The sequence below is a fragment of the Sciurus vulgaris genome (genome assembly GCF_902686455.1).
Source record: "Sciurus vulgaris genome assembly, chromosome: 4".
NCBI lineage: Eukaryota > Metazoa > Chordata > Mammalia > Rodentia > Sciuridae > Sciurus > Sciurus vulgaris.
The window spans coordinates 99,174,962-99,247,050 of NC_136464.1; the positions used below are offsets into that span (position 1 = coordinate 99,174,962).

Below are 72,089 nucleotides of genomic sequence, written 5' to 3' on the forward strand. Positions count from 1 at the left end.
AGTTTTAAAATAAAGTGTAAAAATGTGTGGACAGAAGAAAAATTTGGGCAGCCTGCTGATTATTTTTACTTTATACCAAGATTCCTTATTAAGCATTGCTATGGGTCAGGCACTAGAAAAAGTGTTTAAGTTCATTCTCATTTATTCCTGGAAACTTTGTTTTTCAGATAAGAAAAGTCACCTATAAAGTCAAAGAGATGAAATACTTTCCTAAATCCCATAGAAGAAGAGGAGAGTTGTAGAATTCAGCCCCTCATCTGTGATCCAAGAATCCCTGCCCTTGACTATGGGTGGAATGGTCTACCACACAGGATTATTAGGATCCACAGGGACAGGATGCCTTTGAATGAGAGGACCATGCTTAAGTAGTATTCACACCTACATGTGCAACCAGCACCGTCACCACAGTTTTAGGTCATTTTTGGTTTCTTTATCCGTCCTTCATGCTGCATTGTACTATCTTTGGTTCCCTTGCAGCAGCTTGGCGTGTGTGGGAGGTTCAGGGTTCATTTCCTCTCTGCATGTGCATACAACACCTTCCTTCACTGCACAGTGTCTACCCGCAAACCAACCCCAGGCAGACCCTTCTTCCTCCCCTCTTGCCATCTTCTTCAGTTTTGTTTTTGGACTGGGAATTGAACCCAGGGGTGCTTAACAACTGAGACACGTCCCCAGACCTTATTTTTTTTTAAGGGTCTCTCAAAATTACTTAAGGCCTCACTAAGTTGCTGGGGCTGGCCTCAAACTTGTGATTTGCCTGCCTCAGCCTGCTGAGTTGCTGGGATTATAGGCCTGTACCACCATGTCTAGCTACCATCTTCTCCTTGGTACATCTACACCTCTTACTTCCATAGATAAAGGCTGTGTCACTACATCTCTTCTCACTCTGGTCTGTCTCATTCAGGTGTGATACGGTATTTGGACATCAATCCTGAGCAATGTCACTGAGCCATGCCACTCTGACCAGGTCCACTGAGGATTTACTTTTTAACATTCCCCTCTACAAGACGGAGTCTGCCTTTCCCAAACTCTCCATCACAACAGGTTTTTGCATTTCTTGTTTGAACTATGGGATATACTACCAATTTTTGTTTGGTAGGGCTGAGTTTTTGAGAACCTTCAAATCAGTCTTTTGGTCACTCTGTGTCTCTGGAAATCAGCCTACACATAGTGAAAACAATGGAAGTGGGAACTGCATTTCAGTGATCAAGATGGGAAATCAGACACATTCCAGGTATTGCCCACAGCGTCCTCAAAACAAAGATACAGCTACAGGAATGTTTATAATTTATTCAGAAAAGCTTTCCCAGGTACCATGAACTCCTACCTTGCTAAAGGAAATAGACCTCTTACTCATAAGACCCATAAAGCCCAGTAGTACCATGGATGAAGGGGGACTTCAAGGGTCAGAGAGAAGATGAAATTTTTAATAATATTTCTTCAGATTAACACACTGTAATACTTAGTGATGCTAGAAGAACCCTTGGAAGTATCCAGATTTCAAGTTGGGGACATCCTGCAAAACCATAGAAGAGTCATAGCAGCAATTTCTTAAGCTTCTACAGAAAAAGGCTCCTTGTCCTAAGAAAATAAAACCTATTATTTTGAAAACTCAGGAAGTCTATCAACAAAAACAGTTAACCAACTTTAGAACTAGAGATTTAAATTTACCCACTTTTTATTATTTATTTTAGGAAATGCTTATTTCAGTTACAAATCTGGGGAAAGACATGGTTATGGCATAAAAATCAAGTTTTAAGTATTAGTAAGAGTTTTGTAAATATAGGAGCTAAGTTAATATTTACACAACAAATGTCTTCAAATATAGTACTTTCTAAAAAACAGTTCACTGCTTTTAGTGACATTTAAATCTCTAACTGGCCATGAAAAGCCTTATTATGACAGTCGATAATATAAAGGGGGAAAATGCTTTAGACTTTAGAAATCATAGAGTGAAGAGACCCAACATAATGCAGATTTAAGAAGAGAAATGAATTCCCTTTTTTCTTTTGCAATGCTATTGTTGGAATGCAGGGCCTCACACATGCTAGGCAAGTGCTTTACTACTGAGCTACATCCCTAGCCTCCATTCCCTGACTCTGAATGTACATTATATTTAAAGGATATTTATAATATCCTGAACTCATGGTAGGAATCTGTTGATCTTTATAAAAAGATAGTTACTGTTTTAAATCATGCAACACTCACTACAAGTATTTATTTTGGTGGAGATTCATGTATTAATGTTAAAAATATCAGAATAAAAAGTTCAAAATAAATTAAAAAAGAGCTAATTCAGTAATACTAAAAGTTTAAAGTATTAGTAATCATCATCAGCCCAAACTGAAAAAAGACCTAAACCCCATTATTATTATTATCATCATTATTATCAACATCACTACTGGGGATGGACCCAGGGCCTCACACATGGTAGGCAAATGCGCCACCACTGAACTATACCCCGGCCCATAGGTTTCTTAATAAAGAGATGTTCAAATTATATTGGTAGTTCTTATTCTAGGTGTTCTTATATAAGAATCCTATGATTTATTTACTTATCCAGTAAATACAGGGTAAATCAGAAACATGCTGGCTTAGCTGGGCATGTCAGCATACTCTAGTCCCAGCAACTCCAGAGTCTGAGGCAGAAGAAATTCAAGGCCAGCTCTGGGCAACTTAGTGAGATCCTGTTTCAAAATGAAAAACAAAAAGGGTTGGGGATATAGCTCAGGGATTATAGTACTTCTGATTTTAGTTCCCCACACTGCAAACATATAAAAATAAAAATAATAAAGAAATATGCTAGCTTGGTCTTTTCCCCCTTTAGAAACTTCAAGCATTTTTTTTTGAGGAAAAATCCACCAAGAACACTCAGTAAGATAAAGCTTAGGAGAAAGTGAGTAATCATAGGAAATCTTTCAAAATTAAAAAAAAAATGGTTTTGAGTCCTTTGACTAGTGAGGTTTAACATTTTATAACCACCATAGGTTGTGCTTAAGGTCAACTGATGACTGTGCTTCTAAAAACAGGGAGGTAAGGAGAGACTGTGTTGTACACTGCAGATTAAAAATCATTTGTATGTAAACATGATAGGTATAGCATCTGAATTTTAAAATAAGTTTAGAAATTTAAGCTTTTCTATTAAATAAAAAAAAAATTAGTGTCAGTGAAATTTCCAAACAAGTAAAAAATATCCAGAATCTTGCCCATAGGGAGAGGTAATTTCTATTTTTATTGCATATTTCAATGCTTAAAATGATTGGTTAAATAGAGATCAATTCCACACTGCCAGGAGTCACTAGGATCATGGATACACTATCCTCAAATAAGAATACAATATAAGACACACTGTCATTTCTTTACAGGAATTAAAATTAGTACACTAACTTGAAAAACTATCATAGGCAATGTTCTACAAAATTCCACTTCTTTACAAATTAGTGTTTTTTAAGTAGGTGAATCTAATTTTACATTCCTACCTATGAACTAATGGGCCAACTAGACTATGGTCAATTAAATAATACTAGCATTTGCATGAACATATTGCAAATAGAATTCAGCTTCAAAATGTAAAAACACAGTTTGAGTTCTCACTGTCATGTCCAATCCCACCCAAAATCAAACTGTGGATAAATAAGATGCTTATTATTAAGATTTTTATGGTAGAATTAAGGAAGCATTTACATCTACCCTGAGTCATACCTATGGTCTCTGATGACTGTGATTGCATTTTTTTTTTGGTGGTGGGGGGCGGTGCTGGGGATCAAATCCAGGGTCTTGTTCAAGCATTCAATCACTGAATTACATCCCCAGCTGTGTTACTGCATTTTCTAAAAGGAACAAAGTTTATCAGAATGTTTTCACATTAGGATTTTCTCACAGCCCCTCACTCAGGACAGCTAAGTCCTGTTGTCCTAAAGCTAAAGCATCCACTGCAATGTGATGAGTTAGAACTTATGCATCTAGAATGGCCCTAGATATGCACCAGGATAGGAAAATTGAGAAGGATCATTCAAATAATTTTCCAAAAGTCTTAATTCTGCTTTCAGTATATATGGAAAGCTAGCATTTTCCAAGTCTGGGCAATTGTCCAGGGCATCCTAGGGCAAGCAGAACACACTAATGAACCGTGTTTGATTCATATGCAAAATGAGTAGCACACATGAATCAGATCATTGAAAAAATCACACTCTTTTCAGCAGATTGTTAGTGGATCACCCTTTATGATATAAAACATAAAGTATGTTGTAGAGTGTGGCCTCACATGAATCACCAGGAAATTGGTTTATAAAAAGAAATGAATGAAATGGGAAAATATATGATCTTTTGCTGAATAAGGGGCTGAAGATACTTGCTAACAATACTCAGTGGAAGTTGGAAGTGAAAAGTGTGAGTGGAGACAGGCTCAAATTACCATTGCTCATCAGTTTATAAACACATCGTGACCAATACTCTATAGCAGTGTGTGCCATACAAAAATGCTGCCATCTTCCAGCTGGGCCCACATACATAAATAGCTTCCCTGGTAGGACAGCTCTCATGTGGGTGAGAAATAAGATGTACACCCCACAATCACCACACGCTTTTACACAGGCAGTAAAACCCAGACACTTTTATTTAAACTTTAGAAAGCAAACAGGCTACCCACAAAGAATGGTTAGGAAACTCGAAGAGTTTTATTTTGAACTGTTTTCTTAAAAAAAAAAAAAAAAAAAAAAGTGTAGATCATTGATTCATCTGCATAGATATTTTTCCTGGCAACAGTAGTTAACTTTTAACTTCCCATTCAAAAACTTCACAACTTCAAGTATTTGAAATGCACTTAAATTCCCCCCAATTTTATTTTATACATTACATTCTCTTTATGATTAACTGACTCATGATATTGAAGAATTTCTTTTATAAAGGAAGTTTGAAAATCTTTACTAGTATGTATTAGGACAAATTATCATTCTCTGTGTCAGCACCCATTTTAACAATACTATTTTTCCTAAAAGATAGAAAGTGGGGGGAAAGTAGGCATACCTGTACCATTCAGAGCAAAGCACAAAATATCACTTAAAAAATAAATACCTAAGACATTTTTGCCACACTTCCATGTCCATTTCCTCAGCTGTTGAAAAGTGCTTTCAAGTGGTGCTGTGACTCCACCTGCCTTCTACCCGCAACCTCTGTGGCTCTGTCTCACTGAATCTGACTCTGGAGGGTAACTGCTCTTTGTCACTTGTCATGAAGCTTGTAGTTTGATATCCTGGGCTTCACATCCAATTTCAGAAACTCAAATGACACTATATAGACTCACTCTAAATCTTTTTTTAGTGCAGTTTGGCAAATATCCCAAATGAAATTCAACTCTAGGTTAAAAGTACCAAGCAGAGATAGAGCTAAGTGCGTCTGTGACTTGTTGGGCTGCCCAGAGGCTCTGGAGAGGTTAGGAATAGAAAACCTAATTGTCCCTAGCTGAAGGGCTGCAGACACCTGTTGCTTTGTCACAACAGAACAGTTACCCACAGAGACAGCAAGAATCCAGAAGCCCAACAGCAATCAGGCTGCTGGGCTGCTGTGAATATCTTTAAAGGCCAACAGCTGCCCTCAGATTTGTCCCACCTCACAAACTCAGAAACATTGGAATCATCTCCACTATAACTCAGTGTTAAGAACAGCAAGCATTAAACACGAAAACCTGATTGATTCTGCTCCATGTCACCCTCCTGGGACTCCAGCGTGCTCTCAATTTCAGGCTCTTTCTACCTGCTGATTTGAATTTTGGCTTTGGTTTTGGTTTCTAGAAAAAAAGTATTATAAAGTTGTCTGGAGAGACCACTGCTAGATGGCCAAGTCACCTGGTCTGGCCCGCCCACTGCTTGCCTTGCTGGACCTTCCCGGGTCTATGAGGAGCAAGGGAGGCTCATGCATCTCTGCTGTGGTGGTCAAGGCCTGCTCCTCTTCTTCGGGTGTCACAGCCAAGGCACTCTCTTCCAAGCTGCTACCGCTCCGGTCCTCCAGCAGCTGGGGCGCGGTGCCTCCCTGCCCAGCCTCCGGTGGAAGCCGTTGGCTGTTGCTGCCTGCGGGGCTTGGGGCTGCAGGGCTGGATGCTGCCGAGGAGACTTTCCGCGCTGGAGTTTGATGCTCAGCCGCTTGGTTGGCCCAGTTCTGCTCTGTCATCAGCAGGTGTTGGTTATTGTAGAGCTTGGCAGGGTGGCCCTTCCCTTGTGACTCATTCAGCGCTACCATTTTGAAGTCTGCTGCTGGTGGAGGGGCTCCGGGGTACCCTGCTTCGCTTGCCTGTCCCAGGGGAGAAGCATAATGTGTGTAGAAAGGTGGGAATCCAATAGTGACTGTGGGTGGGCGGGAAGTGAGTGGCAATGGGTCTGCGGCCACCAGTCTGGATTCGGATGTGTCTGGGCCGAAATGGTCAGTCACTCCTTGTTTGAACTTTTTCCAGCCCAAGTGGTAAATCTCCAGCATGTTGAGCACGAGAGAGGCACAAGCCACTGCCAGCATGAAGATGATGAAGATGGTCTTCTCGGTGGGCCTGGAGATGAAGCAATCCACCGTGTTGGGGCAGGGCCACCGGTCACACTGGTACAGAGGCTGCAGCTGGAAGCCGTACAGAAAGTACTGCCCAGCGATGAAGCCCACCTCAAAGAGCGTCTTAAAGATGATGTTGAAGACGTAGGTCCGCAGCAGTGCCCCAGCGATGCGCACCTTGCCTCGGTCATCTCGCACGGTAGTCTTGTCCTGAGGACCAGCCCCTTCTAGAGGCTCCTGGCCCCGCCCTTGGTGCGGGTTGTCTCTCAGCAGCTCCTCCTCCCTCTCTTTCTTCTTCTCTTCCATGCGCACAATGTGCAGCACGTGGCCCAGGTAGATGAGGGTGGGCGTGGACACGAAGATAATCTGCAGCACCCAGAAGCGGATGTGCGAGATGGGGAAGGCCCTGTCGTAGCAAACGTTCTCGCAGCCTGGCTGCTGGGTGTTGCAGGTGAAGTCTGACTGCTCATCACCCCACACATCCTCTGCTGCGGCTCCCAACACCAGGATTCTGAAGATGAACAGCACCGTCAGCCAAACCTTGCCAATGACTGTGGAGTGCTCCTGTGCGTTCTCTAGTAGTCGCCCCAGAAAGCTCCAGTCACCCATTGCTTCAGATTTCTAACCTGTAAGGGAACATTGCGCATTAATACGCAGGTTAGAGTAGTTAAGCTGCAGAGGTCAATGACCCTAGGGGCAGTCATGATGAAAACTAGAATTGAGTTTTATCAGCTGTACTCCCACTTCCAAATGTGGGCAGTGCTGGGGAACTCTCCAAGGGGTGTATGTACACATGTGCATAGTCAGCTCTTCACATCCTTAGGTTCAACCTACTTCAGATGAAAAAATAATGGTGGGGGCGGGGGAGGATTGCATCTGTCCTGAACATGTACAAACTTCTAGTGATTCTTTTTGTTTGTTTGGTACAAGGAATTGAACCCAGGGGCGCTTAACTGCGGAGCCACATCCCCAGCCCTTTTAAATATTTTAACTAGAGGCAAGGTCTTGCTGAATCGCTTAGGGCCTCTCCAAATTCCTGAGACTGTCTTTGAACTGGCAAGCCTCCTGCCTCAGCCTCATAGCTGCTGGGATTATAGGCATGTGCCACTGCACCCCGGCTTAGTCATTATTTCTTAATACAATATAACAACCATTTCCACAGTATTTAAACCATATCAGGCATTATAAGTCTTCTAGAGATGGTTTAAAGTATATAGAATGGTATGTGTAGACTCTATGCAAATACTAAGCCATTTTATATAAGGGACATGACCATCTGTGAGGTCCCCTCCAGGGGTCCTGGAGTCAATGAATACCGAAGTACTGGATGTATCTCCCCATTAACATGTGCAACAGGATTGAATAAATATCTACAGCATTGAGCAGTAGTTACATGAAGTAACTGCGGGCATAAATGAAATACCACATGTTCCACCCTTCATTTCATGGAGAGGAAAGGAGAGCTAGAGAGACATATGACTCACCTGACCTCTAACTCCCCACATCTTTCTCCACAGGAGCATGGTGTCCCCACAGGAACTCTGGGACTCTACCTGCAGCTCAGACCAACTCCAAATCTTCACCTTGGTGTGAATTAGAGTAAAATTCCCCCAAATTGTTGTAATTCCCACATCACCTTCATAACTTTTGCCATATTAATCTACTACCTCTCCTATGATTTCTTTTCTTCATAGCAACTTTTTTATGCTTAAATTTAGCTTAAATAGGAAACTCTACATCACTTTTGTGAAAGTAGGTACTAATACCATAAATGGATGGTAGAGTTTGATGACAATCGTTTGCTCTAACCCCACCAACAAAACAAAACAACAACAACAAAAAACCCAACCAGCCAAACAAACAAATCCCCTGAGTATAAGCTCTTTCTTTGTTTAAACAAGGAAGGTTAGAAGTATCAAAGATGTGTTAAAGATACAGAGGTGTCCTTCTAGTATCCACAGGGGATTGGTTCCAGGAATCCTGAGGATACCAAAATCTGTGGATGCTCAAGTTTTGTATATAAAATGGCACAGTATTTGAACTGAACCTGCACACATTCTCCTGTATACTTTAAAACGTCCCTAGACACATAATACCTAATATGGTGTAAATGCTATGTAAATAGTCATTATACTGTGTTGTTTAGGGAGTAATGAGAAGAAAAAAAGTCTGTACATGTTCAGAATAGACAAAATTTTCCCCCTGAATACCTCTGATTTTTGACTGGTTGAGTCTGCAGATGTGAAGTGCTAACTGTACTATAATCAAACAGACCTTCTCCAAGACCACTGTTAGGATGAAAACAGAGTTGTTAAGGGATTTTCTCATCATATGATTCCATATCAATTAATATACCACCTAAAATCACCTCTCAAGTGCAATCTTTGTGTTCCCCACAGAAACCCAAATTGGACACTTGGGCAAAGATGAATGGGGTGATGGATGCAGGTAGAGAGTGGCTGGGGGCCAGGGGATATGCCAGGGGCTAACTGGTCATAATAATCCTTCCAGGACCAGGGCTGCAGTCCTGCAGCAGGAAGTCACTCAATAGCACTAGTAGGTGCCCAGTATGTCCCCAGTGCTGTGCTGGATGCTGGGGAAACACATCCAAATGCAGTCCAGGTGCTAGAGTGGAGCCAAAGTAAATGGAGAGAGGCTTCCATGCCTTGGTCTTCTGGGTTGGAGAGCCAAGGATGCTGGGCAGGGCTCATAGGTATGAGTATACCTGAGGAAAAGAGAGCTGCAGGCTCACCCCAGGCCTCCTCAGCAATTTAAGTATGTGTCTCTGGGCAGGAGCTGCCTCTCTCTGAACCTGTGGAAAATGGGTAATAGTGATGGAGGGAAGTAAGAAATGGACCCTCTTTGAGAAGGTAGCAGCACTCTTCAGACACAGGGCATAGAGATTAGGTGCCCCCATGTCACTGCTGCTCAAATAGGCTGGGCACGGGACTAGAACTAAAGAACAGCTTCAGTGTTCTCAAAGCCACTCTTGGCAGTAAGGAAAGCCATCTCTGCTGTATGAGTATGACTAGGTTGCTAATGGGACCACAGGAAAACTCTTCTCATTTTAAATTTTAAAATGTTTAAAATATTATTTTTTATGATTAGGTTTGAAGGCAAATAAAACTTTACTTGCTAGAAATCTAAAGAAACAGATGAATAGCTGTCTTCGAATACACTTTCAATGCTGCTTATTTAGTCAAGATATTCAGAGAAATCTTACTCTTCATGCATCCTACAGTCTCCTTGTCCCATAATGTGACTGTCATAACTGGCATCTTCTTCTTGAGACAGGGTCTCATTACATTTCCCAAGCTGACCCAAACTCCTAGGCTCAAATGATCCACCCAGCTCAGCCTGAGTAGCTGGTACTACAGGTGTATACTATCACATCCATAATAGATAATCATTGCAAGTAATTTTACCTAGTTTGGGTCAATGGAAAAGGAAATGACTTAAAAATGCAGAAGAGGAAGCTGACAATGACACAGACTTCTCTAACCATAAAAGATGCTTTAGACATGAACCTTAATGTCAAACCAGGCCTCATAATCACTTAATGATATCGGGATTTTTCTTTGTGTATTTGAGTAAGTGATATCCACATGGGGTAATTTTAGTTAACAGTAAGTTGCCTCTGCCAAAAACATTACTACACAAGTCTGCTGATGTTTGACTTTCTACTACGAGAGTTTGACTCTAGTTAAAAATGTAAATACTCTGGGATAAGTCTCAGTTTGATCCTAATAAGTGGGTTTGGGACTATAAGGTGGGTAGATGGCACTGGATCAAGAATGTGCTTATTAATGTATATGTGGTCCTAGAAGTTAATATATGACTAATTTGAGAAAAATTCATATATTGTGTAAATTCTACTCAATTAGTGACTACCATTTTGCACATTCTTAGAAGGTAAAATGTTTTACTTCTGAAAATTATTGTACAGGAAATAGCCCACTCTTTCCCATGAGGTATGTCAGGGAACCATTCTAGGTTACCTTCTGCTTCTCCTCCAAGTTACAATTCTAAGTCTTAATCAGCCCTCACAGGCATCCCTAGAAGGACAGGCACTCAGCTCCCTGCAGATTATCATGAAGGCTCCTTGCTAGGGTTTTCATGTGATATGAGTGTCCCCCAAAAGTTCATGTGTTGGAGACTTGGTCCCCAGTATGGTGCTACTGGAAGGTCATGGATCTTTGAAAGGGTGAAGCCTAGTGGGAAGTCCTATGAAGGAGGATTGTGGGGCTCTGGTCTTCTCTCTTGGACTTCCTGTTTGGCCATATAAGATCCTCCCTTCACACAGATGTTTTATCTGGTGAAAGATATCACCAGAATGGAGCCAATGCCAGTGACAGGCTCCAAACAGTGAGCTAAATGAGCTACTTCGTAAGTAGCCTGTGTCAGATCCTTCAATATGGAGACAAAAAGCTCACCAAGAAGCCCCTAATGGTATCTTCGCCTTTAGCCCTCTCCTCCCTGCAGTCTTTTAACACATAGCCCAAAGGATAACTGTCAAGTATCCAACCAACACCACAAAGGACAAAACCATGGTAGCATGCAAGACCCATCAGGACTGGAAACAGCCCCAGACACACCAAACTCCAGCAGTCTCTGAAATACCACTGTTATGGCTTCTGCATATGGTGTTTTTGTAGCCTGAAATCCTTCCCCATCCAGAGCTCAGCCTGCTGAACTGTCCTTACCTCGTACTTCCCTTAAGGGTGGCCGACACAGGCCTACATTGCTGCCCTGGGCACTCTCTTCTGATCATGCTCTCCTCTGTTTCAGGAAGTTCCCTCCATTTCCTACCTACCCCTGCTTAGCCTAAGCATCATAGGTGTCCTCTCTCCTTGCTGTCCAAGGACAGCACAATTGCTGTTCTCCAAAGACCACTTGACTGCTATAGGCTCTGTTCTGAGGGTAGGCCTTGGTCCTGAGGGTAGATCTGGCTTGTGCACCCTTCCCTCCTGATGTCTGCAGGCAGAACTGGAAAATGTGCATTTCTGGAGGTGTGTGAGGAGAAGCCAGTGTGGGTATCTAATGTGTCCAGCCACCCTCTCGGATGAACAATCGTTTTGCACTGTTTGCCACAGTGTCACCTGTCTGTTGATGTGCTCAACCCAGGAGCTAGTGGGCTCCCCAACAGCATTGGTGGCACACAGGAAGGAAGGAGACTTTTCTGATTGTCACAGACTGAACAGAGCTGCTGGCATTTCCCTGTGGAGTCAGGGAAGCAAAATATTCCACAATGTTCAGAGTGACCTCAGCAAGGAACTATCTCACCTCAAAGGCTCATTGTGTGTACCTGTTAAGGAACACAGGGCCACAAACAACTACTTATTTCATTGGTCAAACAGAAGAGGACGGGGAAGCTGCCTACAGTGTCTTATTATCCATCTATGCTGGCTTCACTCTTTCCAGGTCCTTTAGGCCCAAGTACTCAGAACGCTTAAATATATGCCACTGGAATTGCATTGTGACCTCCAGGTGTAGCCTTTAAGAATGATGCTATCTGGGTGCTCTGCCTGTGTTTTGGCAGTGGTCACAGCTCATTAAATGTTAGAGATGGACAATTAAGAGAATGTCTTAAATGGGAGCATCCAGTGGTATCACACTTTGTATGGTAGTATACAGTGTAAGATCTTTCTGGAAAAAGAATTTAATAACAAGTATGAGATATGTAAAAGCAATAATACCTTTGACCTTGAATTCTACTTCTAGGGCCTGATACTGTGGCAATAACCAGATATTTATAAAAATTTTTGTACATGGTATCTTGTAATGTTATTTACCAGAAGGAAGATAAGAACACAGAAATGTCCTCTAAAAGGTGAGTCAAATAAGTCACTGTGGCTGGCTGTGACTGACCCCCCTGGTTGACCGACACAGCTCCTATTTATCTTTTCTGCCTCTAATGTGACGAGGAAGGGAAGTTCTTGCTCTCTCGTCCTCCCTTCTGGCTAGAGGTGACTATGAAATGTATTTTTGTTCAGTGAGGTATAAGAACCCTGCTGGAAAACTTCTGGGAAAACTGGTTTTCAAAGAAAAAGACAGATGTTATTTGTACTGTTTCTATATCGAGTGCATACGTGATGCCTGGAGCTTGCCACTTTGCAAGCTCGAGTCAATAAGCTCCAAGGCATCTGCTGTGACAATGTGGAGCTGTTGAATCAACCCTGCCAGCCACTTTCAGACTTTCCTTATGTTAGGAGGAAAAACTATATTTATTTTTTAGATTTTTTGTGTTACTTGCAGACAAAATAATCCCTAACTGATATGGTACCTTAAATTCCTTATAGAGTAAGGCCAGACGTACAAGAAAATCTATGGTTGACCCATAATTACTAAAATATAAGTATTTCATATAATTCATAACTGTTGAAATATATTGATATATTGTTATATTAAATATAATTTCAAACCACATTGATTTGAAGAAATCTGATGCTATAATGATACATGACAAGAGACTCACAATATACAGTCTAATATCAGCTGTTTTACACATACTCATATATGCATATAGAAAAAGGAAGAATGACACTGAAATGTTAACAGTGGTCTTTTTAAGAATGGGATGATTTTTATTTTCTTTTCATACATTTCCACATTTTCCATAACTACATATCACATTTATCATTATAAAAGTTTCATGACCATGACTTACATTTTTTGAAGTTCTAGTTTTTTAAAAAATCAGCTGATTCTTTTTTCATTGTTAATCATGGTTTCTACTCCTTTCTGTTCTTTAATTGTGTCAATAGTAAGTACACAAAAGACAAATACAATACACTGTGCACAATTAGCCCAGTGTTAGAAGATAATGCTTCTGGGATTGCTGAGGCACATAACCAGCCCTGACGGGACAGCAGCTATGAATGATGACACAGAGCTTAGAGTGAACTCTATCCTCCTGCCTGACAGTCTACATGTTGGGAGTAGTAATTTTGGGGGGTGCAGTTTTCCCAACAGAACCTAAGTAGTCAAGGGTAAGGGTGTCCCTTATACTCACTGATGAGCCTTGCTGCTGTGCTTCACAGGTTAGGTTTTGTTTTGTAAGATGCATATGTGCATGAATGCCAAATTTAACCAGAGCACTCTTTGGAATACTAACAATCTGGGTCCATTCAAATGGGCACCTCCAAAGCAGAAGTGGCCTCCATCTCCCTTCACAGCTGCTGACTTCAGGTAGTTGCAGATGACATGTGGCAGTTCTGGAGGGTTTTTTTTTTTTTTTTTTTAATCAATACCACTTTTAAATCATATCCCTACAATGAATCCCACTATCATGTACAACTATAATGTACTAATATGGAGAAAATGAATAAATCATATCCCTAACATCAGTCAGATAGCAAAGTCAGCACAGATATGAGTCACAGTGGCTCAGCAAGAGTACTAGAAGAAGTAAGTATAGAGAAGGGGTTGCAGTATCTTCAAAGACTGAGATCACAGGTGAGTAGCACAGAGGTTGTGCGAAGGGAATGCCTAGCACCCTATTGGGGGAGAGGATGGAAGATGATGTAGAGCCTGCTGGGAGGTTCTTAGGTCAACTAGGGGCATGCTCTTGGAAGGGATTGTGAGATCCTAGCCACCAAACATGTGTTGCAGCTAACAAGGCCCTTGAACCTCCAAAATGATGAGCTGAATAAAATTCTTTTCTTTCTAAGTAGTACACCTCAGGCATTTTTATCATAGTAATGCAAAATGGACTAGCACATGTTTATTCTCATCTTTGATGGAAAACCTCCAAGTGTGACTGCTAACTTTGTAAGGTTCATATGATCTAACAACAGAATACTGTACCCTGCATTACTGAGCATTTTTAAGATAAAGTCATGTGCTACCATAATTCAGGCAATAATGGATTACAAGATAATGGGGTTCCATAGGCTTATACTGCCTAGTGACGCCATAGCCATTTTTGTTTGCATAAGTACACTTAATGATGTTCACACAATGATGAAACAATCCAATAACACAGTTCTCAGAATGGAGGAAGTGGTTAGAGGAGGGTCTGTCAGTGGCTGTAGCTTAATGGGAGCAGGTGTGAAAAGCAAAGAAAAAGACCTTAGGATGAACTTGGCAGAAAACAAAAACGATGAATCATGACTTCAGAAAGGACTCATGACTTGTCTGTGTAAAGGTGGAACTTCAGGGAAAGGTACCACAGTCAGGCAGAAGGGATCAAGATGAGTGAAGACCAAGCCCACTGGTGCTAGATGATGGCAAAAATGGTCTCCCTCAGTGTGGGCCAGATGAGCTTCCTTAAAGTCCCAAAGTTTAGATTTTGTTAGGTTCTTGGAAAATATGCTCTGTGAAATTACCTTTTATTTTTGGCATCGTCATTTCCTCCCTTTCAGTCATTGTAGCAAAGTTAGTTTAGAAGTTTTTTTTTAAAGAGACAGGGGCCTTGCTATGTTGCCCAGGTTGGCCTTAAGAGATCTTCTTGCCTCAGCCTTTCAAGGAGCTTGGAAGTTTAGAAACTTCTAACCTTAGTAGAAATGGTTCAGTTAACTCTGGAAGCTTCTAAAGTCAACATGGAGCCAGAAGGTGCCTGAAGACCAGGGATGGGCTCAAGGGCAAAAGGGCACTGAAGGAGAGCAGAGCCCAACATACCTGTGAGTCATGCTTATGTATCAGAAGTCAGTCTTGAGGGCTTTGAAGAGGGGTGATTAACAGTGTCAACATTCTTTCAAGAGTTCAAGAATGAAAATAAATAAAAGTCCCTTTGATCTCAAAAGAGGGACACCACTGTTGGTCCTCAAGTGACCAGTCTCGTGGGAGGGTAGGGACGTACAGGAGAAGGGTTAAAGAGGAATAGATGAGGTGAGTAGAAGCTATATACAACTCAAAGGATAGGCAATGCGGGTTAAAGGAAAGTAGAGGGCCTAATGGAGATTTCTTCAAGACAGTGGAGTTGTGGGTCCTGGACATCAGAGTGAAGTCACAATGGAAGATGGGGAGACAAGTAGCTTCCTTCCAAAGACAGGAGGGAGGTGGGAAGGCAGCTATGGGATGAAACCTCCTCCAGAGTGCTGACAAGACTTTTGTCAGCGAGGTCAAAAAAGGAGGTTGTCTCAAGCCAGGGCAAGACTCAAGCCCTTGAGAAGATAGAATGTCTGATGATGGGGGGCAGAGAGGATGAGAGTATAGTTCCACCTGCATTCCCTCATAACCAGACACCAATCCACAGGCAACATGCAGTCCTTCAACATGCTCCGTCCACAGGATTCTCTGAAGACTTGGTACTGAACCAAACAAGGGCTCTGTCCCCTCAACTTACATTTGTGTGTGTGGCAGGGGGCATGACACAAAAGATGCCTTGTTAGATGTGCCAGATGCCCTCTCTTGTCTGGAGACACAGGAGTGGGGCATATGGTCAGAAAGGAGCAGGGGAGGTTTTGTAGGTCAGGGGGAATGGGGCATAGACATGAAGACAAAAGGAAAGGGAAGCCTCAGCTATGGAGGCAGAGCACTCCAGGTGGAGAAGGGCAAGGGTGAGCACAGAGGCTCCAGGGAGAGGACCATGCTGGTGTCCAGAGAAGCAGTGCAAATGGTGAGAAACAGCAGAACCTGCCTAAAGGTTGCCCCATGAGAAATGCCCAAGGGCTCTGGTGGGGAGGACCAAAGAAGGACTGAGGAGGACCTAGTACTCATGCCTCCATCTAGAGAAATGGAACTGTCTTTTTCCAACATGGGGAAAGCAGAGGAGGGTCAGGTTGGGGAAGGGCAGGGCAATCAAAAGTTCTATTTGGGATGCATGAAATTTGAAATGCCTAACAGACATGGAAGTGTTGAAGCTCGAGGCTCACATCTGGGATCTGTCATCAAGCAGAAGGTATTTAAAACCCTCCGACTGCATGGAGATCATCTAGGGCAGGGAAGAAGAAGAAAGGCTGGGTCAGAGCCCTGGAGTTCTAGAGCATCTGCAAGTTGAGCACAGATGGGCTCCAGTGGGAACTACTCATCAGGAAATGAAAATTTGAGTTAAGACTGGAGCAGAATCAGAACCAAAGATTTAATCTGTATTATACACGATACCCTTTTATAACAATATCTTGACAAAACACTGTTACTGGGTTTACTAATTAGAAGTAATATAATGTGGAGTAAGGCTAATTAATTTTGTATTAACTGTGTGATTGCCTGGATTGTTGAATGGAATTGTGAGGCTTAGCCAAAGAGAGTTCTATGTTCAATTGTAATGTCTGCTCAGGTTTGGAGTGGAGGCAGTGATGGCTCAGGTGGTAAGTTTTGCTATCTAAAAGGACAAAGTGGGCTAAAGTAGTCACAAATAACAGATATTGATAAATGGGCTTCCCTAGTTATCTTTTTAGCAGTGGAAAGACTTTTCCTCTAGCTTATTTTATTCCTTATCTGCCTATTTCATGCTTTCACACTTAAGAGAGTAGACTTGGCCCTCCAAAACCAACCAGGAATTCAACCAACCTCAAATAAAAAATATGTATTAAAAATTGTATCTGAACTGAACATGTATAAATACTTTTTTTGCTGTCTCTAAATTATACACAATGACAACTGTTTACATAGCATTTACACTGTATTAGGTATTAATAAGTCATCTAGAAATGATTTAAAGTATACTGGAGGCTATGCACAGGTTCCATGCAAATACTATGCCATTTCACATAAGGTACTTGAGCATACATAGATTTTAGTTTCTGCAGGGGATGGTGTGTGTGTGTGTGTGTGTGTGTGTGTGTGTGTGTGTGTGTGTATGTTCCTGGGACCAATCCCCAGTGGATACCCAGGGATGATTGGACTTGATATACAGTAGGGCAAGTCCCTCAACCTTGTTCTACAAAATTGTCTTGACCTCATTGGACCTTTTATTCCCTGCATATGAAATTTGATTCCACAAAAATCCAAGATACAATTTTAGCTAGAATTGCATTAAATTTACAGACAAATAAATTTTACTTCTTTACAATCTAGTTTTCCAAGGAGCACAACTGTTCCACTGATGAGAAACTTCTTAAATGTCTTTCAATTGTACCTTGGATCTTGACCTTGAAAGTCTCACACATCTTTTGTCAGGTTTATTCCCAGATGCTTTAGAGTTGTTCTATATAGTTTTTCAGTTTTCTGATTGGTTATTATTGGTACTTAGAAACATTATTTATTTAAAAAATTTTTCTAGTTGTAGATGGTCACAATACCTTTATTTTGTTTATTTTGATGCGGTGCTAAGGATTAAACCCAGTGCCTCTCACATGCGAGGCAAGTGCTCTACCACTGAGCCACAACCCCAGCCTCATTATTTTTATTTTTGAAAGCACTGAGGATAGAACCTAGAGTCTCATGCATGTTAGGCACACACTATCACTGAGCTATACCCTCAGTCTGAATGTTATTTTTATATACTAATCTTGTATCCAGGAAACTGTTAGAAAACACTTAATAGTTCTAGTGGAATACTCCTTTGAATTTTCTATGTAGGCACACAATTGCATCATCTGCTATTAAGCACAAATGTATCCCTTCCTTTTCTAATACTAATTCCTGTTATTGCTTTTTCTTGTCTTCCAGAGCCAGCCAGGACTTCTACTGGCTGTAGATGACATACTTTCTTGTTTCTGACTTTAACACAAATACTTTTAAAGTTTTATCATTGAACATGAGGTTTTAACTTTTATCAAGCTTAAGGAAGTTTCTGTCTAGTCTTTTCTATAGACCGTGCGATTTTTGTTTCTTAAACCACGACTGAGTACAGGATTTTGTAGAGCACACTTTTCTAGCACCTATTGTGAGTTTTAGATGTTGATCACCTTAGTTTTGCAGGTATAAGTTCTTCTTATGGTTTAATTTTTAATATACTAGAATATTTAATTGTTATCACTCTAGTTTGGATTCTTATTTGTTCATACCTAAGATTGGGCTCAACTTTTAAAAAAAATTATCATCAGATTTTGGCATGCAAATGATTTAAGTCTGAAAAATTTTAAATTCTTTGAATAAGCTCATATAAGAATCTAATATAAAACAATTTGGGATATTTTTTAATGGGGTTGGGAGGAAGCTCTGATTACAAACTCAATGTCATTAACCATTACTGATATATGTAAGATCTGATACTTTTTAAGTTAATTTTGATCATTTGTATCTTTTAGAAAATTTTCCATTTCATCTCTTTCAAATTTATCAACATAAAATTTTTTGTGTGATTTTCTTATGCTCTTTAAACCCCATATTTGTACTCAGATTCCTTTGTTTGGTTCCAATTATTGCTTGGGGCTCTTAAAATATTAGTCTTGCTAGGAGTTATTCTTTTCTTTCTTTCTTGTACTGGGGAACAAACCCAGGGCCTTGCACATGCTAGATTAGTGCTCTGTTACTGAACTGTATATCCCTAGCACAGTTTTTCTTTCCTTAAAGAACTGATTTTGATATGTTTAAAAAGGAATGACTGCTTTTTTCCAATGTCTTACCATGTATGCTATATTCATGGCACATAGAATAAGTCTACAAAAAATTCCTACAGATCTTTTAAATAATGTTAGTTTTATTATTTCCCAAGATTACTATAAAATACACATATGCAATTTAAGGGCCTTCTTTACCTTAGTGCAAAATTTCTTTTTATTATATAGTCCCAGGGGTTTCTATCCCACTTGAAAAGGGAAAAATGCAGGTCCTTCTTAATTATTTTTAAACAATTTTCTATCCACAATAAACTGATCCGTATGTCTTTGTTATTTGCTGTTGAATGAATATGGTATACATTGTAGAGACACTTTTTTCAATAACTTCCTAACAATTTAATGCTCTGCCAGGAAATTCCCATTCACAATCAACTGATTTGGTGAAATTATAAAATATTAATTTTCCAACATCTTTAGTAACAGTTCTAAAGCAGTGCTAGGTATACATATTTTCATAGAGAATAAATCTCTAGAAACACCAAATTGCTTTTTTCTTTATATTTGCATTTACAAAATTCATTTTTAAATTATACTTTTAATCTACTTATATTACTTATGAAATAAGAATGTGTGGGAAGCACTTGTAATAATGCTTGCCACATGTATATTATCATCCTATTTTCTCTTTCATGTGGGGATTTTAGTCATTTATGAGTACCTGAAAAGCTGAATGCTCTTCAGTCAATTTGGTTAAGTAAGGCAAATACAATGAACACTTTTCATCTCTGTTCAAAGGGAAGAATGAATCAGTTTTTATTTCTGGACCTACTATAATTAAAAGTTTAGTGAGAGATAATTTTATTTTTTGAGACAGGGGCTTGCAATATTCCAGGATGGCCTTGAACCTGTATGCTCAAGCAACCCTCCTGCCTCAGCCTAGTGGGGTGACAGGTACATGCCACCACACCTGGCTGCAGTGAGAGCTAATTTTAATTTGAAGTAATTTAAACAAATGGGTTCATTTAAAACCAAAGGTCTTTAATGTTTTACATTCAAGAAGAGCAAAATTAACTTTTTATCCATATTTTCGTCTTGAAACACTTGAATAAAATAAATATTCCCTTTGGAAATCAGTATTAAGTCACTATTTCCACAATTAGAGTTCTAACATTAAGTTAGAAAATTAACAGCTGGCCAAGCTTCAGTTCATCTAAAAGAAAGATGGAGACAGATCCGGAGCATAATTAGAAACACAACTGCCCTCCAAGACTATTCATGGTCACACAGGGTTCCTCTTAAGCCCTCCAGACACCCTCCCTTTCCATTACCCTGGCCAAGTCCTCTAGTTTCTTCTGCCAATTATTAAACGGCATTGTAAGTTTTTAAATGACTTCTGTGAGAGAACTATGAAATCCACTAGATCTTCACTTATCCAAATATTTTATTTAGATATTCAGTGATATGTTAACTTTAATGTGTGTTCTTCACCATTGATCCTTCAAGTTTTAATAACTGAATAATGAAAAAAAGTCACTACTCAAAGCAAAATGGAATGCATCATTATCCTACTTTGAGGGTCTGCTTAGAATAATAAATGAAATTTCAGGGGTGCTTTAGCATACCAGTGACCTGAACAGGTACTTGTCGTGTCTAAAACACCTGAGTCAGGAAGTCTGGTTAGTATTTCAAACACTGACATAATAAATATAGGCGAAAGGTAACTTCCCTATACAAACCCAAATAACATCATTCAGGAAACTTACTCATTACCCATGGAAGAAATACAGTGTCGCAGCATTGCAGTGCTGGAAGAAATTTCAAGGCACTCTAGTTTATATTCCTTATTTATAAACAAGGAAATGGAGGCACAGAGAGGGCACTGAGATTTGCCCAAGGTTGCACAGCCCAAAGTGGTGAAGCTAGCAAGAAAACTCCTGACTTCCAACTCCTGGTGCAACTTACCTTCCCCTCCTTCTGCATGACTTCATGCACCAGGCAGACGGTTCAGGTTACAACAGTTGTCTTTTGTATTATATCTAATTCTAACACATTTTCCAATACATATATTTAGAAACACAGGTTAGAGTACATTTTAACCTTTCACTCTTCCAGTGAGAGTTTAAAGAGGGCATTTTCACCTTTATAAAAACTGTTAAATAAGCATTGACATGATAAGCACAGTTCAGTTACTTCATCATATAAATTAGAATCATAATTTCAAAGCAAATTCAGATATTTTTACTCATAGTGAACAAAATCTTACAAGATGATTTTGATATTTATTATCTATTTTTTATTACTGACACAAATTAACACATCGAATGTTTTCTTTTTTGCAGAAAAATTTCTACAGTATAAATATAACTTTACTTTTCTTACTCAAACCTACTTCTAATAGCATATAACTAGAGATCTCGTCTATGTTCCAGAATGAAAGGTTCATTTCAAAGCTAAGAGAAATTGGAGTATTATGAATAAATGAACAATTTATGGAAATCATCAGGTGGACTGAGTGAAAAAAATTAAGTGATTTATATGTTTAACGTCATTAGTTTGTTAACAGTAATTTTAAAGCAAACCATTAATTCTTAAAGAAAAATGCAAGAGTGGCAGAAATTACACCAACCACTACTAAGCCATATTTCTGGAGCTGTAGTACAGCTTTTTAAAAGCAAGCAATAGGTTACAAACCTAATTACCATGATGAAGAACTTCCCATCACTATAAGAACAAAATTTAAGATGAAACTTTATTGTTTTTTCATTGCCTTTAAGCATTATACTGAAATTGCAAAAACATACAGTTTACATATATATATATATATATATATATATATATATATATATATATGCTGGTAAATGTACAGTATTGGATCTCTTTTCCCTCTTCACTTCAGTAAACATTTATAAAATACCTTGTATATGTGTGGCACTGTGCTGTGCACTGAGGATATTGAAATAATTAAGATATCGTCTTTACCCTAAGGAGTTTCATTTGCAATTCATGGACGAGGCGATTTGTTAAAAAAAAAAAAAAAAGGATCAAAATACTGGGAATAGGCATTAAATAGTGATGGCAAGGAGATAGAGACTATAGGTTAATCAAGTCAGTAACTGAATTTGGCTATTTTTTCATACCAAGATCCTGGAAACCAAGCTTTCCCCACAAGACAAAATGCTTCTCAAAGCATTCTGGTATGTTTTGACACTATTTTAGCAAATTATAAAAGCTCTGCATTTTTAAGGTATTGCTTAATTATGTGAAACACTTAAGATTCTAAAAATATCCTATTATCCTATTAATCATTAGGTGCATGTTCTAGAAATGGTAACATCTGAAAGACCATAGTTTAAATTATTTACATGCATGAGGCTTTCTGGAATTCACATAATTTTAAGTTTCAAACTCATGTGCAAAAATTATTTTAATTAAGAAAAATGAACACAATAACTTAAAATGTAAGTTAGCATTCAAGAAAACTGGACAGATATAATTATGCCACAATGAACCTAATATCATTTATATTCCAATGCACTAATAAAAATGCAAAGACAAAAAATAACAATACAGTATAAGGTCCAAATGGTACATTTACATTTAATAAATCATTTCAGTGGTTGCCTCTGAGGAGGGGAATTGGGGCTGGAGAGGGACTTTTTACCTATACTTCAAAAAAATTGTTTTGGGGGCTGGGGAGATAGCTCAGTTGGTAGAGTGATTGCCTTGTAAGCACAAGGCCCTGGGTTTGATCCCCAGCAACCCCCCAAAATTGTTTTGGTTGTAGATGGACACAATGCCTTTATTTTATTTATTTATTTACTTTTTTGTGATACTGAGGATCAAACCCAGTGCCTACCACACACTAGGCAAGCACTCTATCATGGAGCTACAACCACAGCCCATTTTAAGTATACTTTTGTGAACTCTGAAATTTTTATGTACTTGTATCGTCTCCAAATAGATTTTTTTTTTAAAAGAAAATTGGGTCAAAATTCTTTTTCTTATTGGTAAAGAATTAAACTATTACCTGCTATTTATTATTATTAGTAGTAGTAGTAGTAGTAGTAATAGCACTAGGGATTGAATCCAGGGTCCTGCACATGCCAGGTAGGTGCTCTACCCTAAGCTACACTCCCAACACGTTAAAAATTTTATTTTACTTCTTGCAAAATTGCCCAGGCTATCCTCCAACTCATAATTCTCTTGCTTGAGATTCTTGTGTAGCTGGGTTTACAGACACACACTACCATACCTGACTTCCTGCCATTATTTAAAGACAAGTTTCAGTCATGTACTGGTTAACAAACAGCACTAATTTGTTGCCAGTACTACAATTCTGTGAATTACTTCACTCTAAAGGGACACGTGCACTGCCCTTATTTGATGCTTATCTCAACAGGATCCAAACTGCTGAGCCAGTGGAATCTGTGCCAAATTAGCTGATGTTTACTTTGAAAACACTGGTATTCGGAAAATAAATCCCCCCCTTTTCCCTTTCTAATCTTTTAACGTTTGTTTTGCAATACATTCCGTAGCACCGTGGATGGTCTTGCCAGTGGTGATGCACATACACATACTAGAAATCACCATCGTTTTAAATTTTTAGGTGAGAGCCAATACATAATTCATTTCTCGGCTGTCTGTATATAATCACTTTTTTTTTTTTCCTTCCCCAGGGCCAGGGTTGGTGGAACAAGTGCTCGACATTGAGTCACAACTCCAGCCCTATAATCATTTTTAAATGGCATATTCTGCAAGCACCTTGATAAAATAAAAACTGGGGTTCTGAAGCCCCAGTCACAAATATTCACTAACCGAGAATTCTGCATAGTGGAATGAATTCGGTTCAGTAGAGTGTGGAGTAGGCAGCAAAGCAATAGGTTCGCCGGGTCACTGTGATTTACTGTCACTACAATTCTCCCAAAGGTGGGATTACTGTAGAATGCAGATAAGTGTTTTTCCACTGTTCTGTAAATTCTTTAACACTTACATTATCACAAGCATATAGATCAGGAAATTAGGTCGTGGCACCAATAGCTTACATATTTCTTTAAAAAGAAAAAAAAAAACTTCAAAAAATTTTCTTAAAGGCGAGTCAACCTCATTTTCAAACATTCCCAACACAACTTCTCATCGCTGAGAGACCACAGCGATGCTATCACCCGCCGACAGTTGCACTCCATTCTCTGCAGCTGATAGAGCTGTGAGAGTTTTCAAGTATTTAAATAGTCCTTAAGCTCCCTAATGTTCTGGGGCAGCCCTTGATTACTCCCACGCCAGGGGGAAAACATCCCCAGGAAAACAACTTCAGCCTTGGCCACCCATCAGGGAGAACAGGAGCTCCGCCGAGACTTCCAGGAGCAAAGAATGGAGATCAGTTATGCCAAAAGTTTCTCGGAAAGTTTCTCTAGGGCCCAGCTCCCCAGCCCTGCGGTTCTCCACAACTCTTCCAAGTATCCCGAAAGAACTCCAGGGAGCTGGGAACCGCCCACGCGCGCGGCCCCAGACTTCCAGAGCTGTCCCAGGAGGGTAGCGACGTCGTGTCCCGCCCGTCCCTTGCCAGGCGCTGCGCTCGGCCCCGGCGCCGGCCTCCTGAGCGCCCCAGCCCGCCTTACCCCGCTCTACTGCGGCGGTGACCCAGACGCGCTCCTTCTCTAGCAGGACTCTCCAACGCTTTGAAAACGAGAATTCCTTTCACACGTGCGGTGCAACTTCACGCGTGCGCCCCGCGCTAGGGCCCGGCCTCCCCGCCCCGGCCGCCATCCCCGCTGCCCCAGCGGGCTCCGCGCCGGGCGCCCCCGTGCCGCAGCCCCCGGCCGCCGCGCCACGCCCCCTGCCCAAGCTGCGCAGGGGCGGCGCCAGGGTCGAAGCGCACCTCCACCCGGCGCGCATACCACACACTCGCGCCCCATATCCCTACCCTGCAGCAAGCGGCCGCGTACCGGGCCCTCACCATACAGCCTCGCATCGGCGCCCATTCGGCCTCACCTCGCATCTATAGCCTCGTCTCGCAGGCGCACCCATACTCAGCATTCCCATGCCACTGCGCACCTACACCTGCATCCCGCACCTGGACTCGTGCCACGCAACCGCATCCCCAAACCCGGCACTTCGCACCGGCGCCTGCAGGACCGCCTGCCGGCTCCGAATGTGGAAACTGGGGCTCTCCCCTGCCGCCCCACATCCACCAACGCACATTAATGCGGGGCTGGAGGGAAGAGCTGAGCGCGCGAACCCGACCCGCCCGGGGAGCTCCCTCCGCGCGTTCGTGCGCTCGTCTGCCCGGGCCACGCTTGCCCTCGGCTCCGCGGGTCGGGCCCTACTCTCAGGTGCACCCTGAACCTGGGATGTGTGGGCGTCGGGGCACCCCAGCCCCTCCCGCGTGCCGGCGCCTGGGGACGCGGGCCCTGGTCGGACAGCGCAGGGCGGGGCTGGAGCCACTGAGCCCACTGAGTCCCGGCTTAGCCTAGTGGTCCTAGGCAGAGGAGCAGACTTGGCCAATGTGGGTACTGTCGAGGAGGCGCCCCAGGCAGGGGAAAAGGCTATAAATAGCGGCCAGGAGTCTGCTTCCTGTCACACACACACTTAATTTAGCCTGCAGACATACGAATTCTTCTTATTATTTTTTAAATCACTTGTTCCGATGAGCTTGATACTTGGCGGAGCCTGATGTGATCGGAAGGAAGATGGGTCCTCTTCCTGCAGGTCACTGTTTGGAACCTGTGCTGGGGACGAATTACCAGGTGCAGCCTAACCGGCTTGTCTGCACCGGGGTGAAGGTTTTAACATCTTTAACCCTCAGGGTTGGATTTACCCACATTTGAAAGGGACACTTAGGACAGAAAGTCAGTGAGTACAGTAACTGGTCCACATTAATTATCGTTTAAAATCAGGCAGGCCATGTGTTGCCTTCAACTCCCTAAATTGTGGTATGGGACTTGGTTGGCAGAAGCTGTTTAATAAATAACTGAATTTTGGTGATCATTCTAAAGGCTGAAAATGATTTCAAAATTTCCTTTATGAGTGATGGATTTATTGCAGGAATGTGGCATAATTTGAGTCTTGTTGTTTTTGAATCTCTATGGAGCAGCCGGCTTTTATTAGAGTTTAGATCTCAGATTAGCAATCTGCTTGTCTTAAAGAATTTTCTTGTTTTATTGAGATCTGAGTTTAAGGTTATCCCTAGGCAAAAGAGGACAAAAATTGTAAAGGTACTTCTGAAGTTCTTTTTTCCCCTGTGAACTTGAAAGTGTATGAGTAGTAATTATGTAAACTCGGGTTTGTTTTAGAAAAAGTGAGAAATATAATTCTAGAGGTTTTTTAAATGCTTTAACATTTTTCTCTTTCTTACTCTAAATAGCACATGAATAATTTCTATTTTTCTTTATTACAGGGGCACTTACAGTTCTTAATGTTTGTGGTCTCTTTGGCAAACATTATTGTATTACAAGGGTAAACAGACATACCATAGTATGATGATTTACATCTTTTCATAAAAACTATAGATTTAAAATGATATGCAGTTCAAGCACACCCATGTTCTTAACATTATTCACAATAGCCCAAAGGTGGAAGCAACCCAAGTGTCCATGGATGGATGAGTGGACACACAAAATGTGGAATACACATATGATGGAATGTTATTTAACCTTAAAAAGAAATGAAATTCTGACATACATACAGTATGCTGGACTTTGAAGATAGGCTAACTGAAATAATCCAGTCACAACTCTAATACTGTATGAGTCCATTTGCATGAGATTCTTAGAATAGTCAAATCCATACAGAAAGCCGAATGGTGGCTGCCAGGGACTGGGGGAGCGGCACCAGGGGTTAGAGTGGATATGGAGTTTGAGCAGATGAAAAGAGTTTCTGAAAACAGGTGGCGGTGATGGTTGCATAACAACATGAATGCACTTAATGCCTCAAGAACTATACACAAGAATGGTTAAAATGATCTGTTATGTATATCTTAACTGCAATAATTTTTTTAAAAAAGATATTGTATAAAGACTAGCAAAACTAAGAAGATAATGATTCCTTATACTTGTCTTATTACATATATTTTTAGATAGACAACTAAGATGGTAATCATGTATAATTTTTCATTGTAAAGCTTTTTTGCTTCCCATTTGATTTTGAAACATTGTATTTAGGATAATTTTAGGGGGAAATGTACTTCAGCTGAATTCCCAGTTGATGGGTCATATTTTCATGTTTTAGTGACGTTTCTGGCAAGGAAGGTACACGTGAAGAGGGAGTAGCTGCCACTGTGTCTCTGAGCTGAAGCCCCTGAGCTTAGGTGAGGAATCACTGCCTCTTTCCCCTTACTTTCACCAGTCACTGAGATCTACTTGCCTCTGGCGCCCCCTGATGGTCAGGGAGGGACTTGCTTCTCACAGCCCAGATGGTCTGAATGAATCTTTGTGCTTTGTAGACACAATGGAGGTTCAAATATTTGTTGAATGTATCTCTTTCTTCAATGTGGCAGCCCACGGTGAACACAGTAATCTTGTGTGTGATCATATCAGAGAAAAACTTAATGGTATTTTTCTATGAAAATTACTTGATTTTTTTCCCATTTAATGTTAAATAAGTGTAGACAGTAGTGTAAATTAGCTACTTCATACTTATTCATACCAATGTATGAATGTATGAATGCTGAAATGTATAGCATTTCAGTTACTTTGTGGCTAGTACAGCACTTTTGTAATTAACCCAACTATTTATTTGACATGTGCTTGTACAAGACCTTGGGCTAGATGTTGGCATAGACTAGAAGTTCCCACTTTCTCTACTCAATTTATTGTGCTTAATTCTGTGCTCATCTCTGTCCATAGGAGGATATGACAATATGTTCATTTTGAATTACTAAGTATTGATCCACACATAAAAACTTGAAATACATCTATTTCTTGATAAGACAATGGTAGTCAATAAAAAACAGTCATTTATTTTTTGCATGGCTGGGGATGGAACCCAGTGATTTACGCATGCTAGGTAAGTGCTGTATCATTGAGCTACATCCCCAGCCCTAAAACATAACAATTTAAGTTGCTTCCGATACTACTGTGTCATGTACATGTCTTGAAATGTGTAATGTGGTAAAGGAAAGATACATGTCTTTTGGAAGGCAGGACTTTTTTTGGGGGACTACATGTGTATAATTCTCTGCTGAATTGTATAGTGACATATTTTAATTCCTTGATTTAAAAATACTTTCACATTTACAAACTAACTTACTTCTATCAAGTGATATTCATGTCAAGAATTTATAGGTGATTCAGGAAGCTGAGACAGGAGGATCACAAGTTCAAAGCCAGCCTCATCAAAAGTGAGGCATTAAGCAACTCAGTGAGACCCTGTCTGTAAATAAAATACAAAATAGGGCTGGGGATGTGTCTCAGTGGTCGAATGCCCCTGAGTTCAATCCCTGGCATCCCCCACTCCCCCCCCCCCCCCCCAAAATTTACAGGTGACGTCCATGTTCTAATTCTACCTTAGACTAGCATTTTCTCAATTTTCTCAAGGGGGTTAGGAGCCCATTACCTTTGGTAATCTTATTATCAATGGCCCTGGGAGCCCTCCTCACTTGTTCCCAAACACTGCAGAGCTACTTGGGAAGTAACAATATCTGTGTTTGTTACATGGCATTATTGTTGACAATTTAGTCTTCCTTAAGGACTTCTTAGGAGAGAGTCAAGATCTTAGCAATCTATCATATTTGGAATGAATGTCTTGAATAAATTCTTATCTTGAGGTCTTCAAACTAGCATGAAGAGTTGTAGTATTGCAGCTGGGCTCTGTGGCACATACTGTAACCCCAGCTACTTGGAAAGACTTGCTTGAACCAGGAGGAGTTTGAAACCATTCTAGACAACATAGTGAACCCCCCCCATCTCGAAAATAAAGAGTGGTCATGTTGACCTTTTGCCTTTACCCCCCCCTCCATCTCCCATGCCCCACCCAGCCATCTTATTAAAGAACTCTGCACAGCTGAAGCAAGAGTAGGGTGGGGAGAGCCTAGAACTTGTTTTCTTAAGTCTGATAATGGTTTAGTAGTTTGCAGGTCCAGTCTCTAGTGAGTATTTACAGCATAGTTTACACTTCAAAAAGGGAGGAGTAAAGAAAGAAGGTTTTGCTTTTGAATTGGGGGTTGGAACTATTTTAGGCTTTGGGGGATTAGTTTCATAATTCGCCATCAAACTGAAAAGACCTAACTTAATAGCTCAATAACCTCTTGCTCTGTTTCACCATGAGTTAGTTCTTCAGTTTCTCTAGCACCTTGTGCTTTGAAAATGGTTTGTTTCCCAAAATTCAAGGTAGAGTTTAATCTCCATTGTGAGGTGTTAAGAAGATGGAAAATTAATCTGACTAGAAAGTGGGGCCTTTGGGAAGTGATTGGAAGATAGTCAGCAGAGTGGAGCCCTCAGGATTAAATCCTGGTGGCTTTCTAAGAAGAGGAAAGAGACACTAGAGGATGCACAGGAGTGCTCCCTGTTTCATGTCATATGCCAAGCACCACCTTGGGACTCTGACATCAAGAAGACCATCACCAGATGTGACCACTTGACCTTGAACCTTCAGAACCATGAATCAAGATATATCTCTTTCCTGTGTTACTGATATTAGAAAACGAACTAAGACATACTTATTTTTTTCTAGTTCTTGCAAGATTTTGAAAATTCATGACATAATTCCTATGAAGTGATTGCAGTTGGGAGAGAAGTATAAATATGCAGTGTTTGATTTCTTGTTTTGCAAGTGAAAAATGAGATTCGTTGGTCACATGTGGCCTCTACAGACTTTGGAAATACGCACTGTGAAAAGTCTCTGGTCTGTGCAGTTATATGACCTGCATACTTTGACATAATTGATTTAGTTACAGAAAATTGGGTGGTTGTAGGAATGGAAGGGTGGCAGAGATGCCATTGCCAGCAGAGTCAGTAGAACTACTAGGCTGAATAAAATATTCTAATGGTATGTAACTTTGGCTGAAATTTTTGGTAGCAAAAACTCAAACCTGAACACTAGGACAATAGTGTTTATTTAGCCTTTAGATGTTGCATTATAAAGTTTCTTTTCTCTTTCTTGCAGAGAATCAAATCCAATAATTTGACATCCTGTCATGGGAGTCTGCTTTATAAATGTAGTGATGGTAAGCTTGATTAATCTTGTGGCAATTTTATGAATTCTTTAAAAAAATATATTTTATTTGTAGGTGACACAATACTTGTGTTTTATTTTTATGTGGTGCAGGATCAAACCCAGGCCCTTATGCATTTTACCACTGAGCCATAGCCCCAGCCCTTTACGAATTCTTAAGAATTTCATTGTTCTCTCTCTCTCTTTTTTTTTTTTTTTCAGTGCTGGGGATTCAACCTAGGGCCTTGTGCTTGTGAGGTAAGCACTCTACCGACTGACCTACATCCTCAGCCCTAATTTCATTGTTCTTGCTGTGGGGAAAAGGGACACTTACACAATCTTGGTGGGACTGTGAATTAGTATGTCATTATGGAGATCAGTATGGAAGTTCCTCAAAAACTAGGAATGGAACTGCATTATGACACAACTACACCACTCCTCAGTATTTATTCAAAAGAGTTGAAGTCAGCATACTATAGCAATATACTCATATCCATGTTTATAGCAATGCAATTCACAAGAGCGAAGTTATGGAATGAGCCTAGGTGTTGACCAACAGATGAACTGATAAAGAAAATGTGATATATAATATATACACACACGATGGAGTTTTGTGGGTTTTTTTTTTTTTTTTTCTTTTTGGTACTAGGGATTAAACCCTAGGGTGCTTAACCACTGAGCCACAAACCCAGTCTTTTAAAAAATATTTTATTTAGAGACAGGGTCTCACTGAGTTGCCAAGGCTGGCCTTGAACTTGTGGTCCTCCTGCCTCAGCCTCCTGAGCCACTGGGATTATAGGCAAGTGCCACTGCACTGGGCCACAATGGAGTCTTATTGTGCCATAAAGAAGAATGAAATTATGTAATCTGTAGGAAAATTGATGGAACTGCAGAACAGCATATTAAGTAAAATAAGTCACTCAGAAAGTCAAGAGTCATATGTTTTCTCTCATGTGGAAGCTAGAGGGAAAAGGGGGATTTCATGAAAATGGAAGGAAGAACAGTGGAGGGCTGGGATCAGGGGAAGGGAAGAGGAAAGGAAAAGGGAGGTTCTGGTTAATGAAATTGACCCAATTATGTTATGTGCATGTACAAATACACCACAATAAATTCTACTGTTTTGTGTAAATATACAGCACCAATTTGGAGATGCGAACTCTAAAGGGCTGAGGAAGCTCTGCCGCATGACCTTGCCACTTGCAGTCCACATGGCCTCTCTCTTGATCTGGTTCTGTTTCCTGCCTGCAGCTTGCCTTGGTAGAAGTTCCATATTCCTGGTATCCCCAACTTCCTGGGGTCTCCAGTACAGCTTCAGATTCACTCGCACAGCTTCATGCATCATCCTCTCGGGGATGCCTTATGGGAATTCTGACCCTGACACACATTACCTGGCTTTCCAGGCCTTCCTTTGAAATATGAGTAAAAACCTCCATGACCCTGTAACTCTTGCATTCTTCATCCCTGCAAAAGCAGCACCATTGTGGTCAATGCCATGGTCTACCATCCATGGAGGCAGTAGCAGGGCTCCCTTGGACCATGACTGCAATGGTCTCTGAGTGCCTGGGCAGCTGAGCACAATGAAATGAGTTCACTTCCTAGGTGACTCTGTGGGATCCATGCTTTCCAGCATTCCCTTCTCAAAGCCACGTCTTTTGAGCAAATTTTCACTTTTACATACTTGAGCTTGTGATGGGGTGTGGTGGGTCTTGCTGATTCCTGAGATGCCCTCAAGGCATACTTTTTATTGTTCCTGTGTAGTGCCAATCTCTTCAGCAATCATACTTTTTTTGACCTCAATTTATATGTACTTTTCAGGTCAGCCGCAAGTTTTCAAATCCTTCTGCTGTTTTTTTATTCATAATTATCACATCAAACTTAGCTAAAAGCATCTGGCAATACCCATGCCACCTCCCGAATGCCATGTTGCCTTGAAATTTCCTTTGCCAAATTAGTTGGTCCATCACCTTTAAATTCAGCCTCACAGAGAATCTCAGGGCAGGGACAAAATGTAGACAATTCTTTTTTTTTTTTTGCCAGAATGTAACATAAATGGTTTCTATTCCAGTTCCCAATAGAGTCCTTGTTCCCATCTGAAACTTCCTGAGCACAGTCTTTAACATTCACATTTCCATCCAATTTGGTCATTCAGGCTCCCACCAGAATTGTCTATTAAGCTCTACTTAAAACATTTTCATACTGCAACTCCAAATTCCTCCCACAAACCAGTTTTAAAAGCTTCTAAACCACATGGTCAAATACAATCACAGCATTGATCCCAATTCTCTGTTCTGATTTTCTGTTCATCAGATTTTCAATGCCATGAGAGAAAAATATCAGATTCCATACAGGGAGAAACCAATTTAGATCCCAGCTGATTTCTCAACCCAAGCCCTCAATGCCACGAGGTCCTGGAATAACATATATCAAGCTCTGAAATAGCTTTTTTTTTTTTTGACGGTACTGGGGATCAAACCCAGGGCCTCGTGCTTGCAAGGCAAGCACTCTACCAACTGAGCTATCTCCCCAGCCCTCAAGCTCTGAAATAAAATGGATGCCAATTGAGAATTTTATATCCAGCAAAATTAAGCTTCGGATTTGAAGATGAAATAAAAACCTTCCATGATAAACAAAAGTAAAAAAGAATTCATAACTAGAATGCCTGCACTACAGAATATTCTCAGCAAAATATTCCATGAGGAGGAAATGGGAAAAAAGAAAATGAAAACCAGAAAGGGAGGAACCACACTAAAGGAATAGTCAATCAAAGAAGAAACTAAATCAAGTTAAAACCAAAAATAAACCAAAATGACCAGGAATACAAATCATATCTCAATCATAATCCTGAATGTTAATGGCCTAAACTCATCAATCAAAAGACATAGACTGGCAGATTGGATTAAAAAACAAAACAAAAAGACCCAACAATATGCTGTCTTCAAGAGACTCACCTCCTAGGAAAAGACATCCATGTACTGAAGGTGAATGGTGGGAAAAAACCATATCATTCACATGGACTACATAAACAAGCAGGGGTTTCCATCCTCATATCAGATAAAGTGGACTTCAAACCAAAGTTAGAGGGAATAAAGAAGGACATTTCATACTGCTTAAGGGAATCATACAGCAACAAGATATAACAATCATAAATACATATGCCCCAAGCAATAGAGCATCTACCTACATCAAACAATAGAGCATCTACCTACATCAAACAAACCCCTCTCAATTTCAAGAATCAAAGAGACCACAACACAATAATACTGGGTGACTTTAACAAACTTCTCTCACCACTGGATGGATCTTCCAAACAAAAATACACAAAGAAACCACAGAACTAAATAATACAATGAATGATTTAGACTTAATGGACATATATAGAGTATTTCACCCATCAATGACTGATTACACTTTCTTCTCAGCAGCACACGGATCCTTCTCTAAAATAGACCATATATTATGCCACAAAGCAATTCTTAGCAAATACAAAAAAATAGAAATACTACCCCACATTCGATCAGATCATAATGGAATGAAACTAGAAATCAATGATAAAATAAAAAATATTAGTTCTCAAAAAGCCAAAGGATGAATGATATCGCTAATAAGTGGATGATGACACATAATGGGGGGAGGGAAGGGTTAGTGTTAGGGTTAGAGTTAGGGTTAGGGAGGGGGGCAAGTATGGAGGAAGGAAGGACTGTATAGAGGGAAAAGAGGGGTGGGAGGGGTGGGGGGAAGGGAAAAAATAACAGAATGAATCAAACAACATTACTCTATGTAAATTTATGATTACACAAATGGTATGCCTGTACGCCATGTACAAACAGAGAAACAACATGTATACCATTTGTTTACAATAAAAAAAATACATTATAAAAAAAATATTAGCTATTCCAACACCTGGAGACTAAATAGCAAGCTATTGAATGATAAATGGATAAAAAAGAAATCAAGAAGGAAATAAAAAAAATACTTAGAGGTAAATGAGAACACCAATACAACATATCAAAATCTCTGGGACTCTATGAAGGCAGTGCTAAGAGGAAAGTTCATTGCATTGAGCGCATACATTAAAAGAATAAAAAGTCAACAAATAAATGACCTAACATTACATCTCAAAGCCCTAGAAAAAGAAGAACAAATCAACACCAAAAGCAGCAGAAGACAGGAAATAATTAAAATCAGAGTTGAAATCAATGAAATTGAAACAAAAGAAACAATTCAAAAAATTGACAAAATAAAAAGTTGGCTCTTTGAAAAAATAAATCAAATTGCTAAATCCTTAACCACACTAACAAAGAGAAAGAGAAAACTCAAATTACTAAAATCCATGATGAAAAAGGAAATATCACAACAGGTACTACTGAAATACAGAAGATAATTGGAAACTATTTTGAAAATTTATATTTAAATAAAATAGAAAAACTTGAAGACATCAGCAACTTTCTAGAGATATATGATCTACCCAAATGATGCAGGAAGACATACACAATTTAAACAGATCAATTTCAAGTAAAGAAATAGAAGACACCATCAAAAGCCTACTAACCAAGAAAAGCCCAGGACCAGACAGATTCTCAGCCGAGTTCTACAAGACCTTGAAAGAACAATTAACACCAATACTCCTCAAATTATTCCATGAAATAGAAAAGGAGGAAACCTGTTTTGGTCAGATTTTTTGCTGCTGTGACTAAATGATATGACCAGCACAATTATAGAGGAGGAAAGGTTTATTTGAGGGCTCATGGTTTCAGAGGTGTTAGTCCATAGAAGACTGGCTCCATTCTTTGGGGCTCTAGGTGAGGCAGAACATCATGGAGGAAGATCATGGCAGAGGGAAGCAGCTTGCATCATCAGGAAGCAGAGAGAGAGAGAATCTCTAGCCATGCCCCAATTCCAATCTCCTCCAACCACACCCTACCACTTCATTTAATCCCACCAGTGATTAATTTTCTGATTGGGTTGAAACTCTTACAACCCAATTATTTCTCCTCTGAAACTTTCTGCATTGTCTCACATGTGAGATTTGGGGGGCACCTCACATCCAAACCAAAACAGAGTCCTTCCAAACTCATTCTATGAGGCTAGTATTATGCTTATACCAAAACCAGACAAAGATACATCAAGGAAAGAAAACTTCAGACCAACATCCCTCATGAACACAGACGCATAAATTCTCAATAAAATTCTGGCAAATTGCATACAAAAACATATTAAAAAGACAGTGCACTATGATCAAGTGGGGGTTCATCTCTGGAATACAAGGTTGGTTCAACATATGGAATGGATACATGTAATTCATTACATCAATAGACTAAAGACAAAAATCATGATTATCTCAATAGATGCAGACAAAGCATTCAACAAAATACAGCACCATTTCATTTTTGAAACACTAGAAAAACTAGGGATAGTAGGAACACACCTCAACATTGGAAAGGCTTATCTATGCTAAACCCAGGGCCAGCATCATTCTAAATGGAGAAGAATTGAAAGCATTCCCTCTAAGAACTGAAACAAGACAGGGATGCCCTCCTTCACCACTTCTATTCAATGTCGACCTTGAAACTCTAGCCAGAGCATTCAGACAGACAAAAGATATTAAAGGGATATGAATAGGAAACGAAGAACTCAAATTATCACTATTTGCTGATGACATGATTTTATATTTAGAAGATCCAAAAAATTCCACCAGAAAACTTCTAGAACTCATAAATTCAGCAAAGTAGCAGGCTATAAAATCAATACCCATAAATCGAATGCATTTCTATATGTAAGCCATGAATCCATTGCAAGAGAAATTAGGAAAACTACCCCATTCACAATAGTCTAAAAAAAAAAAATACTTGGGAATCAATCTAACAAAAGAGGCGAAAGACTTCTGTGGGGGTCTCTCAGTCACATCCTACGTGGATGTGAAAAGGGTTAACTGCCGGAGGACGATGTTGGCTATAAATCAATCAATTACCCATAAACTTATCTAATCAATAAAAACACAAGAGCCAATACTCTTTTAAATGAGGGGTGCCATGACAGGTCTGGCCATACCAGCTCTGGCCTCTAACAACATAGAATACCCCAATTCTCCTTTATTTTATAGTCACCCGGGTAAAGGTGGCCAAGATGAGGAGGAACTTATTCTGTGATGAACAGGATAGGGTGGAGTAAGGGGAGCCATTTTCTTAGGGGGACTATTGCAGAAGCAGTCAGGGAACCACTCCCACAGTACCACATACTCCCTGGCAATCTGGGACAGACTTCCCTATCTGCCAGTTCTTGGAAGTCAGACCTCTGCGTCATGAGGCTCAACCTGGTCTGAATCTGCTAAATAAGGATGGCTCCCCACAGACCTCTACAATGAAAACTACAGAATACTAAAGAAAGAAATTAAAGAAGACCTTAGAAGATGGAAAGACCTCCCGTATTCTTGGATAGACAGAATTAATATGGTCAAAATGGTCATACTACCAAAAGTGTTATACAGATTTAATGCAATTCTTATTAAAATCGCAATGATATTCTTTATAGAAATAGAGAAATCAATCATGAAATTTATTTGGAAAAATAAGAGACCCAGAATAGCCAAGGCAATCCTTAGCAAGAAGAGTGAAGCAGGAGGCATCACAATACCAGAGCTTAATCTATACTACAGAGCCATCGTACAAAAATGGCATGGTATTGGCACCAAAATAGACATGTAGACCAATGGTAGGAAATAGAAGACACAGAGACAAACCCACATAAATATGGTTATCTCATACTAGACAAAGGTGCCAAAAATATACAATGGAGAAAATATACAAATGGTACTGGAAAAACTGGAAATCCACATGTAACAAAATAAAATTAAATCTCTACTTCTCACCCTGCATAAAAATCAATTCAAAGTGGATCAAAGACTTAGGCACTAGAACAGAGATCCTGCTTCTAATAGAAGAAAAAGTAGGCCCAAATCTTCATCATGTCAGCTTAGGACCTGACTTCCTAAACAAGACTCCTAAAGCACAAGAAGTAAAATCGAGAATCAATAAATGGGATGGATTCAAACTAAAAAGCTCTTTTCAGCAAAGGAACCAATCAATAATGTGAAGAGAGAGCCTATAGAATGGGAAAAAAATCTTTACAACGCACACCTCAGATAGAGCACTAGTCTCCAGGATATATATAGAACTCAAAAAACTTAACACCAAAAAAAAAAAAAAAAAAAAAAAAAAAAAAAAAAATCCCAAAAAAAAAAAGGGCGAAGGAACTGAACAGACACTTCACAGAAGAAACACAATGGATCAACAAACATATGAAAAAATGTTCATCATCTCTTGCAATTAGAAAAATGCAAGTCAAAACTGCTCTAATATTTCATCTCACTCTAGTCAGAATGGCAAGTATTAATAATGCAAGCAATAATAAATGTTGGCGAGGATCTGGGGGAAAAGGTACATTCATACATTGTTGGTTGAACTGCAGATCCATACAACCACATCAATGACGCAGTGATGCAGCCACATCAATGTTTATAGCAGCTCAATTCTCAAGAGCAAAACTATGGAACCAATCTAGATGCCCTTCAACAGATGAATGAATAAAGAAAATGTGGTACACATACACAATGAACTATTACTCAGTCTTAAAGAAGAATGAAATTATGACATTTTCAGGTAAATGGATGGAACTGGAGAAGATCATGCTAAGTGAAATAAGCCAATCCCGAATAACCAAAGGCCAAATGTTTTCTCTGATAAGTGGATGCCAATACATAATTGGGGCAGGGGGTAAGGAAAGAATTGAGGAACGTTGGATTGTGTAGAGGGAAATGAGGGGAGGGGAGAAAGCAGGGCGAAGGAAAGATGGTGGAATGAGACAAACATCATTACCCTATGTACACGTATGATTACACGAATGGTATGACTCGATATCGTGTACAACCAGAGAAATGAAAAATTGTACTCATTTGTGTACAATGAATCAAAATGCATTCTGATGTCATATATAACTAAATAGAACAAGCAATAAAAATACTCTGAAAAAAATAAACATGAAGTTTAAAAAAAAAAAACAAGAGACTTTTGTGGGACACTTCATATCCAAACCATAACAACTAGGAAAAGAATTTGGTCATTCATAAATCAGAAAAAGTCATGATAACATCTAGAGAAAATGAACATTGGCAATGTTAAGTCACCAGACTGCAGTTCTGCCTGCTACAACCATTGCCAAGTGCAAGATAAATTACCCCCTCCTTTGAGTATCCAAAGTAGTCCCTCACCTTCTGATGATCCTCAAAGGATCCTAAGAATTTGTTTTTCTTTAGGATTTGAAGCAATGTATTTAAACTTGGTGGTATTCAGAAACTAAAGTTCTTTGTTTAGTGAAAACTGAGAGAGGAAATTTGGTGCATCATCATTTCTTACCTTTTGCAGAAAATATTCTTTCTCTTCTTTATAATATTCTAAGAGTGCTAACCTTATTAAGCTTATTTTGAAAGTTGAGGAAATCAACCAGGCATGGTAGTGTATGCCTGTAATTCCAGCAACTCAGGAGGCTGAGAGAGGAGGATTGCAAGTTTGAAGTCAGCCTCAGTCAGTCGGTGAGAACCTCAGAAACTTAGTGAGACCCTATCTCAAAATAAAAAATAAGAAGGGCTGGGGATATAGCTCAGTGGTAAAGTATCCCTGGATTAGATCCCCAGTTCGAAAGAAAGAAAAGAGAAGGGAAGAGAAGAGAAAAGAAAAAAGAAAAGAACATTATTAAGGAAAACAAAACAAAAAGAATGAGTAAGGGGCTGGGGAGATAGCTCAGTTGGTAGAGTGCTTGCCTCGCAAGCACAAGGCCCTGGGTTCAATCCCCAGCACCATAAAAAAAAAAAAAAAAAAAAAAAAGAAATGACAAAAAAGAATGAGTAACTAATTTAGGACTGTGGAATGATTTGGTGGAGGGTGGTGGACATGTCTCAGAAGGAAGTCTTATGGTGAGAAGACAGGCAGAGCAGCCTCAACAGTTCAGGGAAAGTCACAGAATTTGTCCTGTCAGAGATTTATTTTTCAGAGGTGTTATGGTTTGAATCTGAGTTTTCCCCAAAGTTCCTGTGTTAATGCAGGAATGTTTGAAGGTGAAATAATTGGACTGTGAGAGCTGTAACCTAATTATTTCATCCTAGTTTGAATGAACCGAGTGGTAACTATGGTAAGTGGGGCAGGCTGAAGGACCTGGGTCACTGGTGGTGTACCCTGGAAGGGTTCATCTTCCCTGTGGTCCCTTCCCATTCTTTCTGTTTCCTGGTTGTCATGAGGTGAGCAGATTTCCTCTGTCATGCTCCTGGACCATGATGGTCTGCCTCACTTTGGGCCCAGAGCAACAGTCAGTGGTCTTTGGACTGAGACCTCTGAAACCGTGAGCCTAAATAAACTTTTCCTCCTTTAGGTTGATCTTATCAGGTATTTTGGTCATGGTGACACAAAGCTGATTAAAACAACAGGGTTGTTTCTTTTTGGCTCTTCTGCCTTTCCTACTGTCTAGTTTGATTTGTGCAGGTGTGCAATACCCCATGTGTTTTCAAATGCTTGTGTGAAGACAAGCTCCTCACACTGGACCTGGTGGGTCTCAGCAAAGGGACACAGACCGGCCTTGGCTGCACCCGCTTCCTCAGCTGCTGAGATTCCCACAAAGGATTCTAAAGCTCAACTTCATATATCCTCTGTTCCCTCTGATCTCCTGGTAATCATCCAGAGGCCTTCAGGGCCTGCTGGTCACCTCTTCCTGCCTACTTCGGCAGCCTCGGAGCCTGCACTGGACACTTCTCGCCAGCTCCACCATCTGGGTACTCAGTTTCATTTCTTTCCTACTTTTCCCTCCCTCCACTGATGACACCCACAACACACCCCTACTAGGATGTTTTGTGATCCCCCATGAATGTGACCTCCCAAGCTCCTTGATTCTATGACGTCCCCTGTTCTGGGGATGCAGTTTTGGGCTGTCATGAGGCAGGGCAGCCACTCCTTTCCCAAGGCCTGCGGCTAGGAATAAGCCTATCTTCCTCTTTCATGTTACATAAAAGCTCAGTTCCATGGATGATGAATCAAGGCAGCACATGTCTGCATATGTTAATATGATGGTGTTAATGGGAAAACCTCTACCAGAAGACACTGATTTACTAAAGGGCCATCTCCAGCACTGGGCAGGGGTGGTGTCTTCACTCAGCACTATGTGAACTGCATCTCAATGAGTGCATTTCATTTGGTATAGGATTCAATCAAAATCCCATGGGGAGGGAACTGGAAACCCTAAGTGATGGAGAAGGGACTAGGGATACTTTCCTGAGAGAAAGGACTTGGAAGAGACTCAGTCCTTTTGATGAGCACTTGTCTTGTGCCAGGCACTGGATTGACATTTACATATTTAAACTTTCCAGTCACCCATTGAAGCTCATAGGATCCTCAGCTTTACAATGAAGAAATGGAGGTTCAGAAAAGTGAATGGACTTGCTAAAGACCACACAGTATAGCCAGGATATTAATATGATTTTTCTAGCCCCAACTTCTGCTCTTAACCAATTAGGTGTGTGTGTGTGTGTGTGTGTGTGTGTGTGTGTGTGTGTGTGTCTGTGTGCTGCTTAACAATGAGGATTCCTGAGAATTGCATTTCTAGGTGATTTCTTCATTGTGAAAACCTCATAGAGTGTACTTCCACAAGCCCAGAAGGTACAGCCTACTACATACTCAGGCTATGCTCCTAGATTACAAACCTGCACAGCATGTTACTGTATTGAATATTACAGGCAATTGTAACATAATGGTAAATGTTTGTGTTTCTAAACATATTTCAACCTTTAAAAGGTATGGTAAAAATACTAGGCAATAGGAATTTTTCAGTCTATTAAAATCTTATGGGATCACCATAGTATATGTGGTCTGTTGTTGACTGAAATGTCATCATACAGTATAGGGCTATCTATCTATCTTCAAACAGAGAGTCAAAAAGTTTAGTCTTATTTTGTACATCTGCCAAAGGGACAATTATGGCCTATGAACAAGTTACTGGAAAAATGACTTTTGCTTCAATCCATTACATACACTCTACCAGAGAAGCGAGGAAGTGGTGGCTTCAGGATGTGGCAGTTCCCACTGCTGGGGAGTCCATTGGGTAAGGTGGCAGGACTAGTTGGGCTGTCTGGAGGCATGTACCTCTGAGGGAGTGGGTCAGGGAATGTGTGCATGCAGAGGTGATGGAAGACATCATTTTGAAAGGGGAGGATGAGTTCAGATTTAATTAAGACTGGATATTAGCACGGTGTGTCAAGGTATTAAACAAAATCAATTGGATGACCCTGTTGATTTTGGAGACTTGTCAAATGTACTTCTGAGCTGTTCTGTATAAAGTATAGGGGAAGGAAAAGGGTGTGTCTTTGAGTCACTTGGTGGGAGACTGCAAGTCTACTCTGCCAAGTGGGAACTGAAATGATTGGGGAGGGATGATCCCTTTCCCTAAAACAACCTTTGCTCTTTCAGGAAGGGCAGACTGCACCAGATACCATCATATAATCCTGGAACTGAGACTGGGAGGTATGCTGGTGTGGCACTGATTAACCAGGGTTTGTGCTTTGATTACCTTTTTTGATTCTTTCTTGTTCCTTCTGACTACATTTTTCTTCTCACTTGACTTTTCTAATCCTTTCCTTTTCATTTTATTTTTGCCTAATAGAGTTGTCTCTCGGAAATGGGTTCCAGAGACTCCTATGGACAGCCAAATCCTCAGATACTCAAGTCCCTTATGTAAAATGGTGTAGGTGAGGTCCTGATTCAGTTCCCAGCCCCGGTGTGGGGGAGAGTGTATTATTTGCATAGAACTTATTATGTACATCCTCCTATAGACTTTAAATTATCTCTAGATGAATTACAACCTAATACAACATAAATGCCATGTAAAAATGTTTATTACATTGTATCATTTAGGAAATGATGACAAGAAAGAAGTCTACACATGTTAAGTACATTTGTATTTTGTTTCTGAATATTTTTAATCTGCAGAAAGTTGAATTTGTCAATGCAGAACTTGTGGACATAGGGGACCAACTGTAAGCCACTTCTTGTTTCCCTCACCTCAGCCCTCATTGTCAATTGCTCTTTTCTACTGATAACTAGCCCTTTCCACCTCCTTTTCCCTGACCCCTGTCACTGTGATGGAATGAATGAGCAGAGGTGGTCAGGACAAGCCTCCCCACACCAATTCTTGCTGATAAGTTTCCTACCATCAGTGGCAGTTATCAGAACAGTAATTAGTATATTCTCTGAGATAATTAAGAGAACATCTGGGTTCAAGGCACAGGTCTGCTCTTATCATCTTTCTTCCATTGGACAAGTGATTTAAGATCACAGACCCCAGTTTCATATGCTACAAAATGGAGATTATTTATGTAGGGTTACTGTGAAGGCAATCACCATGACCTAGTGCATGAAGTGACCTCTTACAGTGCCTGGTACAGAGTTGGTACTCAAAAAATTGACCTTAATGTAATAACATAGAAGCTTCTAATAACTTGGAAACTTGTATAGCAATTTGATGTTATTGTGACATTAGCATGGTAATTTATGTAAGTATCAGCCCTCAAGAGATTAGGGGGAAAGACTGATCTTTCACTACTGCTGTCATTATTTTCCCTTATTTGCAAAGGCTGTGTGCTTTGGATACAGGCATTTACATAATGAGTGATTTGATCAAATGTTGAGAGAATCCATTACAAAACAAACTTCTTGTTTTAGTTTGGAAAGAGGATAAACAGATAGAAATTAAAAACAAAAACAAAAACAAAAACAAAACCTGTTGCTATGATCCCTCCTCTCCCTCCTTTTTTTCTCGATGAGGCCCATTTTTCACCAGGTAGCAGTTACTGAAGAGTTTGTGTTCATCCCACTCAAGTTGCTTCTCTGTGTGTTCATATTTGATGAGCCCAGACTAGGAACTCAATGTCCTTTCATAAGAGGACAAATTTAATTTAACTTCCTGCTTTTCCAAGATTCATTTTATTTGATGTGTAGGGACATCATGTTCATAAGTGGTTAGCAGTTCTTAAGAATATAGAAGGGCGACATTTTTCTCAACAGATAAGATCATCAATCCTCTTGAGAAAGAAATTGACATCACATTCTTGTGTGATGTCCCCAAGGCACAGTGTGTTTGCCACCCAGGCAAAAATGAAAGATCTCATGTGTGTAGATTTTACTTTACAAAGGCCAGGTCAGTTGTTTGCCAAGGAAAAGAAAGCATGAGCCATCATATTCTCAGGACAGGGTTTACCTTGCTTTTTCTCTAAAGGAGTGAGACAAGTTTAGTCCTTTTATTTCTATCAGAGAGCACAGACCAACCAAGTACTAGATGTTACCTAGCTTAACCATTGCGAATTGGGCGTGTCTAAGATGGCTCTGTGCTAGGAATTGTGGGGGCATCCGTGGATGCATAATGTATTTATTAGCTTAAAATTCATCAGTATGAATTGATATTGGTTAATCAATATCAAGTCATTGAAGACCTGATGAACACAAAGGCCTAAGTGAACCCTGATCTCTGTTCACATGGGAGTTACAGTAATGCATTAAATGGTTAAATACATAAGCAAACATGTACTGTGTTTCACTGAATCCAAAGTACTGCTAACTATAAGACATACCATCATGTATGCACTACCAAAATATAAACTATGGTTGTGCTTGTCACATATCATCAAATGATCCATCTCTCTATTTCAGAGATGTTAGAATGGGAAAGAATTTTGTATTTCAGAATCTCTGTGTATAAGAATTAACTTAACAATAAGTTAATTATTAAACTTTGGTGAGTGCTTTAAAGGAAAACAAAACATGGTGTTACAGGAAAGACTAATGGAAAGTTATACTTTAGGTCAGGTGACCTTTAAGCTGAAACTTGAAGAAGATGGGGAGAAGAGTCCAGCGAGTGGTAAAGGACACAGGTGAGCAGGACCTCAGAGGAGGGAAATAAACACAGGTGGGAATAGTCAGGGAAACACCAGAGGTAGTAACTGAGCTGGATTTTGAATGATTTGTTTCAGGTGGAAAGTAAGACCCAGACAAGGGATACAATAGTAGAAAAGCAAAAAGCAAGAGATATTGGCTAAAAAATCCATCTTATAATTCATATGGAATCTCCAGGGACTCCCAATACCCAATACCCAAGGCAATCTTGAAAAGGAAGAACAAAGTTGGAGGATGCAAAACTTATTACAAAACTACTGTAATCAGTATTGTCCATAAAGACAGGCATTCAGACCAATGGAACAGAATAGAGACCCCAGAAATAAATCTCTGTACATATGGTCAAATGATTTTCAGCAAGGGTGCTAAGACTATTCATTTGGGGACAGGACAGTCTTTTTAACAAGCAGGTTTGAGAAAACTGGATATCCACTGTTATGGTTTACATACGAGTATCCCCCAAAAATTCATGTGTGAGACAACATAAGAAAGATTAGAGGTGAAATGTTGGATTATTAGAGTCTTAACCTAATCAGTGCATTATCCTCTGATAAGGAGTAACCGGGTGGTAACTAAGCTGGAAGGGTGTGGTTAGAGGAGGTGGGTCATTTGGGGCATATATTTTACCATATTCTGAGCTGCTTTCCTCTGTCATACTCTTCCACCATGATGTTCCTCCTCACTTAGGGCCCAGAGCAATGGAGCTGGCTGTCTGTGGACTGAGAGACTTTTGAAACAGTGAGTGCCAAATAAAATTTTCCTCCTCTAAAATTGTTCTTGTCTTTTGGTCACAGCAGTGAAAAAGCTGATTAAAACATTCATATGTAAAAGAATAAAGTTACAACCTAATCTTACATTATATGTAAATATTAGATCAAGACCTAAAACAGATCAAATACCTAAAACAATACAACATACAATATGTGGAGGAAAACATAGGCCAAAAAATTCACATCACTGGATTTGGCAATGATTTCTTGAAGATGACACCAAAAGCATAGGTAATAAAAGTAAAAATAGAAACACTGGACTTCATGAAAATTAGAAACCTTTGTGCAGCAGAGGACACTATCAACAGAGTAAAAAGGCATCCCATATGATGAAAGAAAATATTTGAAAACCATGTATCTGATAAGGGATTAATATCCAGAATATACAGATAAGTCCTAAAACTGAATAACAACTTGATTGAAAAAAAGTCTTGAATTGATATTTCTCTGAAGATGATATATAAACAGTCAATAAACATGTGAAGTGCTATTTAGAATCATTAGGAAAATGCAAATCAAAACTACAATGGAGATATCCTCCCATTTCCATTAGGATGGCTACGATTAAAAAAAAAAATAGAAAATAAAAAGTCTTGGCAAGGATGTGAAGACATTAGAGTACTTGTGCACTGTGCTGGGAATATAAAATGGTGTTATTTTTGTGGAAGACAATATGGCGGTTCCTCAAAAAATTAACAATGGAATTACCATATGGTCCATAATTTCCATTTCTGAGTATATTCCCCAAATAACTCAAAGCAGGGTCTGGAAGAGATTGGTACACCAATATTCATAGTAGCATTATTTGCAATAGCTAGAATGTGAAGGCAACTCATGAACCCATTCCTGGATGAATGGATAAGCAAAATATATACACAATGGAATATGCCAGCCTTGAAAAGAAAGGAAATTCTCTTTAAAAAAATATGTTTAGTTGTTGATGGACCTTTGTTTTATTTATTTGTATGTGGTGCTGAGAATTGAACCCACTGCCTCATACATGCCAGGCAAGCACTCTACAACTGAGCCACAACCCCAGCCCAAGGAAAGGAAATTCTGACACATCCTGCAATATGGCTGAACTTGAGGGACAGGCTAAGTGAAATAAGAGGACCAATACTGATTCCACTTTCTGCCTTATAGAGACTGAAAGTAAAATTGTGGTTGCCAGAGGCTGAAAGGAGAGGTGAGTTGTTGTTTAATGGTTGTTTCTTTGGGAAGATGATAAAGTTCTAGAGATGGATGGTGGTGATGGTTGCACAGAAATGAATGTAATAATGCCACTGAAGTGTACTAAAACATAGTTAAGACAGTAAATCTTAGGTCATGCATCTTTTGCCACCACATACACACAAAAGATAATAGAACATGTCCATAAGATCTGGACTGGAGTGAAGGATTTCACTTGGGAAGGAATAAAGAATGAGTGTGAAAGTTTAGTCTAGGGCCAGAATATGAAAGGTCCTTGGGTGGCAGACCAGAGAGGATGGAATTTATCTCCAAAGCAATAGGAAATTCTGGGAGGATCTTTGCTCTCATGAATATCCAGTCTCTTGGCCCTGACATTTTCTAGGAAGATGAAGTAATTCTAGTTCTTTGCTTTTGGGAAGTAGAATCAATAATAGAGGGATCCTGCCCCATATACCTGAACTCCCTGAATATTCAGGAATGTGAGGATGAACTCAAAGGACTGCTGTGCAATATCAACAATTAGTTGGAGATATGGCAATCACAACTAACTCACAGCAAATGAGCATAGTTCCTTGATGTTTCTTGGTAGGAGCAGGTGCAGCAAGATTGCTAGATGACAAATCCAACACCAGGGATCAGCAGGTCAGTAAGGTGAGGACTGAGGTACTGGTCAGGGTGTGGGGTGGCAGGAGGTGGAATAAGGAGGGGCCAACAGGTGGGGAGGACTGGGAGACACACAGGAGCCCATGGAGAGTTGAGAGTAGAAGCAGTGTATGAGAGCTTTTAGACTTTGATGGGAATTTCCCACGTGATCATGGCACAGTGCTGTGGGCTTAGGTTGGTCCATTTTGAAAAGACAACTTGTGTAAATGAGAGCAAGGCAATGGAACAGTGCTTTATTTGGCTTAATATTTGACTTTATGTGATGAGAATTGTGGCAGACCTCACCTGGAATAAACTGGTCACACAGGGAAGGACGGTCACCTTCTGAGTCCTAGGAAATGGGTAAATGGTAGCTGAAGGTCAACATTATCAGTGATAAGCTAGATAGGGAAGACAGGTCACTTCCAAGGACAAAAGAAGTGATCAGGTTGTGTCCATAGTGCTTGGCCAGGTGCTGATCTTCTACTGTCCCTTCCTCTTGAGCTGACTGGAGGTGGCTGTGGTAGCACAACAATCATGAGACCACATGACCTAGAGGAAGCATGGAAGTCTGAGAATTGACATCTACCGTACTGTGATGCTAGAGCCTTGGCAGGGCCTTACCATTACAGCAGAATCTCTGAACATAAGAGGAGGTAATCTGATGGAGAGTAAGACTTGGAGCCTTCCAGAATTGGTTAACTTGAGGTTGGTAAATAAAGGCAATCAAGTGGGTCTTCCACTAACTATCCTGGGTATTGGGAGAGGATGGGTATGGGCTCTTTCTGGGGAATACTGACCTTGGCTCCAGAGAGAGTATGGGTCTTTGAGTAGGCCTGGTGTCAGGAGCCTATGTTCAGGGAGGGTAGAAGCAGTATTGAGTTCAAAATGCTGGTGGTACTCATTTAACCGACTGTCTCATCTGCCCAGCATGCTTGGCTGGCCCATTTTCTCTGCTTAGTGAATTTTGCTCCTCCTTACCCAGCATTCTTCCAGGTTTCATCCTCACCACTGTGAAGCATTCTCTGGGTACCAGAGGCAGAAGGAACTACTCCTTTCTTTACTCTGTAGATGGTGATTCAGTGGAAATTTGGAACTGATAGGAAGGAGAGAGATGTTCTGAGAGGTCACGGAATTTTGCTGAATCGTGGATCAACATTAAGGTCTGGTGGGGCATCCTCTGAGCTCCCCTTCTGTCTTGGCCCCCTTTCTGTTGCTATAATAGAATGCCTAAGACTACATAATTTGTAAAGAAAAGATGTTTGTTTTGTCTCTGGTTCTGGAAGCAGAGAAGTTCAAGATTAGGCACCAGAATCACCTCAGTTTCTGGTGAGGGCCTCATGTAGCTCTATGCATGGTGGGAAGTGGAAGGGAAAGTGGGCATGTGAGAAAAGAGGCAAAGGGGGCAAACTCCTATAATAGCTGACTCGCTCCCATAAGAAAAACATAAATCCATTCATGAGTGCAGATCCATGGTGGCCCAAATGCCTCTTAAAGGCCCCTCCACCTCTCAACACCATTATGTGGACAACCAGTCCTCAACATGAGTTTGTCAGGAACAAATCACGTCCAACTAAAGCACTGTCCAAATTCAGAATGAAGCAAGAAATTAGATAGATAGGCAGATAGGAATAAAGATCTCAGTTTTATAAAGGCAAGATAAGGTGATTTTTGATACTCCTTCCCAAAATAAATTACCTGCTCACAGATGACAGCATCTTCCAAGGGGCAGAAAGCACCCCTCAGTCTGTAGCAGCCCCACACTAAAGCAACCAGAGAGCACCTAGCCTTGAAGGGCTGGTTCCATCTCCCAGACTCTCCTCCTGTCATGGAAAGGAGTGAATGATGAGGTGGTGGGGCAGGGGAAGGGGCAGGTCAGAGTGGGTAGGAGGGCAGAGGGAGAGGAGAACATTCAGTGTTATTAAATCAGCACCCTCAAGAAGTTTGAGCACAGGGATGGAACCCCATCTGGGGCACCTCCTACATTTTATGATACTTGTCTTCCTGTCTCACCTTCTTATTTGAATTTCAGCCTTTGCCAGCAGTAATCTGTTGCCGTATTCACCTTTGTGCTTTTAAGAGGAGAACTGGCATGTTAAGTATTTAGTAGGTGGAATGGGAAGGGGACAGGACCACTCTTTCCAGGTTGAAGACTCCTAGATCTAATGTTCTCTGATGACTTGGGTGAGGGCTGGAGTAGAGCAACTTGGTGAGTACTGTATCTGCATGCCAATGTGATTACCTGGTTAGCATGATTTTCAGACATTCCATGTGTCCTCGTGGCCTAATGGCCAAATGGTTGTCTCTATACTGCTGTGCCTCAATGCCTAGCAGCTAGCTCTCCTCAACTTGTGCTGACATTCCTTTGGCCATGCTTGCCCAACATCTGGACAGTGTCTGGGACCCTGGGTACCACTGTTTTAAACACTCCTTCATATCACTTCATATCACTTGGAACCAGTTAAAGGTTCCAACATGTTATTATTCCTTCCTCACCAAGACTCTTCTGCTTCCTAATTGGTTGTTGAAGATGAGGCCCCCACGCCCTTTTAAAAAACCTGTCCTGACCTAGTCTTGGCACTGACTCAGAGAGAAATCAAAATGCTTGCTGAATCATGCATACTTCCCACCACACCCTCAAATTTTTATTAATTATGGCCTCTCTTCTACAGGTTGAATAACTCCAGTTGGAGATCTGATGTTAGCCCCAGCTCCCCTTGAAGGTGCTACTTAATGAGCAGGACTAAGTCTCCTCTTGGATGGAACTCCAGAACTGAGGGCCCTGACTGCCTTCTGCCTTCTGCTGAGGCGGAAGTAAACATATGTAGATTAATATAAGATCATTTTCCTTTTGTTTGTCTTGGACTAAGTACTCGAGAATTCAAACACGTGTACTCTTGACCCTGCAGTGGTGGGGTTATTTGCTTGTATTTCCGTTTAACCACTAAAATAGTTCCCCCTCCAATGAGTTTCAAAGTCACCAGCCTGATACTATTGAACCCAGAGACCACCCTCCTCCAATGCTAGGCAAGTGCTCTACCACTGAGCTATACCCCCAGCTCCCTGATACTATCTTAAAAGAGATATGCAGAGAATGCTCTTGTCTTGACTGCCAGTTTTTTAAATACTAGGAAAGTTTGAAGTAATTTACAAGTTACATAAAAAATTTACTGGGCATATATTCAAATTGAATTACAAAACTGAATTATAAGTTGAATTACATAAAATATAAAAGACTAAGGTCTTTCAAATCCTAACCTAACCAGTTGTTTGTTGTCTTACACACTTGTTTGCTGTTTTACAGTGGACAAACCTTCTGGTTCTTTAAAGTGTAGTTGCTTTCTGTAACATGGGGAATGTCACTCCTATTTTATTAGCATGACAGAGATAAAAACATTGGCAAAGAGAAGGGTCAATTAAATACATTGAGTCTATGCATATACTAGCTACTCTGACAAGTGCTTCCTCATTAGGTACCTTTTAGAATTAGTCTGAACACTTAGAAACTTATGCAAGTGTTACTTATTACCTTAAGTTTTATTATTATAAGTGGTATTACCTTGGCAGAAGTGAATCTCTCTGAATTCCATTTTTTTATCTGTGAACCTAGAATAATATTACCAAGGGCTATCATTAGACTTAAATATAGAAGTAAAGGGGGTAGGCAGAAGTTATAGAACAGCTTACATATATTGACATTCTTTGTGTGTGTGCTGCTGGGGATTGAACCCAGGGCCTTGTGCCTGCAAGGCAAGCACTTTACCAACTGAGCTATATCCCCAGCCCCTATTGATATTCTTATTGATGCTGATGATGAATTCTTCAAATTTTTGCTTGATAATGATCTCTCCAGTTTTCCCTAATGGGATCTATCTATCCAATCTGGGCGGTCTGGTCTGTACCAGGTAATGACAACTTGCCAGAATCTCTGTATCCTTTTATCCGATCCAGACTTTAAATACACCCTCTGATTAGATCACACTGTCAATTTGAAAAAGGGATCAGAGCCAAAGTCCACATTACGTGTGTATGGGGGGAGGGCCGTGGGGCTGCCATTCCAAATTCTGGAAGACGGAGGGCTCTCCTTCCATGAAAAGAGGCATAAGTGTTTTTCATGGTTTTTGTTTTCTGTTTTTAAGACAAAATGTGCTTTGGGATATTTTTATCTTAAGAATCATATTGGTTGTGAAAGAAAGCAAAGCAGCTACTGTTCAGGTGACCTCTTTCTGCTGTGAATAGTTTGCACCAGATGAAGTCAGCTCAAGACATTTTGAATAGCCTCAGCATACCTGAGACCTGACAAACAGGTGAGGCTTACTATCCTTGAAAGAAGAGGCCTTTAAAAGAGGAGAGAAGGGAGCGGGGAAAGAGTCACACAGGTAACAACTGATCCTCAGCATTCTGTGAAAAGGAAGTACTGGTGGAAAATGACCTCATTTACTCTTTGAATGTTCAGTGAGAAAAGCCAGCCATGTCCCTGGCCCCAGGACCTCACCTGGGTGAAAAGCTGAGGCTGTGGAGACTATACCTGTCTTTCAGCTGTTAGTGCCTTTACTACCTTCAAGAGGGACCCCAAGCAGGTGTGGTGTACATGGCCTGACCTTCATCCTGGCCCCTCAACTAGCTAAGGTCAAACTGGACAAAGGTGGTCCCAGGCAAATGCAACAGTGAATACTTTGGTTTTTACCCACAGGATGTGAGTACAAACACAATGCTTTGGTGACAGACTAAAAGCTGTTGACGCTGTGAAGTGAGCAAGATACCCTACCCTCAAACAATTGCTCCAAATCTATGCTGCTCTGGGTAGGTGGCTGCTCTTGTTATCAGGCTGCAGGTGGAACCAATGTTATTAGTTTTGTTTTGTTCAGGGACTGACCCTCTGCTTCCAGTCCTCTGAGAAACTTTCAGGGCCTCTGTTTAGAAGTTCTGTTTAGAAGTTCATGGAGAGATACATGTGCTGTTTCATGGAAAGCACCTGGACAAGGTGGGAGATCCAGGACCCTCCCTCTGATTTGCTCATGTTCCTGGTTTCCCTTCAGAGACATCTCTTTGGAGACAAGTAGCCATGTTGGCTCCTAGCACATGTGCACTACTGGAAATGGAACACATTTTGGAGAAGTGGAGGGCCATGCTGCCAGCAATGAGCCCTGGAATGGGAAAGGCAGAGTGGAAAACAGCTGTTTGCTGCCAGGACCACTCCTGTACCCAACCACACCTCCATTGGCCTCTGGTCTTCCTCCCCTCTTTTGGTGGTACTGGGGATTGAACCCAGGGCCTTGTGCATGCCAGGCCAAGCACCCTACCAACTGATCTATATCCCAGCCCCTCCCTTTCTTTCCATCCTCAAACTTTTCCCTGTAGTAGGAAAGGAACCTAGGGCCTCCGCTAGGCAAGATCTTTTCTTCCACTGGGCTGCAGCCCCCACCCAAATATCTTTTTAAATAAAACTTTAAGTTTTATTTTTCATTGACAGGATAATTGTACATATTTATGGGGTACAATGTGATGTTTCCATACATGTATATACATGTGCAATAATCAAATTTCAGTAATATTTATCATTTCCTTGTGGTGAGAATATTCAAAATCTTTCATCTAGTTGTTTTGAACAATACAATGTTGTTAACTATAGTCACACTAGTATTCAATAGAGCATCAGAATTTTTCTTTCTATGTTTGTCTTTCTGTGTTTGTCTTAGTTTACTTAATACAATGTCCTCCAGGTTCATCCATGTTTTCACAAATGACAGGATTTCCTCTTTTAAAATTAATTTTAACATTAAATTTATTTTAAACCAATACATAAAAACATGAAATTGTACATATTAATGTAGTCCCTCCGTTATTTAGGGTAAATAGTACTCCATTGTGTATATATATCACATATTCTTCATTCATTCATCCATTGATGGACACAGACTGATTTCATATCTTGGCTATTATATATAGTGTTGCAATAAATGTGGGCTGCAGATACTGATTTTTTATTTCCTTTAAGTATAGACCCAGCAGTGGGATTGCTGAACCAAATGGCAGTTCTATTTTTAATTTTTTGAGGAACTTCCACACTACTTCCTGTAATGTCTGTATTAATTTATATTCCCATCAATAGGGTGCAAGGCTTCCTTTTTCTCAACATCTTCTGCACCACTTGTTATCTTTTGTCTTTTTAATAGCAGCCATTCCAACTGGTGTAAAGTGATCTCATTGTGGTTTTGATTTGCATTTCACTGATGATTAGGGATGTTGAATATTGCTGTCACCTCCCACTCTTTCCTATCTCCTTAACTGGTGCCCTCCAGACTTAATATGTCAGCTTGTACATCACATCCTCCTTCGCCTCACCTTTGACTTCACTGCTTTCCTGGCAGGCGCCGCCAGACTGCCCACCACAGCCCCTAGGGCACATTATATTCCTAGCCTGCAGGACCTGCCTTCTCATTTGACTTTGCCTCTGAGCACTGTGGATCATCCCTGCCTGGAGATGACTGAGGAAAGAGGGGTCGCTTTGACTTAACTAATGACTGACAGATGTGGGGTGAACATGACCAGGGCCCATACCTTGTGGCTGGGCTCACAGAGCTTCTGTGAGGGAACTGTGGCTGGGCACTGTAACGCTTAGTGAGGCAGCCTTGTCCTTCCTGTAGATGGTCCCCACTCCATTGCCATTGTTTCCTTTATCTCCCCACAAACTACATGCACTCTGTTCTGTTGGGGGGTCTTGTTTATGAGACCCCAACTACCTATCCTGACTCCTGAGCAGAGACTGAGACTGTTCTTTTTTGCTTTTTTTCCAGGCCCTTCATTGTTCCTGATCCCCTCACATCCCAAATAGAGACCACTTCCTCTCCTTTTTCTCTTCAGGATCTTGCCTCCTCTCACGACTGGTGCTAGGGATGGAACCCAGGGTCTTGTGTGTGCTAGGCAGGTGCTCTGTCACTGAGCTACACTCCCATCCCTTAGCCATGATTATTTGGCATGAGTTTTAGTTCAGCCTTTCTAAGGCATGCCTCATTTCCCCACCTTGCACGTGCCTTATTTTCTATGTTTTAAATCAGCCTATCTTTTCCCTTTATGTCACAGATGCCCTAATGACTTCCTTGTTTCATTTTGTAATACTCAGGCACGAGAACTCAGGCATGTTTGTCTTTGCTCTCCCTCTCATCCTGCATAATTAATCCACTGCCAAGTTGTGGTTATTACTAAAACATTATTTAATATGTATTTTGCCCTTCTGTCACCAAATTAACTTGGCTACAATTCCTGTATCTGCCTATTCTGGTAGCCTTCCAAATAACACCACTGTCTCCCTTTGGTCCTTCCTCTGCTATAACCCTCTTTAAGTTAAAGTTATTTTTCTGGGGCTTGGCTCTGAGTGTGTAGTTCTCTAGCTCAGAAGCATTTAAGAGCTTCCCATTGTCCACCATGTAAACTCTGTCCTCTAGCTTTCTGCTCAAGGATCTGCACCATCAGCTCTGCCAGCCTCCTGCTCTCCTCAGCAAGCTGGAAACTCTCCTGTTTAACTGAATTTTTTCCCTCTGCACTTTGCCTGTTATCAGGAATGTGAGCAAGTTGATCGCTTACTCTCACCTCCTTCTGCAAGGTTCTAGAGCCTAAGACTGAGTTCTAGCATTTTAACTTCTTTAGAGCCATGTTAGACTGAGTTTGTAAGTCTAGAATTATTTGGTGTTTTTTTCAATTAGATGATCCTTGGATTCAACTAAGTTTCCCCATAAACATCTTGAGTTTTCCTTTGCTTTTTTCTGGATGAAGAAATAACATTATTTTACAAAATTCTGAACATACATAAGTACCTCAAAGAATCAAAGTGCTGGACATTTGTTACTTCTAGAATATTTTCCCTTTTGAGAGGGACATAACTCTCATAACAGATCCATAAATATAGTCATTTTCCATTCAGAATGCAGAATAAGCTAAGAGAAAATCATTAAGAAAAGGAACAATGGTAACAAAAGGTGTCCATTTCTTGTTTTTCAAAAAGACTTTGTTGGCTACTTTCTGGAGCATGGGAGTGTTTTTGGAAACTCAAAGACAGTCCAAAGACTCTCAAGGGTGAAAAAGTTCATGGAAAAAAATTATTTTTATGACTTTTTTAAAAACATTTTTTAGTTGTCAAAGGAACTTTATTTTATTTATTTTTATTTTTATGTGGTGCTGAGGATTGAACCCAGTGCCCCACACATGCTAGGCAAGCACTCTACCACTGAGCTACAATCCCAGCCCTAATGACTGCTTTTTGTGTGTGTGGTGCTGGGAATCAAACCCAGGGCCTTGTACATGCTAGGCAAATGCCCTACTACTGAGCTACCTCACTGGCCCCAGTTCCCTGCCCCACCATACCATTTACAAGGTGGAAGTTCACTGGCTGGTGGGAACAAATTCTTCCAAACTCTCATGTGCTTCTGGATATAGACAATGTCATTATTAAAACTTCTGCTTATGGATAGAAATGAAAATTCCTAAACAAGATTACTGAAACAAATGTGAATTCATACTAGATTTGGGAAATATTTGACCAGAAGACTTAACAATACAGGGACTTAGAGAAATATGAGCTTTTTAAAAGCTTGTCATGGGAACAAACCTCTTATCATGTTTTCTGAGAATAATTTTACTCATAATATTCTACCTAGTATGGGTAGTATGGGCTACAGAGGGTACTACCAATATTTTTGAGGTTAGGAAAGACCAATTCTGGCATATCGCTTGAATTTGAAGTAAAGTAATTTTCTGATACTTCTTTCCTAAATAACTTGACTGGACTTGAACATGGTTGTTTTCCATGAGGGCAGGGTAAGACTTAGGTCAATGCTCAGACTTGTTCAATGAGCTTAATGTTTATTGTTAATATAAATGGGCTTTGGAATTTATTTTGGTGCATCATATGCTAATAAAATAAGATGGAGATGTTAACAGTGTTTGATGTGTGTCTGAGTTCAGAACACATCTTAACATGCTTTTAATCCCAATCAATGTCTTTCAGTGCAGACCACCCATTGTCTATTGTGGTAAGTAAAGAGATTTTTTTTCCTTTCAATATTTGTGGTAAAAGTGTAACATAAAATTTGTCATCTTAGCCATTTTTAAGCTAAGTGCACAGTTCAGTGGCAGTAAGGACATTCACCATCCATCTCTAGAACTTCTTCATCTACCTAAATTAAAACTCTGAACCCATTAAATAACTCCCATTCCTCTTTTATTCTGGTCTCTGGCAACCATTCAGTTTTCTGTCTTTATAAATTAGACTATTCTAGGTACTTCATATAAGAGGACCATACAATATTTGTCCTCTTTTGTCTGGTTTATTTAACTTAGCATGATGTCCTCAAGACTCATCCATGCTGTAGCTTGTGCCAAATTTTCCTTTCTTTTAAGGACTGAATGATATTCCCTTGCATGTGCATACTAGTTTGTTTATTTATCCACCCGTTGATGGACATTTGGGTTGCTTCTACCTTTGGACTGTTGTGAATAATGCTGCCATGAGCATGGGTATACAAATCTATTTAGTTTGAGATTGTTCACTCTTGGGCAAAGGCAGGGAAAATGGGGAAAATTTCTTGAGTTACTGTGATTCAAAATTTCCCTCAACCCATATTTTAGGTTTTTTAAGAGACATTACAATTAACAAAGAGTAAAATTTTTGAGTGATTTCTCTCCTTAAGAAAGAGATAGGTATTAAAACCTGCTCTCTTTAGAGAGTCGCCATCTTAATATTAGTGATTTTTGTGTGGGTGGTGGTACTGGGGATTGAATTTAGGGGCACTATACCATTGAGTTTCATCCTCAGTCCTTTTTATTTTATTTTGACACAGGGTCTCACTAAGTTGCCATGGCTGATTTTAAACTTGTGATCCTCCTGTCTCAGCCTCCCAAGTAGATGGGATTACAGGTATGCATAACAATACATAAATTGTTATCTGGTCAAGATAACAATTTAAACATTTTTTTTTTTTTTTTAAATAAGGAAATTTCCCTGCATGGACAAGTGTTGAGAAAGAAGTAATCTGATTTAGAGGCATTTATGGTCCTATCTAAATGGCATAATTGTTGGTGAAGTCTGAGGAAAAAACAAAATAAGAACCTTGTAAAAAGTCACTAAGTATAACTGTGAGATTATAGACGTTTACTAATACTGTACTTCTTTTGCTTATAAGTTATACTGTTAGAAGAAATAGTTGTTTGTGTGAACTTGTGTTTTTCATGTTTTATGACTGCTCTAACATAACAACAATGGGTAGGTATCTACAAATTGGAAATACAAACTCCTGAGCAATGACAACAATGAGGTTTTTATGGAGGGGTAAAAGTGGCTATTTAGGTGGAGGAATTTCTTAGATATGAACAGGTGGTGCCTCGGGGGATTGGAAAGAGGTAATGTCCTGAAGTTACTCCTTGTAGACAGAAGATGGCAGCAGAGAAAGGGTTTAACAACCACGGCTGGTTCAGTCTGGACAAAGGGCTTCCAAGAAATTCTTCAGCCAGTTATAGTAAGTATCAAGGAGCAAAATGAGTCTTTGATAAGTTAAATTTTCAAAGAAACCAAAAAATCAAACTAACCACCAGCCTCAGGTCATTTCCTGGCAAAAGCCTGTGGTCTTTTGTGATTTAGTTTTCATGAAGTTGTTCCTGAAGACCTACAAAAAAATCAAAATATCTACTTCATGTCCTGATCTCTTGCAGGCTTTGTTGCATCTTTCATTTCTAGCTTGCCACAAACTGTACTGTTTTGTAAAGAAAACCCTTTATATGCATCTGTCGCTTGAATTCTGACCTCCTTTAAAATCCATCTTTGTGTTCTAGAGGCCTAGAATTATACTCTGCTCATATGAAGAGCTCATTAAATGTATTTTGAAAATGGTTAATGAAACGGTAGACACACTTAGATAATTTTTTTGCAAAACACTTGACAAAGTCTGCCATAACCTACTGTCATGGTGGAAACTTGCAAACTAAATGTGGTTAGGTACATTTTTTCTTAAAACTTCAATCTTGAATCTTTTTGGTAAATGAACTCATGTGGAGCTGGAAAGAAATCTTTGGTGGCATTCCATATTCAACATTTTTATTGGCTTAAGTGACCACAGAGAAAGCACGCTCATTAAACTGACAGATGCCATAAAGTTGGATGGAACTGCTAATAAACTGAAGACAGGATTCAAAAAGATCTGGATGAACCAGAAGGATGAGCCAGAACCAGGAAGATGAGCCAAAACCAGTAAGATGAGGTTTAACAGGGAAAATGAACAGCCCTGAATGTAGGTTAGAAAAATCTATCTAACTGCAAAGGGAAAATCTGTTTTGATAGGGGGCAGAAGGGTAGTTTTATGAAAAGTTGGAAATGGCATCACTGTTTCTTAACAAGGAGATGGTCAAATAACCCAACTCTGTCATTCTATGGGACATTGCACACTGTTAAAAGGATAAATATCTATATATACTGATCTTGAAAGATTTCCAAGGTATATTACTAAATAGGAAAATATCATTGAGAAAAATGATGTAGGAAGTGCAAACCAAAATCATATTGTATGCTTTTGTGTATATGTATACAAGTCCAGAGGCTCCTTGACTCCTGATGGGGTTACATACTATAAACCCACTGTAAGTTGAAAGTCTTGTAAATTGAAAATTCATTTAATCCACTCAACCTACAAACATCCCAGCTTAGCAAAACAGCATACCATAGGCTGTTTGTTATATTCCCTGGTGATCATGGGGCTTTTAGGGGGTGATGGAGAATTAGGGTGTGGTCTCTGTCACTGCCCAGCATCGAGAGAGGATGGGACCACATAGTGCTAACCCAGAAAAAGATCTAAATTGAAAATTCAAGATATGATTTCTACTATGTGTACTTCTTTTACACCATCAAAAAGTTAAAAAGAAATTCTAAATTGAACCATGGTTAGTGGGGACTGTCTGTATGTATAATTACATGGAAAAAAGGGTGAAGTATGTACATTGAGATGTGGATACTGAGATTACTGGGTAGGAGAGTGAAATGAGATTGAATCCCCCACCCCACCTTTTATTTTCCAATACTAGGGATTGAACCCAGGGTGTTTTTACCAATGCGTTATATCCCCAACTCTTTATTTATTTTTTTAAGATACTGGTTAGAATTTGCCCGTGCTGGTCTCCAAGTTGTGATCCTCCTGCCTCAGTCTTCTGACTTGCTAGAATTACAGACTTACACTACCACCTGGCTCTGAATTTCCCCTTTGATTTTGTGTGCTCTTGTATTTAATTTAAAATGAAATTATATATTGTCTATAATTATACAACTCAAATTGTTGCCTTTTTGTTTTAGACTGAGCAAAGTTGACAAAGCTGTTAAAATGTTGAGTGGAAATTACACATTGTGTCCATAACAGAGTCCTACTAGGGCAGTACTCAACAGTAGCTTAATGTTGTAAAAGTAAATAAATATTCAATTGGGAAATGTGAAGCTGTGTAATTAGAGAATAAAGTTAAGACTGAACTTGGCTCTGTTCTCATCTATCATCAGGGCATTGGAATGGAAAATAGATTTACTTTGGGTCCACCAAGAGAGGGAAGAATAGGAAAATCAAGGAGACAGATTTGACCATAACATGGGAAAGAGTCTTGCAATCATAAATCCTCATGGTGGACTGCATGCCACATCTGGACCAGCTGTCTCCCTGATTGGCCTCATTTCCTCCCATCATGCCTCACTGGGATGTCCTGGCCTACCTCTTTCACTGGAACATTTCCCCAAGATACCTTCACTGGGACACTTCCCCAAGATATGTTACCCAGTTCCTGTAGGTGTCAACAGAGAGACCTTTCCTGACCAGCCTACCTTAAATAGCAGTTTTGGGTACCCAGGCACTTCCTGTTTCCCTTACATGGTCTTATTTTTCTCCATCACTTTTCAGTAGCAGATATCATCTGAAGGGATTTGTTGACAGTCTGCCTCCTTTGACAAGAAAACTGAGCTTTTGTTTTGTTCAAAGTTATAGTGCCTAATATTTCTTGTCACTTAGTGTGCAATATGTATCACCTGAGGAAATGAATCATTAGCCATATATGGGAATGGAATAGAATGTCTCATGAAGTTGAGAATGTCCCCTGAAACCTATCAACATTAGGAAAGATGGGCCAGGGAAGGACTTCTATGGTGTCAGTCCAATCCATCTCCTTTGTATGGTAGGATGGGTTGCTGTTGACTTTTGAACTTGATATTTTACCTCCCTGAGCTGCACCTTCCTGATCCATCCCAATAATATAGTTGTCATTACCTTATCTCTTTTTCTGTTGCTCTATCTGTACTGTCATTCTTCCCCCATGCTGATGTGGCTGGTCTCTCCTACCCCTGCTTCATATTTTTTTCTTCAGACTTTGTGTAAATGTGTATTTTTTTTTTAAGCTTCCAAGTGATAAAACTTGGCTAGAGTTCTTCCTATCTAAAATACCATCCATCATCTCTCCAGTTTGGGATTTATCAAGTGCAAAAGAGAAGACAATATATCTTACTTAGTGCCATCCTAGTGAAGGGTTTTTACATAAGTTTCTCATTTGACTTCCACTAAATTTGGGATATCTTCAGGAAACCCATTTTAAGATGAGGAAACTGAGGTTGGGGTAAGTAAATGAGCTCCTATCTACACTTTGAACCTCTCAGAATTTGCTGGCTGGTTTCTGGTGGATCACTTGGTCAGGGACAATGAGCAGAGCAGCTCCGGCCATGGTCCTCTATAGAACACACCATTGATCCTCTGAGTGGACCTGATTCACTCAGCAGTTGTGGCCTGTCTTTGAAGGTGTACATCTATGAAGAATTGTTTGACACTGTGTTCTCCTTAGGTAATGAATCTCATGCAGGTAAAGTTGGTCACTTGGCTATACCCACTGCTCATAAACAACCAGAGCTCATACATACTGAGGGCTTGGCTGGCAGGAGACCCTTCTGAACAGGTTTTTTTTCTTCCCCATAAAAATTGCTAATCATTGATTTGAGATACAGATTTGGGATTATCACTTTCAGAATTCAAGCTTTAATTTTCAGGCATGTATCCAAACCTCTTTATCAGTTCTTTAAAATGGGCAGTAGTGGTCTGTAATTATTTGGGCCCTGTCTTTTAATGCCTTGAGAGTAATAATCTTCATAGTTTGTAGGAGTGAAACTAGCTATTTAAAAAGTTGTTATTATAACAGCCTATGTGCAGGACACCTTAGAAAGCAGGTAGGGATGATGAACCTCTTTTCTAATACCTAGGTGGGAAGTGGGCTTTTTATCCTTTTAAATCCATTTTTAAAATGTATGATACTCTATAAAATACTCAATTATTGATGTGTGAAATGCTTTGAAGCCCTTGGACAGAAAGCTTATACCTTGAAGTTCCGGACACAGGCATTGGTGGCCATCTGGGGAGAGCTGCATACATAGTCATGCTGACACAGGCTGGTCTGGCAGGTGTATTCCCCATGGGGCGACCACCAAGAAACACAAAACAGTTTCTAAACCAGCTTTGGTTACATACTAATAGAAAGATATTTCCATGGAAAAGATACCTTAGAAGATTTTTTATTATACCTCAGCAAGTTTTTCTCAGGAATAAGTTTAACTTTTTTTAACTTGAATTTTATATATGGAGGATTTTTAAAATGTCAGTTTTGTGATTCATCTAGGAACCAAACTGATCATGTAACCCCAGTTTAGTATTCTCTAACCTGTTTCTAATCTTCACATTGTACCTTCTTAGGATAGATGGTACTGGTCAAAATCTGTGAGAGATGGCATGGGTTTGGGCAGAAATAATCTTTTTCTCCCTTTCTTACCAACATTTTTTTTTTTTTAAGTCACAAAGGCTTTTCTATAACTGGAGAAGAATCGCAGAACAGTGGGAAGATATAATCTGTTAATATACTCATGGAGGAGTTATAGAATATAAAATAAAAATGTACTTATACAAAATAGCTATATAATAAGTTAAAATTTGCTATTTTTACAACAACTTTTAGATTTTAAAGAATTAGTATATGGATTATATTTTAACATTTTAAGTGATATTTGAGACTTTACAAAAGTATTTCAGTAACAAGCATGTAATGAAAGCTATTATTTATTATTACAAAATGGTCTTACAATGCTGTTTTTTGACAACATGAAAATGTTTCCCTCATTGAAGTATGCTGACTACTATTTTTTGGAAACATCAAGCATAACGGTAATATCAGGATTCAATTTGTCCTACTAAACTTACATATTGATCTAAACCCTACTTTCTATTTTTATAAAAGTCTATTAATTCTATTTTCACTTAAAAAACTGGATGCTGAAGAGAACAATAAACAAATGTTTGAAGTAGAAAAAACTCATTTTTAGTCAACAGAGTTTAGAATCTACTCTTTCCATTGGTTCTTTGAAAACAGTAAATCCCCCTGTCCCTCCACCCCCTTTTTTCTGCACTGTTAAATTGTACTGTGGCAAAATAATTCTGGCGCGACCTCTTTAAGTCAGTATCCTTTTGAGGTTGGCTACCATGTACCACAGTAATGGAGAAGGTAAATGTCAGAGGGGAAGAGAGGATGTTGAGTCAGTCTCATAGCAAGTAGCATCTGGTGGTACCTCCAGTCTGTACTTCTTATGCAAAACTAAATTTCAATTTTTGAAAAGAGGTCATCTGCTATCATACACCATAATAAGAACTTTTAGTTTGTCTTGAGAGAGGCTGCAACACTGTTGTGTATGACATAATATTAATACAGCAGGCTGCCTCTCAGCAGAACTGCAAATTACTCATAACCGAAAGGCCATTTTAAAAAATTGAATTGTAGGATCTAATTACACACCATTTACATATCACAATCAGAGTCTTTGAAATAGGAGGAACATATAATGGTTTCCAAAACATCAAAAGAACCTATGTTATTTTAAAGTCTTCATTTAAAAAAAGTACAACAGAGCTTGAAACATTAGATAATTTTGTCCATTGTTACAGATTAAAACTTCTGAAGCAAATAAAAGAACCCTGATTTTCTATGTTCACCTTTAATTGGGGAAAATTTGGCAAAAGTATTAAGAAGAAAGCACTTGAACTTTCTCAGCATTTCTTTTATAACCTGGGTCTTTCTCTCTCCTGTCCTCAAAGAAAAAGAAACAAGTACCAGGATCCTTTGTTTCAAATATGAAAGTAGCTTACAGGAATAACCCCTATCAACACAGGGTCTCAATGCAACTAACTTTAGTAAAAATTAATATAGGCATAGAGTTAGGCCTTTATTTTGGAGCTTTGGGAGGGTGGAGCCCCAGAGGCATCTGGAGTTTCATGTGAGGCCTTCTGGAGAGGGGGTCTAATGGTTGCATTTAAGATGGGAATCTTTGTCTTGGGAAATGCTGGTGACTGAACCTTGACAGCTAAGCACAGGTTGCTTCATCCTTTTATGCAATCTTTTTTCCCATAGCTGGGCAATGTGTTAAACTGGTTTTCTGGACTTCCCTGAGCAATATCTAATGAGCAAATAACACAATTCTGTGACATTCAGCAGGATGCATATTCCAGACACTGCAATCATGAACACTGTAAAGACAGTCTTTTCTGTGGGTCTGGAAATAAAGCAGTCCACTGTATTGGGACAAGGCCAGGCATTACATTTCACCAGACGCTGCATGAAGAAGCCATTGTACATGATGTAAAAGACGTACATGAAGACAGCTTCAAAGATGACCCGGAAGAAGATGCTGCTGGTGTAGGTCCACCACAGGGACCCTTCAATACGAACCTTCTGGGTTTTGATCTCTTCAATGTCCTTATATTCATTCTTCATCTCTCCCTTCATGAACTTCCTTTTCTTCTCATGTCTCCGGTAGGCCACATGCATGGCCACCAGGAGTGCTGGCGTGGACACAAAGATCAGCTGCAGTGCCCATAGCCGGATGTGAGAGATGGGGAAGTGGTGGTCATAGCAAACATTTTTGCAGCCAGGCTGGAGGGTGTTGCAAATAAAATCGGCTTGCTCGTCTCCCCATACCTCCTTGGCAGCCACCACAAGGATCATTATGCGAAAAATGAAGAGGACAGTGAGCCAGATTTTACCAATACTGGTGGAGTGTTTATTGACACCCCCCAGGATAGTTTGTAGTGTACCCCAATCCATCCTGTCTTCTGGGAGGTTGCTGCTGGAAAAGAAAAATGAACATGACATAAAAATCACTAGTCTGGATAGAACTGGGCAATTTCTCTGGGTCCGGGAAAGTAAGTACTTTTAAATCTCGTCCTGAGCACTGATTCTTACATAACCTCCTTCAAAATGGTGACAGAAAAACCAATGTGGTTTGCTACAGGACTAAATATACAGCCCCAAAACCATCTTGAACAAGTTTCTATATGTTATCTGATAATGAGTTGCTTGTTTGCTTGAGTAACTCACCCAATCTTTGGTATATAATATCTGGGGTGTGGGGTGCACCAATGCAAAGTACTTGTTAGCTTAAAGGTGCAAATGAGTTCTGACCAAATCTAATGAGTCTTCTATAGATTCTCCTTGGGTCTTCCCAACTCCACCCTAGTTACTCAGGGTTCAATAGCTGGATCCATTGGTAGCACCAAGTTTTGGACTGTACCGGTGGAACTGACCCTAGTTTTGACCAACCTTACCTTAAAGGCTGAGAGGTCAAATTAAGGTGATATAATTTATGGAAGTCCACCTAATCCAGTGTTGTATCAATTTTTCCTGTAGAGCCCCTTTACTTAAAATATTTCAGTTCATTTTCACAGACTTGGGATGTAGCAGTGAGATGGTTATTACAAATGGTTATGTTACATTTGACACCCCCCTACACAAAGTTAACATTTCACCAAGAGCTTTGCTTCTTTCTTCTATATGCAGAAGAGTAGGGATGAATGGTCTCTTTAAGTAGAAAAGTCACTCTGTGCATAGATTTTTGTGTACAGGTTGGTGGCCTCACTGTCACATTGGGACTGACTGGTTAGTACTCAGTATCTGTTTAGATAAATGTTGTAACTGAGCATTGTTATTGTGGGTTAAGGTTAGAAGTATTTATAAAAGAGACATATTATGAAAAATGAGAGAGAATTCAACCAGTGCTTCCCCATAGCTGGTCCAATGAAGCTTATCACTGTTGTAGTTTAGAACCAAAAATTTGCTGGGGTAACATACTCCTTACTGAAAGCAGGTGTGCAAGGGCCCATGGATAATCTTCCATGAGCCAGAGGCCTTCTGTTTCATCCCAGGATATGAACTGTCTTCATTGATTCATAGCTACACCCCATCTGTCACAATCAACCTCTCTTCTAAACAAGATTCCATCCTCTTCACGGTCCTCATGAGTCACCTGTTTTCCACCCCTTCTAAGCTGTAATGAATCCTTCTTCTCTTACTTAAAGGTATCCTGCTCTCCTGATTTTAGGCAAGTTGCATCCTGTTTCCCAATGGACTCTCGAGGCAGACTCATACTGAATGTCTCTCATTACCCACAGTTGCTGCTGTGGGACACCAAGGTCTGACTGAGCCCATTCAATGCCACTTTGATCAGGAGGCAGGAGAGCCATGGGTAAGAAAGTTAAGTCAGACTGAAACATACTAGTAAAACATTTAGCCCCATTCAGTTGGAAAGAAGAAATGCCACTGGGAAAAAAAAAAAATAGTGATTTGGTTCAGGTTCAGCCCTGACCCACTTAAATCCAGACTGTCAGAGAGGCCCTTAGGTGAGTCAGTTGTCCTTTGAAAAGTGCCACAGTTCAATCTAATACTGTCTTCAACAGGGAAACCACTGAAAGAAATGGCATTCAGATTTTAACAAAACCATCTCATGGAATTAGACCTTCCAGTTTTTCATGGGCACTCACTAAAAGGAAAACAGGACACTCCTTGAAATAAACCTTCATATACCTGGTCAAAAATACAGAGGTGGAGGTGGTGTTGGACTTTATACTTGGCCCTCCTCTATGGCATCAAACACAGATCCTGTACATTTCTATAGACCAGTCTAGTCGCCCTCAGATGAGAAAAATACAGTTCCAAGTAAACTCTATCTTGCTGTTCTTTTAAAGCCAAAGTTATAGTTGCTTGTTTTTTGAGTATTACTATCTTGACCAGGCTGGTTTCCAACTCCTGGGCTCAAGTGATCCTTCGGCCTCAGCCTTTCAAGTAGCTGGGACTACAGGTGTGTGCCATCACACCCATCTTACTGCTATGTACTTTAAAGGCCCTTTCAAGAAGAGGAGTACGTTAAAATTTGAGCCCCCAATGGGATAAGAATAATAAGGTAAGATGGACTAAGAAAGCAGGGTGAAGTTATTCTTAACACACAAGTTTGTCACAGAGCTGCTCTCCTGGCCTGCTAACCTGGGCAGTCACATGCAGGTTCCTACTTGGCCCAGGTTACCCGGCAATTGCTTGGAACATTGCCAGAGTGCGAGTTGAGGGGTTGGTTCACTTCTTTAGGGAAGGCACTAGGTGAATCATCCAGTTCCAGAAAAGGAACAAGGAGTTCTTTGCCCCTTAACTCCCTACTCCTAACCTGGCTGGTGGTCTACCTGATGGAGCTGTCCCTACACAGCTCCCCACCTTCTCACCAGTGTCTTCAATTGTGACTGACTTAACGCCAGTTTTAAAATAGGCTCAAAGGGCAAATGGGGACATGGCTGTCTCATACATCTCAAGACAGTCCCAGGTAAATGGTCCTAGAGTCCAGCTCTCGGGAATCTGGAAAATGCTCACTGGTCCGGCTTATTCTCCACCTCCAGTGAGGGGCTACCGAAGGACAGATGCAAGCATCCTAAAAGGACATATTTCTCAGCTGCACGCCACCTCCTCTGAGAGTAAGTGTCCTGTGAGTTTTCCTTCCAGTTAGAGAACTGCGCCTGGAAGCAAACGCTCTTTAAGTGTTACAGAAGAAGAAAAGCAACCAAAATCCTGACCTATGTTTAGCCTCGGGTCGCCCCTCTCCCAGTAGCTGTATTAGGTGCGAGGTCTAGACAACCGCCCGGATTTCACCCCACACTTTCTTTGCAGACGACCGTGAGGAGGTTATGGTCAGTTTGTTCCGGTGGAGGCTTCCTGCTTAACAAACGAACGTGAGTTTTCTTTCTAAGCTTTCGGTTAATTTAAAACTTTTGGTGGTGACAGATAAAGTAGCCAGGAGACTGTGGGGAAATTAGCCCCAAGTAATATCGGCAACAGCTGCCACCATAACTCTCCGGTCGGCCTCATCTCGTTTTCTTCCCCTGCCCCGCGCACCACGCGCCGAACCCCATTTCTAAGTCCGGGGTTGTGCCACTGCGTCCCTTTCCCCAGCGCGCCACGCCAAATCCAGCCCAAGCAGCCCCATTCGACTTCCAGAGTTTGGCCCCTGACAGTCTTCCCCAGAAATGTGCTCTTGCCACCTGCCTCCAGCCCCCGGTCAGCGGTCACAACTCCCTGCCAAGAACGCCTCGCCAGACCCCAGTGGCCCCGGGACCTCTGCGGTCGGCCATGCCCGCTTAGTTCCCCGGCGGTCCCAAAGTCCCTCCCCGCGCTGAGTTTCCCGGCCAAGACCGCCCCCGGGCATCGCGGGTCCGGCGCCCGGCGTACAGCTGTGAGCCGGGTTCACTGGCCCGCAGCCTCACCTGTGTAGGGAGAGATCTTGCGGCGGGGCCCAGCGGGCGGCGAGGGGTCTCGGGCACCAGCTGGGGCACTACCTCGGGTCTGGGACTAGTCCTGGGCGGGGGCCGCCTCCGCGCTCGCAGCAGGCCGGAGCGCAGCCGACTGGCTCCGAGTGGAGAGAGCGGAGCGCGCCGGGCGCTGCGGGTCTTCAACACCTGTCTCCTGTAGCGCCGCCTTTTAACCGCACCCCACACCCCGCCTCTTCCCCGGAGCTACCGAGAAAGTTACGGAGGGGGCGGCTCCTTGCAGCCCGGCCACCCCCAGAGCCGCGGGCGGGGCACCCCGGGCCTCTCCGGCCCCTGAAGTTTCCCGGGCCCCTGAATCCCTAGAGCCCATCAAAGCTTCCGAGCCTCCGGAGACCCCTTGTGACCCCCTAGAGCTCCCCTAGAGTCCAGAGATCCCCAATGCCCTATTTCCCGCCCCTCAGTCCCTGAGCGGGCAGGGAGGAGCCAGCTAAGGTTAGCGTCTCCACCTACGAGGACGCAAAGCCCCAGGTCCCAGCTCTTGCGTTTGGGGTAGGAGGTGAATTTGAAGAGTAGTTCCCTTGCTATTGTTATTTCTTCTCCGACTAGTTCAAGACTACTATTGCATTTGAAGTTCTGTTTTTTATTATTTATTTATTCATTCATTTAAACAGGCGTTCCAACGATATGAAGATTTATTTCAAAGTTCTGGGGTTCCAGTGCTTTCGAGACTCTTACATAGGGGAACCACAGAGCAGGGCGCAGGGCCTCTGGAATTTGGGTTCAGGGCTAGCGAGGTCGGGGTGCCACCAGTGCTGGCGAAATTTCTACTTCTATTTCTCTGAATTCCAGATTTAATTCGATCACTTTGAAGGATGTGCCAAGGGCTAAAAAAGGTGTGTATGGAGGTGACAAATCTTGCTTCTTTTTGCCAAGGCTGGCCACAGCGTATCTGCCTGCTTGGAAGGAGTTGTCTGGCCATCTGCGGAGGGTACTCAGGGCCAGACCCTGCCAGCCTCATCCTCTTTCCCCAGTTGGGAAACTGCGAGGAAGTTACTTTTTTTGGGGGGAGGGGGGGTTGCCCAGATTATTCAGAAAGGAAAGAGCACGGACGAAGTCTGCCAACCCCTTTCTTCCCTCCCATACTGCTAGAACGGGTACTGATAGGATTTCTGGAGAAGACTCTGGGCAGTATGTCCCGCACAGTAGAGATCTTTCTCCGTGAAACTTGATGCCACATTATGAGGTCTCAGTATTGGGTATTTGGTTGGGCATTTTGATGTCTTGAGATGCTAGTGACAGGAAGTACGATGAGAAATTAAAATGTGAGGAGCAGGCTGCGTTTGGGGACACCGTGTCCAGTCTTCTCCCGCTCCTTTCTTCATGATTCCTGCTGAGCAACCAGTTCTCAGGTGCAGATTGCGCATTCTCACGCAGGGTTTTCTCAGGTCAGTTTTACCTGAAGTGAGGATGATTCATCCTGACAAGGCAGAAATGGATTTCCCATGATTACCATAGTTTGTGTGAAGGTATTGACTTTTCCTTGCAAGGCTGGCGCCCTATAGGCCATAAGCCAACATCTGCCTTTTTGCATAGGTGAACGTGGCTTCTACTTCATCTTCTAGTTCTAAGTCTTAGTCTAAGAGGGAGTGTCTGTTCGTGAAGAGACAAAACCTCAGGAGCTGCCCAAAGCCTTACCATTAGATAGAAGTGCTGAATCAGCTTGTGAGAAATTAGGCCAGTCGGGTGTGGGCAACTTCCTTGGCCTGAGCACATCATAGGGTTGAGAGTTCTTGGGGTGGAGTTGTTGGTCAGTGGGCTCTCCCTTTAGTTTCTCAGGGGCACGTGCTGTTTAGGAGTCTGTTGATATCCTGGTTGGGTTAGAATGAAGGAAAGCTCTAGAATCAGTCTAGAGATTGCAAACTGATACATTTTCCCCCTAAGAGAATTTTCGTTTTAGGCTTTAGTGCTCATATCACAATTATAGGTTCAACTTTTCCTTGTGTTCCTTGACTTGGTTCTCTAAATTTGAATAATGGCTTGTATTGTTGGCTAATTATCACTCCATATTTTGGGATTTATAGTTTAAACTCCTGCAGCTCTGAAGTCTTCACTTACAATTCAGCACTTGATTTTATTCTGTTTTCCAGGTTTCTCTTATTTTTCTTTGTGTTGGTATTTTCTTCCCAAGTAACTTCATAGTTCTTCTAGGGTAGGAAATTGTGTGTGTGAGTGTGTGTGTGTGTGTGTGTGTGTGTGTTCCTTAGTAGGGGAAAAGAAAGAGAAGAGGTGACATGAAAAAAGACTGGGAAAAAGTCTGGATATTTGAAATTATCTCCAAATGAACTTAGTCACGTACCCAGTTAGCAGATCGCACTACAAATTAATATTTAAAAAAATAAATCCTGTAGTCATTTTGTAAATAGGACAGTCATACTGCTGCATTTTTTTCTGTTAAAAGTATTACTTTGGTAAATGTAAGCATTGGAAATAAACCATAATTTTCTCATCCCTTTTTCATCTTTGAACACTCTAGTCCTAGAGGAGCTCAGTCCCAGTTGACCTTTCTCCACCCAAGCCCTTCCTACTCCATAGTGAGATCAGTAGAGCTCCAGACATACTTGCTGCTGACCAGCTCAACTTTAACTCATTAACAGGTAGGGATTAACCAGATAGAGAATAGTTTTTGGCTTGACTTTAAGCAAAGAACGCTGACATCTCCCAGTTTGATTTTGAATGAACTAATAGGATGGGCAATGGCCAGGGGAGAATAGGGACCTGTGGAGTAACTATTGATGATTAACTAGTGAGGATTTGTGACAGCCACACCTTGTCACATCAAAGGAAAATGAATGCTAATTTTAATATGTTACTACCAAGTAGGTAAATCCCAGGTGATTATGATTGAACTGAACTTTTATGCAGATGTTGCAAATAATGCACTTGTAAGGTTATAAGGTGAAGATTTTAGCTGTTCATATTTTAATTTGACAGGTGTTTTAAAATAAACCCAAAAGAAAGTACTGGTTGTTGTGCAAGAAATCAGTACAAGATAAATTATATTTCTTGACATTTTGATGAATGATTACTTGCCAGCTGCCTGCTGGTGCAACCTTCTGAATTCCCCCCTGGGAAGGATGCTCTGAATGCACATTAAAAATGTGTCAGTTACATTTCTGACTCACAAATCATTCATAGGTGAAGGCAGAAAATGTTGCAAGACGAGAAGAGACTTGAGAGCATATAGCCCCTGCCCTACTAGTTGGCACTTTTAGGGATTCATTAGCTATAGGGCTACACCCTCTTTTCTTGACTTTGCTGATGAAATATTAGTCATATTAATAACTGGTAAAAAAGAGAAAATTCAGCCTTTCCCAAAATAGCAGTTGAAAACTGAAGAGCCTCTGGCATCCCTGGATAATTAATAACAACTTACATATGATAATGTAATTTCAATGCAGGAGTGGCTCTCCTATGATCCTTTTTAATCTCTGTAGGTGATTATTATAGGGAACACTGTTTCACTAATAATTTCTCTCTGCATCATTGAATCACACCCTCCTGATGTTTTCTGAAAATTGTAATGTCGGATTATGTAGGGGGGAAAGTCAATTGTTAACATTGAAAGGGTAAAAAGAGAATAAGATTTTAGACTTCACTAATTCAATTGTTCTCTTTCAAATTAAAGACATCTCATTTAAAATTGCTACTTTTACGATGTGACAAATGGTCATAAGCATTTTTTCACTCTATTATTCCACACATAACATATTCTGGGTAAATTAAAATTGTTGCATGTGTCTCAGTTGCAAGGCAGTGGTCAAATAAGTCAATCTTAAAGGCCTTGCTGGATGAACGTAGGCTCTTACTAGCAAATATATCAGTGTAACTCTCTTACAATTATTTAAGTAGACTGTGGAGAAATTACAGAGATATTTCCAAATGTATTTGCATCAAAAACACATTTTGATCAGGCATGAATGCAGAGCTATAGCTGCTTAGGTTAACTGCTAGGAAAATTTACTTCTATTGAATATAAAAATTAAATTCTGTCAGTTATACAGTGGCTTCTCAACAGAGAAATTCTGCATCATTCACAGAGGAGCAAAAGAGATTTCTACATTCTAATTTGTATCACAGCAATATTGTAATCTATATTCTTTTGAAGAGTTTGGAGCAAGTTGGGAAAACACAATATGTACTGCTATAGAAAAAATTATAGTCATACATTTGACAAGGGACTGTTGATTACTGATTATATTATATTTGATAGATGACAGCAGCTTTGCATGAAATGCTACTCTAAAGTGTCCCAAATTTAAAATGTTTGTTTACTGAAAACCTCATTACACAGTTTTACTCCTGAGGTCCCAATTAGTGACATGTTCTGTAGCTTTGCTGGTTCTGAATATGAGAAATCTTTGGTCTTAGAATTTAGAATTGGACTATTCTGTGTTATCTATTCATTTAAACATCTTAAAGTGTTTGAGAGCCATTTCCACTTTGGCAGAAGCATTCTCTGATTTAATCTCTAAAAAAAAAAAAAAAAAGTCTGTGCCAAGGCGGGATGGGGATAGGTAGGGAGGTGGGGGAGGGTGGGGAGGATTTGCAATACCCAGAGCTCACAGTAGATGGCACTGGGAAGACTTGCCAGGAAGCTCTGTTTGGTGCACACACTTCATGGAAAATCTCCTAGTCTATTGTTGCTGATTTTGACCTCATTAAGGGGCTCTAAAATTATATTTTCTTCTTTAAAAACAAATGAAGTGAAATAGAATAGAAAATAAAGTACCAGAATGTGTTACTAAACCTGCACCTTCCCCACACCAT

The 72,089-nt window shown here is 40.5% G+C and overlaps 2 protein-coding genes and 1 long non-coding RNA gene across 12 annotated transcripts; 1 reads left to right on the forward strand and 2 right to left on the reverse strand.

Moving 5' to 3' along the window:
• Positions 1-4,597: 4,597 nt before the first annotated feature.
• Positions 4,598-38,490, reverse strand: GJA3 (gap junction protein alpha 3). Of its 7 annotated transcripts, none has more exons than XM_079136930.1 (2): positions 38,471-38,490; positions 4,598-7,157 (listed from the first exon to the last, which is right to left on the reverse strand). In XM_079136930.1, the coding sequence occupies exon 2, from the start codon at positions 7,138-7,140 to the stop codon at positions 5,827-5,829; it is 1,314 nt and encodes a 437-aa protein (XP_078993056.1). In that variant the 5' UTR covers positions 7,141-7,157; positions 38,471-38,490; the 3' UTR covers positions 4,598-5,826. The 7 variants fall into 7 exon arrangements, with proteins under 7 accessions (XP_078993056.1, XP_078993052.1, XP_078993057.1 ...); XM_079136926.1 differs by lacking the exon at positions 38,471-38,490 and adding an exon at positions 25,114-25,381; XM_079136931.1 differs by lacking the exon at positions 38,471-38,490 and adding an exon at positions 24,988-25,007.
• A 3,071-nt stretch (positions 38,491-41,561) lies between these two features.
• LOC306659308 lies at positions 41,562-50,735 on the forward strand. Of its 4 annotated transcripts, XR_013763268.1 has the most exons (6): positions 43,973-44,054; positions 44,729-44,779; positions 45,955-45,997; positions 46,592-46,644; positions 47,106-48,853; positions 49,317-50,735. It is a non-coding gene; the product is annotated as an uncharacterized lncRNA (long non-coding RNA). The 4 variants fall into 4 exon arrangements; XR_013763265.1 differs by lacking the exon at positions 43,973-44,054 and adding an exon at positions 41,562-41,646 and having other exon boundaries at positions 47,106-50,735; XR_013763266.1 differs by lacking the exon at positions 43,973-44,054 and adding an exon at positions 41,822-41,837 and having other exon boundaries at positions 47,106-50,735.
• Positions 50,736-60,782: 10,047 nt separating this feature from the next.
• On the reverse strand, positions 60,783-67,653 carry GJB2 (gap junction protein beta 2). Its single transcript, XM_079138557.1, has 2 exons — positions 67,260-67,653; positions 60,783-63,808 (listed from the first exon to the last, which is right to left on the reverse strand). Exon 2 carries the CDS (start codon positions 63,784-63,786, stop codon positions 63,106-63,108), a length of 681 nt encoding a protein of 226 aa, XP_078994683.1. The 5' UTR covers positions 63,787-63,808; positions 67,260-67,653; the 3' UTR covers positions 60,783-63,105.
• Between the last annotated feature and the right edge of the window lie 4,436 nt (positions 67,654-72,089).

Bases quoted from the DNA above. Each gene is read 5' to 3' on its own strand.
- GJA3 (XM_079136930.1), bottom strand. From the start codon at position 7,140: ATGGGTGACTGGAGCTTTCTGGGGCGACTACTAGAGAACGCACAGGAG.
- GJB2 (XM_079138557.1), bottom strand. From the start codon at position 63,786: ATGGATTGGGGTACACTACAAACTATCCTGGGGGGTGTCAATAAACAC.